This window comes from Uranotaenia lowii, chromosome 2 (genome assembly GCF_029784155.1).
Source record: "Uranotaenia lowii strain MFRU-FL chromosome 2, ASM2978415v1, whole genome shotgun sequence".
Classification (NCBI taxonomy): domain Eukaryota; kingdom Metazoa; phylum Arthropoda; class Insecta; order Diptera; family Culicidae; genus Uranotaenia; species Uranotaenia lowii.
Window position 1 is genome coordinate 67,348,393 of NC_073692.1, and position 72,089 is coordinate 67,420,481.

General features: G+C 37.1%; 2 protein-coding genes across 2 annotated transcripts; both read left to right on the forward strand.

Moving 5' to 3' along the window:
• Nucleotides 1-41,113: 41,113 nt before the first annotated feature.
• LOC129741506 (uncharacterized) lies at nucleotides 41,114-42,006 on the forward strand. Its single transcript, XM_055733248.1, has 2 exons — nucleotides 41,114-41,951; nucleotides 42,002-42,006. The coding sequence occupies exons 1-2, from the start codon at nucleotides 41,114-41,116 to the stop codon at nucleotides 42,004-42,006; spliced, it is 843 nt and encodes a 280-aa protein (XP_055589223.1).
• Nucleotides 42,007-44,776: 2,770 nt separating this feature from the next.
• LOC129741507 (uncharacterized) lies at nucleotides 44,777-52,860 on the forward strand. Its single transcript, XM_055733249.1, has 2 exons — nucleotides 44,777-48,023; nucleotides 51,053-52,860. Exons 1-2 carry the CDS (start codon nucleotides 44,777-44,779, stop codon nucleotides 52,858-52,860), a joined length of 5,055 nt encoding a protein of 1,684 aa, XP_055589224.1.
• Nucleotides 52,861-72,089: the final 19,229 nt, after the last annotated feature.

The window sequence follows — 72,089 nt, forward strand, 5'->3', positions numbered from 1 at the left end:
AACCACAAACTTTCCTTGACTGCATGGCGAAGGGCTTCTATCTCAACTTCGGTTGACGACAGACTGACCGTCTGCTGACGTTTCGTTGACCACAAAATAAGATTTCCCGTAAGTGGGTCCGTGTTCGCGTTTCTGCGGTATACCAACGCCATAACGGTCATACGTCGATGGTATCGCAGAATACGCTGCAGGCCTCGTTAGTGACCAGACTGGCCTGGTATTGGCATAGTGCGCTAACCGCTGCACAAATAACTGGTCTCGATGATATCGCCAGATACTGCGAACAACCGATTAACTCTTTGAACGGCTTTTCGGTGATAACCTCACCATCGTTCATCTTCGTCCAGTGAACGATCATGTCACGAAACCTGTGACCTAGGGTAAGCCAACCGCCTCCATGACGCGTACTTCTCCAGGGATTTTCGATAGCTGTGAAGACCCATTTGTACGAGAAACAGAATGGGTTTCCTGTAACATGGGTTAAGCTAACCGCTTCCCAAATCTCGCTCTCATCCAGGGCTGCTTGATAGTTGTTAGTACGCTAACCGCAGCTCTGATTTTCGGCTTCGAAAACTGCAAACAACCGATCAAATCGTTGAACGGCTGCTCAGTGATAACCTCACTTCGTTCAGTCCGAATCTTGTTCCTTTCATGGCTGCGGTGATCTTCCGGAAAAAAAAGTCCCTTTGGCCCTCGAGCTTACTGACGATTCGAAGTTGCTCTTCCTCATCATCAGCTGCTACGTTAGCCACGTAGCGTTGATTAGCTTCTCCTCTTCGCTGACTGCGTCTCTGGGCCGATTCGGGATTGACGGAATCTTGATCATCATCGTCATCTTCGCCATCGCTACTCTCGTAGTCGCTCTCGTCTCGCGCCATATGCTGACTGGCACCGGAACCGATGATTCGTTGATTCCGGTGGCTGATAACCCCAGCACGCGAACGAAAAGCATATTGCTTTCTCGAACGTTGTTTTCTGGTAACCCCAGATAAACAACCTCTTGCCGTTTTCTTCGCGTTCCCTCTCAAAGCCTTCATTTCGCGATGACTTCGAGAATCTGCACTCTCGGCAGGAATCCGCAGAAAGAACTGGTTGACTTCGCTAGCGACTAACCGTCGCTGAAACCACCTCCTTCGAAGCACCCGAAACATTAACCATCCGCCGGAAACAAGCTTGCGCATACTAACCGCAGCGCAGCTACTAAGCACGAGAATAATTGTCTCGACTTGCAGCTTCATGGCTTTCCGCTCCGTTGCTTTAACGCTTCGAGCGCTCCTTAAAACCGGAGGGTAACGTTCAGCTGCATGCGACCCATCTGGATCGAATATAGTGCTGAAGTATTTGGCAACTAACCGTCGCCCAAAACATCTCCGCCAAAGCCACAGAAAAATCCTTCTGTAAGCTTGGATAAGCTCACGCGTACTGATCGCAGCGTAGCTCCATATCACGAGAGTAACCCTCTCGGCAAACAGCTTCTTCCAATCTCCGATACGGGCTAATCCTCCATCTGGAGCATTCGGACCTGACCAATCCTGGTTACAGATCCCGAGAGTCCTCCTCCCGGCCGTCGGAAATAAACTCACGCTGCTTACCGCAGCGCGGTTTCGGTCGGCATCGAGAGTAACCCTCTCGGAACCCGACTTCCATGCCTCGAACTCCATTGGCACCTTCTGGCTGACCTGGAGTATCTCCTGGCCTCTGCACTGCCGATTCTCTACGCTGGTGATCCTCTGCGCTTGGATCAGTTCAAAACTTCTGACCACAGCGCACAACAAGAGCACGAGAGTAACCCTCTCGGCTATTAGCACCACCCAATTAATCCGGCGTGTTGCTGCAGCTGGACCTTTCCTCCCCTGCGCAGCCCAATTGCGGATCCTGAAACTCCTCCTTGCCGTCGGAAATGAAACCATGCTGCTAACCGCAGCGCGGTTCGTGTCGGCATCGAGAGTTACCCTCTCGGAATCCGACTTCCGGGCCTCGAACTTCAGTGGCACCTTCTGGCTGACCTGAAGCATCTCGTGGCCTCTGCGCTGACGATCCTCTGCGCTGGTGGTTTTCTGCGATTGGATCAGCTCATAACTGCTGACCACAGCGCACAACCACAGCACGAGAGTAACCCTCTCGGCTATCAGCTCCACCCAATGTTTCCGGGGTGGATATATCGACCTTCGCGCTGTACCATCTCGGTTGCGGATCCTGGGACTCCTCCCGGCCGTCGGTCGTGAGCTCACGCTTGCTAACCGCAACGTGGCTCGTGACGGCATCGAGAGTAACCCTCTCAATCCGCGAACCTCCCCGGGCTCTGGCGATACCTCCTGGCTGGCCGTGGACTCTTGGCTGCCTGGTATCTGCCCTGGCTTGTCCATCTTCGCTGGCTCGGGGACCCTAGGTTGGCTCGTCTCGGCGCTGGTTGGTCCAACATCAGCTGGCTGGCCCTCTTCGGTGATCCTCTGGCTGGTGGCTGGCTCCTCGACCTGGCTGGTCCTACTGCGCTGGCTGCTGAAGCACTTGCTAACCGCAAGTCTGGTTAACTTGAGAGTACCCCTCTCACTAACTCGTATTTCCAAAAATCCAGACGTATCTGGGCCCATAACCTGTTGAAAACGCAGGTTTCAGTGGTGGAATAGAGTTATCTTTATTCATGTTTCGTCTATGAGGTCACTAGATTACAACTATATTAATTAGCGATAGCTAATTGTCACTTCCACATCTTATAATCCCTAACCGGGAAAGTACTCATTTCTCAATGAGTACTTTGATATTCTTACCCAGAATATCTGGCAACACTGTTGTGTTACCACGAACCCAATTTGTGTTGTCTCGCTTGACCGTGTGATGATGTAAACATTTATACCGTGTTTACCATCATCAGCTGTCATCTTCAATCATCACCGCTATTGTTTCAATTGCGAATTGACTCAAAGCATGCGGAACCAAAACAAACTGTTTTGGTTCTGCTCGTGGGAGCAGAAGTTGCTGCTTGCTGTTCCCAAGGAAAACCGTAAGTTTCAACAGATTTTAAGCTAAAATTTTGGTAGCGCTGCTCAAGCTTGCTCCACCGCTTCGAACCGATATGATTTTTTAGCAGAAATATGTTTTTAAACCATCATTTAAGCCTTTTTACTCAAAAAAGTTTTTGTTCCAATAATTGAACACCATGATTCAATATTGAACAGTCAGTGTTTCAATTATTGAACAGGTGAAAATTTGAAATCAGTGTATACATTTAGGGGTATTTCGTGTAATAGAATACATTGCATGGGCTATTTGGGTTGAGCAACCAAGAAACAATTTGTCTATATTTCCAAGCACCCAACTGCCTGTTTGTTCAATAATTGGTACATGCATTTCTTTATCAAACTGGTATTCCTGATTGTGATTAACTATGTGCTGAATGTTCTTATTCGAACACAAGTTATAATAACATTATAACAAAACACAACGTTTACAAGCGCGGGAGCCGTAACGCACAAATTATGCCGAAAAATAAACACTCGGCTTAATACTCTACCGGAAACATTCGCCAATACAATCGCGATTACAATCGTTTGATGATTGTGTTTGTCAATTATGTGCGAATCAGTTCACCCAACGAACGTAGTGGGGGAAACAAAAAGCGATTCAATTTACTGTGGTGAATGTGTCATGTTCGGTTCGTTCACCAGAAACTTGTCAAAGTTCATTCGTTCGGGATTTCCAATCTGAGCTATAAGCGTTCGACTGGTCACCAGCTTTGCCAGACCTACGGATTTCTCCGTAGCTCAACGGATTTTAAGCATTTCTACGGAGCTACGGATCGATTTTCGTGAAATCTTCGGACTTCAGCGATTTTCAATCTGGCAACACTGTTGGTCATATTCGCATCGCCGATGAGAAGAAACGGCGATTGAGAACCGTTAGCGTTCATGCTGGTGAATGATTTTTCTATCCTTGGTTTTTGACGTAGGCGTTCAAACTCAACTTTCGTTTCGCAGAGCGCTGTGGTATAATATACAGTGCGTCCAGATTTAAGATGAACTTTGTTTTAAGTTTTTAAGATAGCAATCAACAACAATCGTAGAACATTTCTGAATTAAATTTACTGTATTTGTGGAAATAATAATGGTTCAAGCTCAAGATATAAGGAGCATGATATAAAGGGAGATACGAAAAACTTGGGAACAAACGTGGTTTAATAGCAGACAACTCTTTCTTCGAGAAATCAAAAACACCACCATTCCTTGGAGTGATAGAACAGATCCTTTGGAACGGCAATCACTCACGCATCTTCGGATCGGTCATACAACTCTAACTCATTCAAGCTTTTGGACTACTGGAACATCTATATGCAACACCTGTAACGAGCCTTTAACTGTAAAGCATTTGATAGGAGAATGTCGTTTGAATGACCTGCTTTGAATCCGAGCAACGAAAAAAAGTTGTTAGATTTTTTAAAAAGTGCTAATTTGTAAGGAAAACTGTAATGTAGTGTATTTTTGTATGTAGATATATGTATTTTTTTTCTCAGAGGACGAAGGAATAGTATTAGTTAAATCCTCTATAATAAAGTATTAAAAATAATAAAAATAATAATAATAATTATAATAATAATAGTAATAAAAATAATTATAATAATAACAGTTCAAGTAAATATTGATGTATGTATGTTGTATGTTGGTAATCCACCATGGGTGCACGGATTCACCGCAGTTTCTGCCTAAGTATGTGCTCACATGCACTCTTTAGATTATTGAGTTCGTCACATCTCCAATGCAGATCGCCATCATACCCGGACCCCATTGCTTCGTATGAACTGTTATGGAGTGAATGTAGAGCGTGTGTTGATGTAGGTTTATTTTGGAAGAACGAGTCAATCAGGTGGGCTAGTTTACTTACAGATATTCCGGCATCCGTGTATATCCTGGCCAGCTGGCAACTGATTGAACATTCTTATTATTTAGTCAGTTATTTAATGAAACACGTCTTACCTATCGGCCGCTTATGGGAATCAAACCCAAAAGTTTACGTACTACCGGGAATCGAACCCAGTACCGCCTGGCATACCAACACCAGACTCGCGCCAGCCTATCCGCTAGACCACATCGGCGCTTATAATAATAGTTCAAGTATTGATTGTAATAAAAGGATTCAAATAAACGGAAAACATAATAATAAGAAAAAACTCCCCATTCTACGTAGTAATGATAATTATCTAACGTATCCAACATTTGTCGACCATCAGGTTGGTGCGCTATGCGGTCGAGTGACTACAGGCAGAGAGAGAAAAGGCGCATCAGGTATTGTTCCACCCGAGAAATCATCCTTCCTAACGAAGGACCCGAAACCCGAATAGGGCCATCTGTTGCAGGGATGATTTCCTGATTGTGTACCGACCATGCCGTGGATGGAATGAGGGTGCATAAATTTACCTACTAGCTATGCGGGGTGGGGGAGCTGATGCGTAACATTGCTCCACACACGCGAGCGCAAGACCAGCAAGGAAACGTCGGTAAATACCTTCGTTAGAGAGATGGACTATGGCTAGGACAAAAACAAGTGACGGCACTTGAGGCGTTTGACCTTACCCCTAAAAACTTTGGAACATCTTCGTTTTGTGCACCGTCATCTGAACGATGCGGGGTGGTTGTTGTTTTGTGACTTTAATGTTTGTCGAATTCCCGGTCCGGCACGGGTTGGTCACGGGCTGCCAGTTAGAGAGGCGCATAGTGCACGTGACCACCACACCAGCAGGACTCAAATTTTTTTTTTTTACTTTTTAAGGAAGAACTGTCCTCATCTGACCGTGACTGACTTGGAATGGTTGGGTGATTTGGCGTCTCCCGCGCATGCCAGTGTGCGGTGTCGAAACGTCAGGATCCCGTATGGCACGCGTCGGTCCGTGTCCGTTCATTTTGGTGCGCGTTCATCAGGTTCGGGCTAGGCACTTTACCGGTTGACTAACAAGTGATGGTTTTCGTGATAACAAGTTGGGTTATATGATAGAAAGGTGGAAGGAAGTTACTGGTGCATTTAGGAGCGCCATATGGAATTGGAGTTTGTAACGTCCGTTTCTTGCAAATATCAGCTGCAGCTGTCCGTTAAGGTTGGAAAGGTTGGTTTCTGATAAGAAGCAACCGAAAAAATCGTTAAAAAATTTCAAAAATTTGTTTGAAAATGCTTTACGGAAAATTTACATTTCAATAAATCAGTTGAATTGATGGAACAGACTCGACTTCTCAGCTGTATGCAGCAAAGTAACAATATTTTAATTGAACATCGATTACGATGTAAATTTAAACTTTATTAAGCCAGTGATCGACAAACTTTTGAGTCGGAAAAGCCAAAAACTTAAAATTATCAAAATTTCAGATTTCAAAAAGCCACATTAAGGATTTATTGTTTATCTTTTTAACAAAAGAAAATCGTTGTCCACTTTTTTTTTGTTTTTGGACTTATTTCAGATTTTTCATGATCGCACTTTCAAAGCGATATAACTTTGGAAAATGATGAGAAGAAAAAAAGTGGACAATAGTTAACTTCACACAAGTTTAGAAATTTCACGCAGAACGATAGATTGGTTCCCTGAAGAAGATGCCAATCATTATCGAAACGCAGATCAATCAAAACATCGTTTCAAGAAAATAAAGACTGATATGCCGAAAAACAATTACATTAAATAATCTCATAACTTAACTCTTAAAGTTTTTTTTCTAACTCTTGGATATTTCTTTATAATCTCTTTCTGATATGAATTGTCATATGGATCGTCATATCTTCTAATATTGTTTGATTTCATTTTATTTGAATGCGTTGGCAAATATTGAGTCAAGAAAATGTTAAATCCATATAAAGCATAAATGAATACTTTGTTTGATGATAAAATAAAAGGTTTGAACATATTTACATAGGCAGAACATTTTAATTACTTCGGCAAAGAATAGCTTTTAAGATAACAAAGTAAAAGGAAAAAAAAATCTTTAAATTATCAAGCTTTTAAATGACATTCCCAAGACTTAAAGGGTTATACGGTCAATTCGTATATTTAAAAAATCAAATTAAATTTCTTTTTCAAGTTAAATTAGTATAAAATTTAGGAAAAATATTCAGTTGGCTTCCGCTTTTCCAAATCCGAATTGCCGGGCCTTACGCTTAACTCCTGCCATCATATTTTGTACAGCCACCTTGTCCAACTTCTTCGCCGCAGAAAGCCAGTTTGCCTTGAACTGCTGCTCGTCCTTAGCAGTTTTTTTGGTCTTCTTTAGGTTCCGCTTGACAATAGCCCAGTATTTCTCAATTGGGCGGAGCTCTGGCGTGTTGGAAGGGTTCTTGTCCTTGGGAACCTCCTGTACGTTGTTGGCGGCGTACCACTCCATGGCCTTTTCACCGTAATGGCAAGATGCCAAATCCGGCCAAAACAGTACGGAACAACCGTGTTTCTTCAGGAAAGGCAGCAGACGTTTGTTCAAACACTCTTTCACTTAAATTTCTTGGTTGACAGTCCCGGAAGCTATGAAAATGCTGCTTTTCAAGCCACAGCCACAGGCTTGCCAAACCAGATATTTCATCGCGAACTTTGACAGTTTCATGTGCATGAAAATATCTGCTACCTTTCCCCTTCCTTTGCCGTATAAAACTCCTGTCCCGGAAGCTGCTTATAGTCTGCTTTGACGTAGGTTTCGTCGTCCATTACCACGCAGTCAAATTTTGTCAGCATCGTCATGTACAGCCTCCGGGATCGCGCTTTGGCCGTCGTATTTTGTTTATCATCGCGATTTGTCACTACCTTCTTGTAAGTCGATAGTTTGCCTCGTTTTTTGGCTCGATGCACGGTTGTAGACGATACACCCAGCTTATTTGCGGCATCTCGGAGAGAGAGGTTAGGGTTTCGCTTGAAACTACCGGCAACTCTCTTTGTCGTCTCAGTGGCTTCCGGTTTACGATTTCCCCTCGATCCAGACTTTCTGGCTGTCGATAAACGTTCCCCAAACACTTTAATTACATTTGTAACGGTTGATTTGGCAACTTTTAGCGATTTTTGCCAGCTTTGCGTGCGAGTAGCTCGGATTTTCGCGATGCGCGAGCAAAATTTGGATACGCCGAAAATTTCAATCTTCAAAAATTATGCCCCTGAGAACTGGTACAATTTTGACGGAAACCACCTACCACCACCCTAAAATCTCATTTAATGTCACATGTGATTCTTCAGTATTTTGCGTTTGATTGAATGAAAAACAAAATTCAATACATTGAATATTATTCATCAATGCTTGCCAAAAAAAATCTGTGGTTCGTTACAAATAATAAAGAACCAGCACATTTTAACTGGAAAAATCAGTTCAAGGATATTTTTAAAGTTTCAAAACAAATTTTTTTTTAAATAAATCAACGATAATTAACTCCTCATCAGAAATGCTTCAATAATTTATGCCGGTTGATTAAACTTCGTTCAAAATTTTTTTGCTTTGGTAAATATTTGCTGCAGGAATCACAATTGAAATCTGAAATGTGTTCAAAGACTCAAAGTTTCCTTTTTTTTTAATAAACATAAATTTTAATTATTTTATACTGCTTCGGGATTTGACGGTCAACTTAGTTATTGATTACAAGTATTAAACCTGTTATTAAGTTTATTTATTGAGTAAGCTTTCCAGATTTTTTTTCTGTACCTATCCAGGCCGGACAAATCCGGGCATATGGTTTTTATACTTTAAATTCAAAACTGTGTAATATCCGGGAAAATCTAGCTAAAATTCATGAATTTTCCATTCAAATGCAAGAGCAAAGATGAAAAATAAACACATGAATAATGTTTTTTACCAAGGCGCATCATCGGCGTGAAAAACTTTTCTTACAATTAAAAGCAATAAATGCAATAAATTTCGCTAAAAGTTGAAAATTTGGAATTTCGTAAAAATTGTAAATAATCATGGAAAAACTTCAGCTATTTCTACCGGAACAACTGATCTTGTACACACCGGATCTATGCAGAAGTTCCACCGGATCTTTTGTTGATCCTAAAATGGATTTCAATTTTTGGAACTACTCAAATTTCGTTAATTTGGATCGTAATTCAAGAGCATTGAAGCTGTTAAATTCCATCGATCTCCGTTGAAACTCGTTTTGAATTGGAGTTAAAGTAGTGAGGGATTTTCTAAGAAGAATTTTTTTGTTTTTTTGTTGATGATGGCTTGAATAGAACTAGATTGATATCCATTCTTAATAGCCGTTTGGAAGATATATTTAAGTTCCTTTTCTTTCCATTTTTTTGAGAGGAATTGAATTCATTCTGTGCATCATATGATGGAAAGCGGCCATCTTATGTTCGAATGAATGATTAGAGGTGCTCGGAATAACCCTCATAGTATTGGTTGGTTTCCTGTAAATCTCAAAATGGAAAAGATTTTCTTCTCTCTTTATAAGAACGTCCAGGAAAGGGATTTTCTTGTCCTCTTCCACTTCACAAGTGAACTTGATATTCTTATGTAAACTATTTATGGCTGTCAGAAGTTCCTCAAGAAAATCATTGTTAACTACACAGAAAATATCGTAGACGAATCTCCACCATTTTTCGGGTGGTAAATCCTGTTTTTCAAGAGTTTCCTCCAAATGAGCCATAAACAATTCACAAAGATACGGAGACAACGGGTTTCCGAATGGAGCCCCTTTTGTCTGTCTATAGAACAGATCCCTGAACTTGAAATATGTTTGTCCCATACACAAGTCGACAAGTTTCTTGTTGTTTCGCACTTTGAGTCTCCAAGCGCTGCCACTATGCTGTTGAAGCAACCAATCCTCTAACAGATTAGAAGCTTCTTTAACTGGGACGCTTGGAAATAGTGCTGAAACATCAAATGAAATCAAGATATCATCCTCATCTATGTTGCCTGAGGCTTGAAGTCTCTTGACAAATTCAAGAGTGTTGGATACCGATCTAGTTCTAAAAGGTTTTGGCATCCTTTTGAACTCTTCTAGTAACCATTTTGCCACTTTTTCTGTGGGTGCGTTTACATCTGAAATTATCTCCCTCATTTCCTTCCCCGGTTTGTGAATCTTGGGTAAACCTTTGATTCTGGGGACGATAGAGGCTGATACTTTCAAAGCGATCGGCGCAAACCCCATGATAGGCCCACACTCCTTTATTGTTTTTTCTACATCCTTTCCCATTTCTGGCAAAGAATCCTCTCTACGGATTCGATAGGGACCCTCATCGATCTTTCTTTGAATTAACTGATTGTAATCAGTTTTATTCAAAATATCTACTGAGTTACCCTTATCCGCCTTCACAAAAAACGCCGGTTTCTTTTTGTGCTCTTTAACCATATCAAGCTCATCCTTATTCGAGTGTCCTTTGATACCTTTCCTCAGGACTTCTGCTACTTCAGCCCTCACACAGAAGACTGAGTCGATTTGGGGTAATTTTTGAATTTCTCAAAACCCTGGGGTCTTAAAAGCTTCGTTTTGGTTCAAAACTTATCCATGATTTTTTGCATAATTTTTAAGTAACGTTTACATGAGTAAATTTGAACTTTATGGTTTGTATGGTAAAATTGAATATTTTGTACTGAAAAATCAACATCATTTTTGTTTCTTCTGTGGAACCGAGCCTGCTAATGGTTTTTATGACAATTTATAAATTCCTTCAAGGAAATTTTCTGCTGAACAACTTTGTCGAATATCATAACTTCGTATCTTTTTAGACAAAAAATTTATTAGCTGTTTAACAGGTGTATGTCTTTTTGGATTGATAAACCATGAATTTAATTGACACCACTGCTTGTGCCCCACGAAGTATGGCACGAAAAATGGTCTTGCTATACTTCGCTAGGCACCCAGCAGTGGTGTCAATTGAATTTCTTGTTTATCAATCCAAAAAGACATACACCAGTTAAAGAGCTAATAACTTTTTGGTTAAAAAAGATACGAAGTTATGATATTGGACAAAGTTGTTCAGTGGAAAATTTCCTTGAAGGAATTTATAAATTGTCACAAAAACCATTAGCAGGCTTGGTTCCACAGAAGAAACAAAAATGATGTTGATTTTTCAGTACAAAATATTCAATTTTACCATACAAACCTTAAAGTTCAAATTTACTCATGTAAACGTTACTTAAAAATTATGCAAAAAATCATGGATGAGTTTTGGACCAAAACGAAGCTTTTAAGACCCCAGGGTTTGAGAAATTCAAAAATTAACCCCAAATCGACTCAGTCAACTCGCACAGTCCTTTTGGGTTGGGGACAGCTTGCTAGACCTAATAGCTGTCTCGACATCCAGGACAACCTGGTCCATTCGCGGTTTTCTATGCATCGCGTAGTTCAGCCCTTTGTTCAGTAGGCTTATTTGTTTATCCGTGAATTGTTCCGAAGAGCGATTCACAACAAACCCGTCCAAATCGGCAACGCTTGGTATTTCCCTCGATTTGACCAGTTGCCTCACCTTCAAGAGCTTCCGGCTATTTTACTCGATATCTGGGGGACCGAACGTGATCGGGCTTTTCCCATTGTTTTCGTTATATTCAGTCAGGTACATTAAGATTATCAATGTCAATTCACTCATGTGATAGGATTGAGGAGAATTTTTCTATATTTTTATGTTGTTACGCGTCTGAGTTGTAAATATTTTTCGAGATGGTTGATCAATTCCTCTACGATTTTGGAACTGATCAATTTTCATAAAGCGAAAAAAATGCGAGAGCTGAAAAAATTAAATTTGATGAGGGTTACGTTGTTTGATAACAATACAGATCAGGATTAATAAACCTACTTGGTTTAAAATTCCTGAGAAAAAAGAAAAAAAAACAATACAGAGGCTGTCCAAGAACTACGTATAAGTAAATGATGAACATTTATTTCCTGTTGGCTACAGCTTAACGTTTGTGTTGAATTGATTCAATAATATACACACGTGTTGGAAACAGGCTTCGGACGACTCCTGAGGTGTCGCTCATAAGTGCAAGAGCAAAGCTTCACAAAGAGGTGTGGAACCCACACTCTTGTGAGCGGCAAACCGCACACACTTTGCTCAAGCTTCTCGGAAAATAAATGTTCGACACTCACTTAAATGAGTGATGTGTGCTCCGTAAGTGTCGCTCTCAGAGTGTACTCTTAGTGTTAACACTGAGAGAAGTTAAGTGTGTTTTAGGCAACCGCCCTTACTTTCGTAACAAAAATAAAGACGCACAGAAAGCACAGCTCGCAAACAGTCGTGCAGAGGTTCATATTCCAAGGGTTTTATGAAATTATTATAATGTAAAGTAATTGATCGTTTACATCTTCACACAATTCAGGATTGCGAGGTTATTTCGTTAAAAATTAGGATCATTCACAGCAATAAATCAGAATTTTTCATGAGATCTCTTGATTCATGGAAATCACAAGCAGCTCTGCTTATATTGCATAAACAAAGGCGGAATCCAGGTGCTGAAAACGCCTTGATTTATGCAATAGCAGTAACCAGTTTCTTGGCTGGCTTGCAGTTCATATCGAACCACCTATTTCGAGTTTAAGTGATTTTAAGTTTAAGTTTAATTTCAAGACTTTTTTCATTAGTTATTTGATTTGAATGGAATTCATAATATGATGTGTTGCAACGCACATAGAAGTATATGAACAATTTTAAAATTGAAGCAAGTCATCCCGCAATGAAATTAACGAAATCTAAAAATGAAAAAACTCGCAATTTGGCGTTTTTGAAAGTTGCAAATTTGGACCTAATTGTGAAGAGATTGCCGCTGGTCTGGATAGTCAATGCAATAAGGATTTTAGAAGAATGAAAAGGTTGTAATTTAATGCCAATTTTTTAACCAAAGTGTATTAGATTCATTCATCCCGATTTGACATTATTATTGTGTGAATGGATTAAATCGGCACTGCGTTATTCGTCACAAGCGTGTACGCAGTCAGTCAGTGAGTCGGCTAGCGAGCGAGCGAGTCGAGTAGCGTGTGTGATTCTCCCGGTAGTTCGTGAACAGTAGACTCTCTGGTTCTACTTCCGGGCTTCGGAGCTCCGGACCGGTCTGCACATTTGGCGACCGTGACCGGTAATTTCTTGTTAACCTTTTAAAACGAGAAATTATAAAAAAAAAGTCGAACCGTAAAAGGTAAACAAACGCGATGAACGATTCACGCTTAATAAATTTTCATCGAACCAGATTAAAAATCAAACAGTTTATCAATGAGCCGTTTTAGAAAAAAACTGATAAATGAGTAAATGATGTGAAATGTATCTTGTGACAAGTTGAAGTGAAGGAAAAAGAAAATATAGTGCCGTAGTTGATAAATTACTTTTAGTGAAAATAAACGGGTAATGAAATAACACCGAAACAAAAATCGATAAAAAAAAATTAATTAAGCTGAAATAAGAATGAAAATGACAGATTAAGCGAGTCGAGAGGACAGCTTGATCATGTTCACAATTTCAAGCGAGTTGAGAGGACAGCTTGAAATTGAAAGGCGAGTTGAGAGGACAGCCTGATTGTATCGATAGAAATTTCAAGCGAGTTGAGAGGACAGCTTGAAATTGAAAGGCGAGTTGAGAGGACAGCCTGAAAGTATCGATAGAAATTTCAAGCGAGTTGAGAGGACAGCTTGAAATTGAAAGGCGAGTTGAGAGGACAGCCTGAAAGTATCGATAAAAATTTCAAGCGAGTTGAGAGGACAGCCTGAAAGTATCGATAAAAATTTCAAGCGAGTTGAGAGGACAGCTTGAAATTGAAAGGCAAGTTGAGAGGACAGCCTGAAAGTATCGATAAAAATTTCAAGCGAGTTGAGAGGACAGCTTGAAATTGAAAGGCGAGTTGAGAGGACAGCCTGAAAGTATCAATAAAAATTTCAAGCGAGTTGAGAGGACAGCTTGGAATTGAAAGGCCAGTTGAGAGGACAGCTTGAAAGTATCGATAGAATCTTCAAGTTAGTTGAGAGGACAACTTGAAAACGAAAGGCGAGTTGAGAAGACAGCCTGAACGTATCGATAGAAACTTCATGCAAATTGAGAAGACAGCTTACAATTGAAATGCGAGATGAGAGAACAGCCTGAAAGCATCGTTATTTTCAAACGGGTTGAGAGGATAGCTTGAAATCAGAAGGCGAAATGAAGGAGAGTCTAAATGTTTTATCTTGTGGGGAATCAAGCAGCTTGAAAAAAAAATAATTGGAAATTGAGCGAGTCGAGAGGACATATCTTATCAAATTGATGATCAGAAATTTAAAGCGAGTCGAGAAGACAGCTTGGAATTCGTAAAAAAAAAGTTGGACGAACTGGAATATCTTATCAAATTGAATATCAAGCGAGTTGAGAGAACAGCTTGAGATAAGATTTAATTATGAGTCGAGTCTGGAAGCTATCATATAAGGACAACCACAATATCATATAAATTTGAAAATCAAGCGAGTTAAGAAAACAGTTTAATAAAAGATTCAACTGACTTGCATCAAGAAGAAAGTTTGAAACTAGGAAAAGGCGTGTCGAGAGGAAGGCTTCAAAAAGCTTGAACTAAACAATCACAAATGTACACATTTAGGAGATAACAGCACAAATGTTTTTTTATTTAAAGTGAGTTGACAGGACTGCATTGATAAACAAAATTCGTAAAGACAGCTTCTTCATTTAAGGAATAAACTGGAGAGTGTCTTGAGAGGACAATTTTGGTGTCTGATCAAATAAATAATCAGGTAGGTCGAGAGAGCAGCATGAAAAAATAATTGAAAAGGGTTAGGCGAGTTTAGAGAACGGCAAAAAAAAATCCTGTCCGAATGGAAAGAAAGAACGTTTATTTCTTTGACAACTGCAGTTTCATTCAGGATAACTGACCAAATATTGTTTCCAGTACATTAGTTCGAATTTTGTCAAAAGCACAGAGAAGAAGTTCTATTACCAATACTTCATGCATTACTGTAAGGAACTAGCTTTTCTAGGTGAGCACTGGAGGAAGATAAATTGGAACAAAATGCACTATTTATGGAAAATAAAATTGACCTTAATGAACAGAGAATAATGTGTGGAATTTCAGATTAAACAGTAATTTTGAGTTTCTTGTTGATTTCAAAATTTTATACAACGTGGTTTCTTGTTAATTCAGGGAGGCAATTAATTGAAATTCAGAAAAGATTCAGCCATGGCAGTGTTATAGAAATTATTATTTCAGTTTTGACATTGTTTGCATTTTTGGACCAATTGACGCTTAAGGCACAATTTTCCTGTATATTTAGATAACGTGCCGCTAAAACGCCTACCCCTATTCTGAAGATAGGTAAGCATCGACAACGCACAAAAGCGTAAGTTCTTCATAGCAGTGATTGAATTTTGCTGAGCATGAGTTGATCAACCTTTGCGGCGAGGTTGAAGATGTTCTCCTCAACGACGGCTATCGGCTGGAGTTATTCAAATTCAACAACGTAAATAAGTATGTGTGCCTCGTCCTCTTCATGCATCATGAAGCAACCGAACGTTGAGAGAGTTCGTTCGGGGCAGCAAACGAAGTGTATCTCTCAGAGCAGATCCTCCTCATGGGGGGAGGTTTGAATGAATGTATATTAGACTAGTTCACTTTTCGGCTTTTTTCGCTGATCACAACGCCACTTACAGGGTTTGATCCTAATTCATTTTCAAGAACTCTGGCCGAATTTGAGCTCATTTGAGTAAGTTTCTAGCGTGCGCTAGAAGTTTTATTGAAAAAAGCCCATTTTTCTGGAAAATTTTCGTAGATGTGTTCTAGCAAGCTGTTGTTAAAATAAAATGATAATTTTATAGTGCTCGGTGATTGGTATGACAAGCATTCGTATGGACCTGTTTTAGATAATTGACTAAATCAAACCGAAAAAATTTAAAAATTCATAAACTACCAACTTTTACAGAAAATTTACTTACAAGTTAAGAGCTTAAAATCAGTAGTAAATAGAAAAAAAATATTTTCGATATAAACTTTTCATAAAAAGATAGCCATATTTATAACCTTTAATTTGATGTATAACACTTAATTATCGCAACAGTACCAGCAAAGATATTCAAACATTCACATCACATTCTTTGAATCATAATGTTAGCATCATTCAAGTTTTAGCATCATGCAACCTGCAAAACGTGGCATCAAGAGGACTTGCTTACAACTTGATCAAAGCGCGCGCTTTTTTTAACTCCTGGCCCCGTCATGGGGTACTTGATTGAATAAAATATCCTTTCTTGTGCACAAGTTGGTGTGGAGCAAACTTGAATGAAAAATATTTTATCAAATCAAATTCGTTGCATAGATAATTGAATAACTTTGGTAGCACTCTTGCGATCATTAAGTGTTATACATCAAATTAAAGGTTATAAATAAGGCTATCTTTTTATGAAAAGTTTATATCAAAAATATTTTTTTTCTATTTACTACTGATTTTAAGCTCTCAACTTGTAAGTAAATTTTCTGTAAAAGTTGGTAGTTTATGAATTTTTAAATTTTTTCGGTTTGATTTAGTCAATTATCTAAAACAGGTCCATACGAATGCTTGTCATACCAATCACCGAGCACTATAAAATTACCATTTTATATTAACAACAGCTTGCTAGAACACATCTACGAAAATTTTCTAGAAAAATGGACTTTTTTCAATAAAACTCCTAGCGCACGCTGGAAACTTACTCAAATGAGCTCAAATTTGGCCAGAATACTTGAAAATGAATGAGGATCAAACCTTGTAAGTGGCGTTGTGATCAGCGAAAAAAGCCGAAAAGTGAACTAGTCTAATGTATATGTATCGTCTCCTGTATAGCTATGCGAAGCCTCAGAGCGTGTTTTTTGAATGCCTCTGATGAGAAAATGGGTGAGGATTTCAATCACTGCTTCAAACCTACTTCACATATATTTATTGATAGGAAACATGGCAGAAGCCAAGAAGGGGAGTGTTCCTGAATCGGTATTTCAAATTGTTCTGTAACGTCTCCCTGTTTTCATTATCACATTTTATTAAAAACTTTATAAAAAGAAACGATTTTATTACAGTCTATTAGTTATTTTATTAATGTTATTTTGTTTGGGATAGGAGTGGGATGTGTGAATGGATTAAATCGGCACTGCGTTATTCGTCACAAGCGTGTACGCAGTCAGTCAGTGAGTCGGCTAGCGAGCGAGCGAGTCGAGTAGCGTGTGTGATTCTCCCGGTAGTTCGTGAACAGTAGACTCTCTGGTTCTACTTCCGGGCTTCGGAGCTCCGGACCGGTCTGCACAATTATCTATTTGATTTATCTTCGGAAAACACAGCAAAAAGCAAACCAAAGCGAACATCACCATCAATTCATTAATTGGACGCACTAAGTGTACACTTTCAGAGTGCTCTTTGGGAGACGCACTTATAGAGTACTCATTTCAATTTTGAGTGTTGTTTGAGTGACGAAAAACGCTCCCTGTGTGTATCGTCACTCTGATCCTATTGACCACTCTTGCTCCGCTCACAACAACAGTTAAAGAGCGGAGCAGAAAGTTACACCGCTCTTGTAGGGCTCTGAGGTGCGTCCGAAGCCAACTTGGAAATATTAAAAAAGATTCTTGATTTTGATGTTATTACACAACCGTCATTCTTTGCATTTACGTTTGATGAATACAAATTGAATACGGACTTGAGGAATACTACTGAACATGTCACATTTTACGTCAAATTTATGTCTTGAACTGAAGTATGAAGAGGAATTTTCAAAACATTGTTTAATTTTCTTTAACTTATGATTTTTATAATGATCCTCAGATGAGATTTTAAAAAAAATATTGTGAATATTGAAAAATTATTTGACCTCGCCCCACTGGGCAGCATTCAAAATCAAAACATTGGAATTCAACCAGTTTCTTGAAGGGGCGAAAACGGAAATTTTTTCTTAGGAAAATAACGTTTCGGGTACGTCCTATTGGTAAAATTCATCGTTTAGAGGTTAGGGCTGAGGCCTTTTGGTAAGGTCGTGTTCGTAAAGATTTTTTCACTTCTTAGAACGACAAGGTCTGTTAATCCATTGAACATGGTAGAAATTTCTAAACATTGAAGAAAATTGCAAATCACTTGATTCCGTACAAATATAGTTTAAGATTTTGTTTTTTGTTTTCTTCTATCTGAGAAAAGAAAAGAAAAACCTGCCTTCTGAAGGCAATAAATGTTTTACGTTAGCAGAAAAAAATGTTTCAAGTATTTCAGTGTTTTAACCATATTCACCCTCCTGTTTGACTTTTTCAAAATTGTAATTCCATTGAAATTCATAACAAAATAAAGAATTTAGATGCTCAGAATTTGGAACAAATTCAAAACATGAAAATTTAGGCATATGAGGGAAATCAGTGACCAACGACAATTTTGAATGTATAATTTGAAATTCGGGTTCAACAGCTCTGTTATCTTCACTGTACAAACCAAATTTGATATACTTAAAGATGCGTAACTAACCTTATTTCACCGGCTGTTATCTAACCTGTTCCAAGTGATCTCTCGCTTAAAAGCATCGTCTTTTAAGTACTACTTAAAACGTTCCACCGCTTTAAACAATTAATAAATCTCACCTTAATTGATCGTTAAAGCCAGGTCTTCCAACATCGCGAAAAAAAAACGACTCATAAACGCAACATTCATTCATCTTCCCAGCCAGAATCATTCATTTTCGTTCATAATTTACGATCCCAGATCCCGCAGCTCTTTGGCTCAGGCAACAGCAAAATCAGCATCCACCTGGTTGGCTCTCTAGTAGGTAGGTTGGCACTTGGATTCTCTCCTCAAAGCCACCTCAACCTCAGCTCATTCGCACGCACCTTGCCCGGGTGATTTTGAGTAGTAAAGTATGAATGTACCCTCGCAGTCTTCCCCTGAACCCTCTTCTGATCCGGCTAGGAAATCAAACTGGCACGAGCCACACGAAAAAAGGCGCTCCAATCATAGACCTACATACGAATGGAGTTTCTTGGAAGTTCCCTGCTCTAAGTACATAGATGATTCCTATTTACCCCAGACAGAGACCCCTCATGAGACCCGGCTGCAGCTCACGGAAACGGACGACGACAACCTGTGCGTAGGTTTGGTTGTTCCGACGATTATTTTCTTTCGTTTTTTTCTCCCTTACGCTCCATCATCTTAACCAGTGCGATTTGATTACCGAGAGCACTTACAATAAACCGACTGGCCACATTTGCGCCGGTACCAACTGCTAATATGAGGCGCCTTTTTTCAAATTACTTCGGCAGATAATCAGAGGATCCCAACATGGATCTCCGTTATTCTAAGCGCTTGGCTTTAGCAAATTCTTTATTTTTCTCTGAATAAAAAAAAATCACATAAAATTGATCCAAATGTGCTAATTTTAAAATACTCGAAAAAGAGCAATCGGGAGTAGAAATGGCCATATCTGAAATATTAGATGTATGTGGATCAAATTTCAAGGGGTAAAATAGTCATTGTTTCATATTGTAGTGGCGTAAAAAAGTTTTGTTGATTTCTTTAAAAAGATCCCACAAAACTATCACACTTGGTTGACAGGATCGCAGAAGAAGCTGAACTATCTTCAGAATAATCATATTTCTGTTGAAGATGAATTGTACTAGGCCTAATGCCTTTGTTCATTAAATTTTTAGGTCCTCAAAACTTCGTACTACCGATTTTTCATATTGTAAAATAAGAAAAGCTTTTCCAGACAAATATTACTGCACTGGAATTTGAATTTAAATTTTTTTTTCAATTTAGGAATGCCCTCTATTTTTCTTTGTGCTTAAATAACCTTTATCGCTCATTTGCCTCTTTTATCATTAAATTCAATAATATATTTTTTTAACAATTTCTAAGCTTTACCTGATGATTTTATTAATTCAATAATTTTATCTTTCTGTTTCTTTTTATTTAATGTTGTTCCCTTAAATAATCTGTATGTATGTATGTATGTTGGTTATCCGCCATGGGTGCACGGATTCACCGCAGTTTCTGCCTTAGTATGTGCTCACATGCATTCTTTAGATTATTAAGTTCGACAAATCTCCAATGCAACGCGTACATCATACCCAGACCCCATGGCTTCGTATGAACTGTTATGTAGTGAATGTATTGTGTTGATGTAGGTTTATTTTGGAAGAACGAGTCAATCAGGTGGGCTAGTTTACCTACAGGTATTCCGGCATCCATGTATTACCTGGCCAGCTGGCAACTGATTGAACATTCTTATTATATTGTCAGTTATAAGAGGAAAGACATCTTACCTGTCGGCCATTTATGGGATTTGAACCCAAAAGTTTTCTTGCCGATAACGGGAATCGAACCCAGTACGCCTGGCATACCAACACAAAACTCACGCCAGCCTATCCACTAGACCACATCGGCGCTTGTTGTTCCCTTAAATAATCTCATAGCATAATAACCTTCGTAAATTGATGTATCCTAATCGGAGAAAATGTTCTGTGGTGAATTCTTCTCCAAAATTTAAAATTGAAATCATTTCATATGTTTTAAATACTTTCAATTTTTCTACATTTTGTTATTTTTGTCGTTTAATCATTTATGTCACTTTTAAAATTATCTAATTTCTGTCAGTTGATGAAATTTTTCAAAGATAAATATATTTTTTAATAATTTAACATTTTTTATTAAACATTCCTTTGAAATCCATCAATTCTTTTTCTCCTTAAATGAAGTTCTTTGTCAGTTTTTTTTTTAAATTTACATCAGATTTTAATCTTACAAAATTTTTAAAGTCATTTAGCGTTTAGTTTCAAATTTCTTTTTTTTTTTTCGTTTTCTATTTGTCCTCCCTTTGGTTCATGTGTAAGGGTTAAAAAATCATTTTTTTTAGCTCTTTGAGGCACCCTTAAATCAAGTCCAATCGAGCTGAAATTTTGAACAGGTTAGTTTTTTAGGCCAATCAACAAAATAGTTTATGATCTGTGTTTGCATTTCCTACATAGCTTAGGCTGTCACCCTTATGTTTTACATGTTTAACGGAAAATCATGTAAATGATCTTTAAGGTCCATATTTAAGTAGATCAAATAAATTTGAAAATTTTAAAATAATTAATTTTAGTTTCAAATTCCAGAGAGATTGGAAACATTTTTTTAAACCACGATTTTTTCTATAGATCTGTATTACATCTCGTCTTTTAAACAAACATAATAAATTTGAAAAGTCAAATCTTATGATTTTGTCTTGGTACATTTCGTACCTGGAAATAATAAGTTTTTTTTTCAAGTTGATGGAATACTTAAGAGAAAAATTACAGTAAAAAAACGAAAGAGCATTATCCTTAAATACCATGAATTTCTCGAATAAGATATATCTGTAACAGCTCACCGACAGGGCTTGAACAGCGTATGTTGCGAGTTAAAAAGCTGTTGGTTAGCCGTTGTATCTTTTTCGAGAAATTCATTATGTTTACGGCTGTTTGACGGATGTTTGACTCTCATATTCCTTTAAAATTATCCATCACCTTAAAAATTTGATAATTTGAAAAACTTTGCATAATGCTCTCAAGTATGTGAAAAATAGCTGGAGTTTAAAAAATATAAAAAAAATTAAAAATAAAATGAAAACAATGAAAACAAAAATCATAAACAAAATAAATTCTAGTTTTTTTTTATATTGCGCAGAATCAATATAAAAAAACTATTCAATGTATCTAAAACATGATAAAAACCAATTTAAAAATAAATAAATTTTAAAAAAAATTTACAAGAATTGTTAAGAATAATAGAAATACACAATGGGTAAAAAAGTGTATAAACCACGAAGAAATTCAATTTCTTCCCTCCAACACGTACAAAACCAATACAGAAATACTTCCTTGAAGTGAAAATGTCCAGAAAAGAATTGGATAAAATTTGAACTGCCACACAAGTTAATGGACTGAGATATAACAGATTTTTAACCCCTAATTCTCTTATATTTTGTACAAAAAACCCACCAAATTGCTAAGTTGCACCTGAAAATTTTGGACAAACATAAGTCTATCTTGTATTCTTTTCCCTGAAAAATCAAATGAAAACTTTTTCAGTCACCGTAAGCTTTGATAAAATGGAGTTATCGCCGGTTGTACCCTCAATTTCCCTATTGTTTTCAATTACAGAAAAAAAAACATTTCTGAACTTAATAACTTTGAATCTAACCTACAGTACCGTTCATAATTGTATAGAAATTGGAAGCTAGCGCACTGTCACTTCGACTTCGAACTTCCATAACTTTTTACTCTGATGATATTTTTTGATCAAACTTTTTGCGCTAGATAGATCATTTATCACACTATTATAACACAAAATTTGAGCTTTCTGGAGTTTGTGTGGCCTGAGAAACAGTAATTCTACGAAAATCGGACTTTTTGGACTTTTCTCATTCAAACTGCAATATCTCTGAAACTACGCTACATTTTTTATTGAAGTTCTGCAGAGTGATTGTTGAAATATGAAGCTAGCATGTCTGAAGTTTTCGAAAAGTTCTATCGATGAGATCAAAAGTTACGCGAGGTGCCATATTTCAGGCATGAACCTTGGAATGCGCTTTCTATAGAATGTTGGACGAATGTTTCCATAGGAAAATCATATTCTCTGTTTAACAACCAGTAAATCTATTTCAACCGAAAAATCACAACAATATCGCGAGATTCTGATTTCAAAACACAAATGGATTATTTATTCCATTTTTTCTTTTCTTCATTGCTTTTGCCAGACATTTTTTGTCTGATTGGTGGAGGAAACGATATTGTTCTCATGAATCGTCCAAAATTCTATAGAAAGCGCATTTCAAGGTTCATGCCTGAAATATGGCACCTCGCGTAACTTTTGATCTCATCGATAGAACTTTTCGAAAACTTCAGACATGCTAGCTTCATATTTCAACAATCACTCTGCGAAATTTCAATAAAAAATGTAGCGTAGTTTCAGAGATATTGCAGTTTGAATGAGAAAAGTCCAAAAAGTCCGATTTTCGTAGAATTACTGTTTCTCAGGCCACACAAACTCCAAAAAGCTCAAATTTTGTGTTATAATAGTGTGATGGTTGATCTATCTTACGCAAAAAGTTTGATCAAAAATATCATCACAGTAAAAAGTTATGGAAGTTCAAAGTCGAAGTGACAGTGCGCGTGCTTCCAATTTCTATACAATTATGAACGGTACTGTACCTTGAGAATTTTGTTTTTCGAGGAATCTAACTTTTGCTGTTTGAACCACCGCACGCATTGGATAATGGAGTTTGGCGGTTTCACCCTTAATTCCCTGACATTTTTCAATTAATTCAGAGAAATGGGTGTTCGAACTAAAAAATAATCGAACCAAATGCAACCTATCTTGTATTTTTTTTATTATTATTATTATTATTATTTTTTTTTTTTGATGAATCGAATGATGCCTGTTTGAGCCACTACACACTTTGGGAAGTGGAGCTATGGCAGTTTTAAACAAGATTACCCTAAGCTTTTCAAACAGCTCAGAAGAAAAAAACATGATCGGACATTAAACATTTTGAAGCAAGTGTGCTTTTTATTTGGTGATTTTTTCCGAGGAATCCAATGATTGTTGTTTGAATCACCGTACGCTTCGGAAAATTGAAATTTAGCTGATATACTCCCAATGTTTCTACAGTTTTCGAACAATTCAGAAAAAAATACGATCGGACTTGAAAATTATGAACAAACCTATCCTGTATGACATTTCCGAAAGAATCATGTGAAGACTTTTTGAGCTACCGCACGTTTCGAAAAATAAGCAATTGCTGTTTTTACTTTATATTCCCCTATAATTTTCGATTAATCAAGAGAAATTGATGCTCGGACTTAAAATTTTTGAAACAAATGTTGAGACAGACATCCATAACTCAATTTTCCGAAGCGTGTGGTGGCTCAAACAGACTTCATTCGATTCTTTGGAAAAAGTCACACATGATAGGTCTACTGTTGTTCAGAAGGTTTAAGTCGGAACAAGATTTTTTTATAAAATTAAGGAAAATTGGGAGTTAATCGGCCATAACTCAAGTTTTTCGAAGCGTGCGATGGTTCAAATAGCCCTTACTCGATTCTTCGAAAATAAAATTCACAAGATAAGTTGCATTTTGTTTCAAAATTAAGGTTTGTCTATGTTTCATTTTGAATTAATTAAAAAAAGTAGGGGAATTGAGTGTAAAACCAGTGCACAGTGGTGCAGAACATCAATCTAGCTGTACGAAATTAATAGCGCCCAGGGATGAAGAGATAGACATTTGGTGTCTTCAGCAACATTGTTCAGTGTTACATGGATCATATTTAAGTATCAAAATTTTTGCCGAGGGGTCCACCGATAGCGAGATAAATATGCTAACTTTTTTGTTTTTCAAATTAGAGCTTTGATGTTTTCAACAAAGTTGTTTATCTGATCAAAATACATAAGTTTGTTGAATACTACAAAGTTCTATCACATCACCCTCAGGAGTTACAGTCAAAGTAAAAAAAATCTTTGGAAAAAACAGTTTTTTGAACCTGGCACGTTGTAGATTGGATAAAATGGTTCGCTGTCTTCGAAACAAAGTGTATTTTCGATCATTAAAATCTCTACTAGTTCCACCGATTTCCCCTCTAATTTCAAATGGAAATGGTTTCGCTTATCATCAAAAATAATCACAAAAAAGGGGGTGTTGCGAAAATGTGCACTTTTCGATGGACGAGCCTTCCAAAAATGCCAATAAAATACACTAAAGGCTTTCTATAGAGCTTCAGCAACTTCTAAACCCATCATAATGTATGAGACACATGTAGATCGTGGCTTGTTACAACTTTGTTTCGAAGACAGCGAACCATTTTATCCAATCTACAACGTGCCAGGTTCAAAAAACTGTTTTTTCAAGAGATTATTTTTACTTTGACTGTTACTCCTGAGGGTGATGTGATAGAACTTTGTAGTATTCAACAAACTTATGTATTTTGATCAGATAAACAACTTTGTTGAAGACATCAAAGCCCTAATTTGAAGAACTAAAAAGTTAGCATATTTATCTCGCTATCGGTGGACCCCTCGGCAAAAATTTTGATACTAGAATATGCTCCATGTAACACTGAACAATGTTGCTCAAGACATCAAATGTCTATCTCTTCATCCCTGGGCGCTATTAATTTCGTACAGCTAGATTGATGTTCTGCACCACTGTGCAGTGATAACTCAATTTTTCGAAGAGTGCAGTAGTTGAAACAGCCTACATTCGATTTCTCCCAGAAAATCACATAAGATAGACCTATTTGTCAAAAATTGCAAGTCCAAGCTAACTTTTTGATAATTTTTTTCACAAAAGGTAGGGAAATAGGGTTAAAAAGACATAATAAGCTCATTAGACATTTGAAACTATTTCCAATCGATATTCTCGGCATTTTCACTTTATTATTTTTTATTTATTTATTTTTTTTTTCACTTTATGTAAGTAATTATCAGGGGTTGAAAATCGAGTCGCCAGCTAGATGCTCGAATCGATCAAAACGCAAACCTTTCCGAATCATGCTTGAGCTGAATGATTCCATTTTGTAACATTATGGAATGGAATGGATTGCCAAACAAATTATCCCGAGCCATCGCGTGGACGAATGAAATTATTTCGACCTATTTGATATCAACCAAGTTCAATTCGGAGGCCAGTGAAAATGAAAGGTATTCATAACTTGTTGTAGCGAATTGATATTACTAAACAATAATTGGTTGCACTAAACCTCCACATGATGGATATTGGGTATAAGGGCTCAACGGGTGGAAATCAAATTTTACTTTCCGACGCCATCTTGAAATCCAAGATGGCGGCTTCCGCTCAACTTAAAAATGCTTTAAATGACTGGAAATCGAATGAACCACCCACAATATGGGTATCAGGTGAAAGGGCTCAGCGAGTAGAAGTCGAATTTCGTCATCCGACGCACTCTTGAATTCCAAGATGGCGGCTTCCGCTCAACTTAAAAATGCTGTAAATGACTGAAAATCGAATGAACCACCCACAATATGGGTATCAGGTGAAAGGGCTCAGCGAGTAGAAGTCGAATTTCGTCATCCGACGCCATCTTGAAATCCAAGATGGCGGCTTCCGTTAACTTAAAAATGCTGTAAATGACTGAAAAATTTATGAAACCCCCACAATATGGGTATCAGGTGAAAGGGCTCAGCGAGTAGAAGTCGAATTTCGTCATCCGACGCCATCTTGAAATCCAAGATGACGGCTTCCGCTCAACTTAAAAATGCTGTCAATGACTGAAAATCGAATGAACCACACACAATATGGGTATCAGGTGAAAGGGCTCAGCGAGTAGAAGTCGAATTTCGTCATCCGACGCCTTCTTGAAATCCAAGATGGCGGCTTTTTTTTAACTTAATAAATTTCTGAAAATCAATTGAACAACCCACAATATGGGTATCAGGTGAAAGGGCTTAGCGAGTAGAAGTCGAATTTCGTCATCCGACGCCATCTTGAAATCAAAGATGGCGGCTTTCGCTTAACTTAATAAATAACTGAAAATCAATTGAACAACCCACAATATGGGTATCAGGTGAAAGGGCTCAGCGAGTAGAAGTCGAATTTCGTCATTCGACGCCATCTTGAAATCCAGGATGGCGGCTTCCGCTTAACTTAATAAATTACTGAAAATCAATTGAGCCATCTGTCGGTGCATCGTAAAACCATTGTACTTCATCAATAAAATTATACAAATGATACTAAACAAGCCAAATGAAAACTTTTACTTTGGTCTTCGCCTAAAATGTGAAATTGTTTATTTTAATTTACTGTATTATAGATCAATGTTGGACAATCAATTGGCTTTTGATTGATTTTGATTTACAAAAATATACAACCCTATCGTGCCGTTTGTGAGTTGGGTACCAATTTATTGTGGGATACTCTATATTTTGAAACTAATTCGGCTTCATTGCAGTGTGGAGATTATAATGTTGGTAATAAACAATTAATTGTGTTTTGATTTATTCATGGTTAACATTTAAACAAATAGTTAACTACAAAAAAAAAAAAAGTAAATAAACCACCATGAAAAACTTAACTTGGTTGAGTTTGGTGGCGAAATTAATAACAAATCCCAAAATTCAATGCTTTTCAATACCATCAATACAAATTCAAAAGATACAAGAACATTGCTATCTTGATGCCAACAAAGGTTAATTTTTGTTCTTGCCATTGATGGGGGTTTGAGTGAATTCGTTTATTTGTTTTGATTTGGATGTGGAAGCGCGCGAAGAATTCACGCTCAAGAATTGAATTAAAATTTAGCCAACAAATAAGGAAAATCGTGTAAAAAGTAAAACGGTTAGGGTAACGATAGATCGAGAAGTACAACAGAAGTAAAGGATGGATTTCAAAATGGCGTTGCATGGAGAAATTAGACTTCTACTCGTTGAACCCTTTCACCCAATACCCATATTGTGTGGGTTTCATAAATTTTTCAGTCATTTACAGCACTTTGAGCTTAAACGGAAGCCGTCATCTTGGATTTCAAGATGACGGCTTCTACGCGTTGAACCCTTTACCCCAATACCCATATTGTGTGGGTTTCATACATTTTTCAGACATTTACAGCATTTTGAACTTAAACGGAAGCCGCCATCTTGGATTTCAAGATGGCGTCGGATGACGATATTCGACTTCTACGCGTTGAGCCCTTTTCCCCAATACCCATATTGTGTGGGTTTCATACTTTTTTCAGTCATTTACAGCATTTTGAACTTAAACGGAAGCCGCCATCTTGGATTTCAAGATGGCGTGGGATGACGATATTCGACTTCTACGCGTTGAGCCCTTTTCCCCAATACCCATATTGTGTGGGTTTCATACATTTTTCAGACATTTACAGCATTTTGAACTTAAACGGAAGCCGCCATCTTGGATTTCAAGATGGCGTCGGATGACGAAATTCGACTTCTACTCGCTGAGCCCTTTTCCCCAATACCCATATTGTGTGTGTTTCATACATTTTTCAGTCATTTACTGCAATTTTTAGTTAAGCAGAAACTGCCATCCCCAGCCATCTCCATTTGAGAAAGAATAAAATTGAAATGATCATCATTCAATTTTGTAACATAAACGAATGACGCCGATTCGAAGAAAAGTTCGATCCTGACGAAAACCAAACAGAATGCCTTGGAGCTTCTCCTCTGTCTGAATATTCCACTGCGCGCTGGTTTGAAAGTAGGCAACACAGATAACACAGAAGCATGTTGTTCACAGAGCAGATCGAAGCACGTTCATTTCTGTAGGGCTTCACTAAGGGGGTGAACGTGAATTTTGATTCATTTTTCAAACCCTGGTAATTATTCATTGATTTTGTACGAGTTGAGGGGCATTTGATGAATTTAAATTCCACGTTCATTTTCATGTCCGAATGGAAAAGCGCATTCTGAAAGCATTTACAACAGCGGTCGGGGAACCGAGGAAAATTACCCCAAATGGGGTAAATGTGAAATTTTTGGGGGTAACAGTGAATATTGAAAAGTGTTTATTTTCATTTTGCAGCTTTTATGAATTTGTTGGTTTCATTTCGAAAGCAAAGGATTAAGCGGCATTTTCAGAAGTGAAAATTTCCCCCTGAGGCATTTAAATAACACGCTTTGAGAGCTCGCTTAGTGTTTACGGATACGATTTTTTTTGGTCTTCATCATGAGGTAATATCAACTTAAATAAAAATATTTTGGGGTAATGATTCAAAAAGTTCCCCGACCCCTGATTTGCACCGATGACGGAAAAAAAAAATTAAAATTTTGTTTTTTAAATTGCAAGCACATTTCAAAGCATTTAAAAGCTTTTAAATACAAAAATCTTCCATGTTTTTAAGGAACTCCATACGATAGTTTTTTTTTTCATTTTGAAACCTGCTTGGGCATCATTGAATTATATCTCATGTCAGAAGACTTTTTTTTGCAAACAAATGTAAATAAAGACCATGCAAATGGCCAGAATTCATTGAAATTAAAAAAAATTGATCCTTCTCTGTTCAAACTTGTGCCTCAAAAATGAATAAAAAATCATTAATATTTGGAAAACTTATGAAATTTTTCAGTAATAAATTTTTTTTAAGATTTGAAAAGTTGCCAAATTCTGCACAAAAGTGAATCGAGGAAGAATGGCCTTAATGAGTTAAATTCCAATGAAAAGAAAATATTAACAAAAGTGACCAGATACATTTTGACTTAATGAACAATTTTAAATTGTTTTATTTTATTATATTTTTTTAAATATAATTTTGACGTAGAATTACGTCTTACGGCAACAGGGGGGCAAATTGAAATTCGCGAACGGATCTTGCGTCACGAAAAACGCCTCTTTCACGGACATCTTTTCCGAACAACATTTTGGGTCGGCTATTTGTTGGTACACCAATACTTATAACACGCTAATACAAATTGGTGCGCAAAACACCCGAGCAGGGTTGCCAACATTTTTTTTTTTTTCAAAAATCAGGGAACTGGCGAAAAAAAAATCAGGCAAAATCAGGCAACGTTGAAGTAATGGAAATTTAGCTCAAAGTGATGACCTTTTTTTTGGTCACCGCTCCACATTTTCACACTTATATGTGTTGTGGGCCTACTTGGTTAATTAATTCTACTGCATCAAGCAATCGAAAGATTCCATTTAAATCTCTTTTTAAATAAGAATTAACGGGAATGTTTCGATTGCTTTGATTCTGCCACATTTTAACTTTTTCACTTCAGCTATGGTACCTACTCCAGTTCCTCACTACCCATTTTTCATGACATTCACAAAAATCAGGCAAAATCAGGCATATTTTCAAAAATCAGGGAAATTCAATGGCTTATCAGGTTGTCAGGCAGAGCCTCGAAAAATCAGGTAATGCCTGAAAAATCAGGCATATTGGCATCTCTGCACCCGAGCGAAAAAACCCCGATCGTCGACCCAAACTGCACTAGATGCGAAGTTATAAAAGAGCAAGTATTGCCCCGACCCGGTTTCATTTGGTTTTTGGTCTTTCTCCCGGTTGGTCGGTTGTTGCGACCAAAATGTGTGCAATGCTGTTGAGAGAAGGCCGTTTGCTAGGATTGTGCTGTTTGAAGTTCTTCATCAGGACGACGAGGACAACTATGCTCGGCTGAGTAAATCATTTTCACTGAAACCCGGAACGTTCATTATGCTTCAACACCATCAGGTTGAACTGGTGCAGCAGTCGTCTGGCATAGGACTGCCAGAACATAAAAATAACCTTGAAAACATTCGGTTCATTTGAGAAAATCAAACTCGGCCAAAAACCCGCCAAACCACATCAGCAGCATCGTCCAGATACAGCAATTTTCCACATCCGCGGGGTCAGCCAACTAAATGCTTCAGGCTACTCTACAGAGGCATGAGTCACTTTTGAAAACAAAAGAAAAATATATTTTTCATTTTAATTTTTTTTTGTATGGCCACCTGTAATTTTTTGAATATTAAAAATTTTTAACAACATTTGATTAAAATTATAAACCTTTCGTAACTTTTCAATAACGTTCTTCTATAGAGATGAAATTTAAAATAACATCTTTATTGTGCATGGTAAAGACAATTCCACGGTTCAAATCTTAAATCAGAACTTTGATAAAAAATTTAAAATTACTCCGCGGTCCCGATTTCTGAACAGAAAAATTTCACGAAATTAAAATGTGTAGAAATTTGAGTAAGACACCATTCATTGACATATTATATTTATTTAAGCAAAAAATTCCATTGGAGAAACCTGAAAAAAAATTCACTCTAAATAATTTTGTATCAAGTGCGCTTTTCATCAAAGTTAAATTTGTTGTTGAATTTTCATCTCCATCCAATGTACAATGATGACCCCTTACACAAAATTTGATGCCTGAAATCTCCAGAGTGGAAATTTTCATCTCAATTCAACGAATAATATCGTCAATATCACTAAACAGTATTTATTTTGTATGGACGACCCCTTTTTCTGTGTCGGGAAAAAGACATTTATCACTATATTCGATAAAATCAGTATTTTTTTTTATAGATATATAGTGCGAATTTCCCCTACTGATTCGAATTAAACGCATGATACTGAATCTTTAAAGCTTTACTCCGAAGCGTTTGATAAAACGCTTGAGGTTTGTAGTTGCATAATTGCAGGCGCATTGGCTCAGTTGCATTGGATTTTGAAGCAGCTACAAATATTTTACCGCCTTTTGCTATGCAATTGTCTAGAGCTATGAAAGTTGATGAATGAATATATAATTCATGTCAAAACGGTCAACATTTTCCGAGTATGAAAATTTATTATGCAGCATATCCTATTGACACAGGACCGGCTGAGGAAGTTGGCGATGCCTGATTGACACCGCACGCGTTTTATTCGCTCTTATAATAATTCCAATAATTTTCGGTTTTAAATCCAGTGAATCTACATAAATTAATTGAAATTTAGTGGTACCAATGTGGCGTGCGTGGCCGGATGTTCACAGCAGGGATGGCCACCGAGATAAGTGCTCCAAGCTTAAGGACATGGTCTTTCGGAGAGGTTTATTTGCCTCATGGAGTCGAAAGCACCTTGCTTGATTGCGGTGTTGTTGTTCGTGTCGGTACTTGGATTTCGTTTTTCATTCAATGGGCCTGACGTGATTATTTAAAAAAAAAACAATTCATTGATGTATAAATTTGGTCTTGTTGAATCCCACGAGCTCAATGCTAAGTTTAACTGTAAATTTACGCTCGGAGTGCCAGATCCTTTTGTAACTAAAAGTGCTTAATTTTATGGTTCTGGGATTTGGTATAGAAAGATTATGTTGTCTTAGTGCAAGTGATAGAGAAGTGGCCTTATCCTGTGGAGTTGTTGTGAAAAAACTCAAACAGACAAACTAATTTGACAACAATACAATTGCCTTATGAATATTTTGTTCCCACAGCTAGGGGGGGGGGGGGGGGAGTTGGATTGCTTCGATTGAAAAATGTTAGAAGATTCAACACTCTTGACGAGGAACTTTGGTGAGATTGTTTCATGTTTCATGCATTATATCATTCATCAATCCTATTTGCCATGTAGGATTTCCTCAATTGTACCCTTCCCATTCCTATCTGAAACAGCTGTATGGGTCGTATGAGTTCTCTGCACCTAAAGAGTTATTTAACTGTTTCATATTTTCCCTACCATGATTACATTGACTTGTCGCGGTGTGCATTATAATACCACACTTATCTTCAAAATTGACATTTGAAATGAGAATTCAATCCAGATTCTCTTTTTGGCCTCTTCTGTTGGTTTTCATTATTAGTTGTACCATGTGCATCAGCCAATGCAAGATGTGTGTAGTCACCCTTCGCTATGCTATGCTATGCTATGGTATCCTATTGACACAGGGCCGGCTGTCGTAATTCTACGTTAACCTTGCGATCGTGGTCGTGTACAACCTCTTTAACTTTTTTAATTTTTTTTTGCCGATTTTAAACCAAGAGTAAAAAATGGCGAATTGATAGTAGTAATACTCATAACATTTTTTCAATAATTTTTTTCAAAAGATGCAAATCGCAAACGATGAAGGAATTAGCTATGGTAAAGTTCGTTACTCCGTGGTCGTAAAATAATTTTTGAGTGAACTTATAGTTTGTAATTGAAATAAGTATTGATTTTGTTCACAGATGAAGGATTTTCGATGATTCTTTTTATAATCAATCGATTGCAAAGCTGAATATATTTTTAAGAAATATATTAATAATTTTAAGAAATATATTAATAATTTTATGAAGGATATATCACCGTAATTTATACTTGTAGATTTAATTTGTCGGCCTAGCGGTGAAAAGTGATGTCCTTTTTAGTAGGGACATCTAAAGATTATGAAGTGTTTTTATATAGGTGGATAGAAGGTTAGATGAAATCAAAGATGTTGAAAATGAGCGGGTAGAATTTATTTAGAAGCATATCATCACATATCAAATTTTTGTTCCTCACGGGCCTACTACTACTATGAAGCGGTGGATACAGATAGAGTTGCATCTACCACCACACATTAGTAGGCCAAGCGTGGTCCGCCCCACAAGGGAAAACTTGCAGTGCGGACGAACAAAAAAGATGATATGTGATCGCTCAGATATACTCCCTTTAACTCAGAAACGCATCTATCGATGTTTAGTCTTCTCAGTTTGTTATCATCGCGCTTTTGTTACATGCGGGGTTTGGATGCGAAACTGCAAGTAATCAATCGAAAACGTTTACTGAAGAAGGTAGAAAGTTGCTATCGAAATACTGGTTTATGAACTTTTCAATTACCGCGGTTGAATTAAAAGGAATCTTTCGATTGCTTTGATTCAGTTGAATCATTCAACCAAATAGGCTCATACCACAACAGAGTGAAAAAAAAACAGCCTGCTAAGGTGTTTGTAATATGATAATCCTATCTGTATATGTAAACGAATGATAGACATCTAAAGGTTTTGCCAAGTAGTACAAAGAGGATCGCCTTTGTTTGGTTATTTAGAGAAAAATCGATTCGATTTTTTTCCTTCTTTAAGGCAATTGCTGAAGTCTTATCACTCGACTCCCAGACTAAGCATCAGTGGAGCTTGTTCTCAAAATCGAACAGGGTCTGTAAATATTTGTTGTATTATATGCTTTTCACAAGATTTCTCTTCATCTTTGCTAATGTATTGAATAAGGATGAGAACCTCTGGTTGAAATGCTAAGACTAGGTTCAAAAGCTAAGCATATTCCAACACCAATACAGATTGTGCCGAGACTCGAGAGTCTTTCCGATATCGACCATATGAAATAATTAATTTTAAAATTATTAAATTTATGTGGACCTCACATGCTGCCGGCCGCTGCTGCTGGACCAAGCGTTGATGGTAATTGCGTGCAAAACTAGACATTCTTTCCACGCTCCACGAAAGATTGTCGGTTGGTCCTTTGAGTCAGAGTCAACTTGTGGAAGGGCTTCGAAACGCCATCTCTTTCGAGGGAGAAAATTAATAATGTGACGTTTCACCCGGGACCCTTTACAGACGATATACATAGGTAGTCAGCTCCAGTCCTGCTTTGGAGTTATTGTTTTATCGGAGCCTTGCTCAAGAGTTAAAGTTTCTTTGCAGTTTGCCGACTTGTAAACAAGACACATTAGTCCGGCTTAAAGGCGATGCGGTTCACTTGAGACTGGGAAATGAGGGAGAAAACCCGAAAACAACTAATGTGCAAGCTCGGGCTTTCAAGTAGGATAAACGCTGAAATATGATGTAAAACATTGTGCAAAGTGACAGTTGCCGTTGTTGGATTAGGAGTGCGTGTTGCCCCGTCGATTAATGAACACAGAGTATTGCTAAGTTGGTAATGCTTGGAGATAAGAGAAACTTCTATTCTTAGCTTTTGGAACTCATTTGAGAAACATTAAAAGCACCGCTTGTATGTATCATTTTTTAGCCTTCTCAGTTTCCTTCAAATTTAAGCATCGAAATAAATCCTTATAAAAAAGTTGAAGAAAAAACTTATTGGGTAAAAAAAAGAAACTAAGAAGGGCTATGTATAGAAACAAGAAACGAATCCTATTTTGACTGACAACTAAATTAAATTAAAATAAGTTGTATGTAACACTAAAATCTATTCATCTAATAATTGAAAACGAATTTTCTAAATCTACTGTCATAAATAATGTCCTTAGTTTTACATGATCGCCGCTTTCTAGGAAGGTGCGAAAAATGCAGTGCACCAAATATATTGATGTCACCAATCGGCATCGCGGGCGACAACTGACACCGATCACCACCAGCTGGGCACGCCAGGCCGGTTTACCCGTAATAAAACGGCTCATTCTAGCCGAGTCAGTTCCAAACCCGAATGACGCCACGCCGCCAACCGATATGCGATGGCTGTGCGCCAAGTGTCACGCCGCCGCCGCCAATAGCTCGCGTCATACGGGTTTTTAATTACGATCGGTTTTACTCGGCAGGGGTTCCTCGCATGAGCGACCCATTGACTCACAATCCGAATGAACGCACAACCGGGGCAAGGATCGGAACAGGATAAAGCGGATTCCGAATGGAGAGCGACGGACGAAAACAGTTGTTTCAAATCAAGAGCAAACAGAGGAGAGAAAAAACAATCTGGAGTGGAATAAATGTCTCCATTAAGCGAAACTTTCCGCCCAAGATCCGGTCCAGATTGGTCCTCGACGGATAAAGTCGAAAGAGGCGATTACCGAGGAGAAAAGTAAACATCCTTATGCGGCTGCTGCACGATGACACGCACCATGTCCCATGAAAATGTATGACAAAGTGCGATGGCCTAAAAATAGAAAACCAAAGGAAAAAATATCACACCAAATGGCGTACGCTCAATGCTTTAGCAGAGTAAGATTTAAGGAAGTAGCTTCAACAATATTACTGCTACATGTGTTATCCCAGAAAACCTGCCTCGTCCTTAGTCTAGCAATGACATTTTTCTTGTTTTTATTATTTCGGATGGGATTCGTCATTCATGTTTGGGTTACGTGAGGGTGATTAACGAAGCGTGAATTTTTACAACTTTTAAGCTTTAATAATAGGAGGACAACAGAAAGGTGCAGTTTAATTTTGAAAAATCATTGAATTTTTGACAATTAATAGTTAAACGTTGAATATTTTCACAATATTCTTCTCGAGCTTAATAATTTTTATATTTTTCGTAAGAATTCTTGGAAATACAGAAAATAAACTATCAAAGGCCAAACAACACATTTGTGAAGATTTCAATCAACGTAAATCTGACCTTATTTTGAATAATAAATATGAAACAATTACAAACAAAAGATTTAACGATAAATATTTGAGAATGTTAAAAGTTTACAGTAAAAACCAGAGGAGTTTTGGGAGTAAACCCCCCCCCCCCCCCCTCACCACTATAAGGGTTAAAGCTATCTCTATCTATTTATATAAATAAAAATGGATTTCTGTCTGTCTGTTCCCTATAGACTCGGAAACTACCGAATCGATTTGCGTGAAACTTGACAAGTGGGAGTATCGAAGGCAAGGGAAGGTTCCTATTATGGTTTGAGACCCCTCCCTCTCTCATGAAGGGGAGGAAGGGCTTCCCAAACAAAAGACAAATGTTTGCATAACTCGAGATCCAATCAAGCAAATGGTATCAAATTTGGCATGTGGTGGTATTTGGGTACGAGGTATGTTTCTTCCTTTTTCAGTGGGGATATAGGCATTGATGGAAGGAGGTGCGGCTTCTATACATTTTAATTGCATAAATTTAGAACAATTCGAGCAAATGGAACCAAATTTGGCTTGGAGGAGTATTTGGGTACGAGAAAGGGATCTATGAATAGTTTACAGCATTCTCTTCTTTTAGTGGAGAGATAGAAAGAGGGGAGGGGGCTCCTTTACATTTTCCAGCATAATTGGAAAACTTTTGAAGCAAGCGCACTCATACATTTTTTTTATATAACCCGAGAACTTATCCAGCAAATGGAACCAAATTTCGCTTGATAGGGTATTCGAATAGTTACGAGAAATGTTTCTTTGACTTCTTGGTACTACTGCCTCCTTCCAGTGGGGTGGTTTGAAGGAGAGAAGAGGGCTCCGTTACAATTTCTCGCATATTTCGAGAGCTTATCGAGCAAATGTATAAAAATTTTATATGGGATGGTAATTTCAATCGATAAAAAGTGATATGCTTATTCGAGACTCCTATCTCCTTCAATTGGGGATAAAGTTAGGGAAGAGGAGAGCTCACATAAAATAGTTTTGCATAAACCAAGAACTTGTCAAACAAATGGAACCAAACATGACATGGGAAATCATTAGGGTACGAGAAATGGTTCAAAGATTATTTTAAACACCTTTTTTCCAGTGAGTACATAAGAAATGGGGAGGAGGTTCAATACAATTTTCTTGGTATAGAAGTTATCAAGCGAAAAAAAAATCCTCCTGGGAAGGTTTTTGAGTACAAAATAAGTTTCTATGGAATTTTACAGACCTTTCTGCCTTGCAGTGTGGAGAGGCGAAAGGGTGCCGTATAAATGTTGATGTATCGTTTAAAACCTATCAACCAATAGAACCAAGTTCGATATGAATGTTTATGATTACGAAAAAATGGATCCCTACCTCCTTCCAGCTTTCGCGGATGGGAAGGGGAAAGAGGGGCTTCATACAATTTTTTTGGCATAAACCGAGCACTTATGATAACTACTAAAAATAACAAAATTTAAATAATTTCTTAAAATTTCATTTATTTTTGGAAGGTGTTGCAACGCACACCAGGTCAGCGAGTATATATGTATATACGAGAGGAAAAAAAAAATACAACAAGAAAAATACGGTTCAAAAATTGACACTTGGTCAAAAAGTTAGAACGCGGAATAGATAAAATGTGAAATGCGAAAAAATCGACAAGTAGCAACTATTCGCAGCGAATCTGAAATAATGGCAACGTCGATAGAACTGTTCTCGCATAAGGAAAGCTCAGTAGGCCCATGGGTTGTTACGTTTTTGCTCGTTTGAAGTGTGCGTAAAAACACGCTCTCAAACCATTGGGCTCGCTATACATGGGAATTCTCTTTCTGGGTTTCTCATGTATAGTTAGCTAATACAGAGCAAAGGCGGGAGCAATTCATGGGAGCTTTTCATCAACATGCCCTCTAGCCTAAAATTTCAACACCTATCAAGCTTTCTCCTATGGGCGCACTAATGCCTGTCTATCCACCTTTTTTTCAAATTCTATAAAATAAATTCTCTCTAGTTTTCATTCCGCCGCACATGCCATTAAAATTATAATCATATATGTATATACAAAAGTGAATTTCTGTCTGTCTGCCTGTCTGTTTTTTTAAAGACTTGGAAAATACTGAACTGATTAACTCGAAACTTGAAAGATGTTCGGATTGAAGGCCGGTGAAGGTTCCTATTATGCTTTGAGACCCCTTCCTCTCAAAAGTAGGAGGGAAAAGGCCTCCCAAATAAATCACGAATGTTTGGATAGCTCGAGAACCAATTTTGTCTTGGAAGGGTATTTGGGTACGAGAAATATATCTATGATTACTAGAGACCTCTCTGTATTAAAAATAGAGGAGAAGGGGCTCACTTTAACAATTTTTTGCATTACTCAAAAACTAAATTCGAGACCCGTGAGGAGAAATTGAGGAGACTTCCTTTCAGTTTTTTTAATAACTTCTATGATGATTTGATACCACCCCTTCTTTCATTGGGAAAGAAGAAAGACAGGAGTACGGCTCCCACACAGTTTTTACTGCATATCACTAGAAATATCGAGCAACTGGAATTAAATTTTGACTTTTATCAATTATACGTAATGAAGCTCAAAACAAAAACTTGACTAGTTCTGGTATCTCATTCAGATGATCTTAAAAATTTAAACAACTTCAAGCTATTATGATGGTTTCCTTATGATTAGCAAGTGGAATAAGTGAGTGTTTTTGTTTGTTTGTAAAATGCCTTTATGCCTCTTAATAACAGGATAAATAGAATAAATAAATGATTTTTATCATTAAAACTTTGAATCTAAGCTCAAATTTATATCTTAAGAGAAAATTGAAGATCTCAAAACCGATTTGATAGAGTTTTTCTAACGGATGAACTGCCTCTATAATACGGCAACCATAACTTCTGTTTTATTCTATAAAATCATTAAAGAAATAGATTTTTTCAAAAACTTCAGTTTTGTCCTATGAAAGTTATAAATTTCTAGCATTTCCCATGCAATTATACGAAAATATTTCAAAAAACAGAAATTTAGCATAAAACATAAAAAGGCGCGTTTAGCCCGCACGATTTGAGGTTCGGCAATTTTGACAACAGTTTCAATAATACCGATTTCTCAAAAACTGAAGGAGATTTCAACATAAAAATATAAAATATAGAAAACAGATGTCTGTTTATGTGTTTATAGTTTTTATGGACATATTCGATGTATGAACTATTTGATTGAATCAGTATTTGGGAAAAGTCCGGTCCGGTCCGGTTGCCCGTATTTCATTGGAAAAAGCTTGAATCTGCTCGGATTTATTCCTTTAAATTGCTAAACAGATAAAAAAAAACTTTTTTTGTTGTGAATTTTTTAAATAATGCTTCCAAAACGACATTTTTGAGTAAGTTTTAGAAAAATAATCATTAAAGGTTTTTTGGAAGCAATACGATTAAAATACGATTTAAAATCTGCACCCAAAATTCAGCCTCTGTGCCAATGGCGTGTAGTCAATTTCATAGCATCATTGGTACAAGAAGATAACGCGACCGGCACTGATTCGATTTGCGCCCACCGGCATTAACCTCCCAGCGCAACCGAATTGCGTATGTCTGAATGAAACAAAATAAAAACGTTTTCGCGTCCCTCCCCATCGCATCACAAGCCGAAGAAGGATGGAAATAAATACCGGCCAACACCAGGCAGCCAGCGAACCGAGCACTGTGCGTGTGAATGTAGCAAAAGCAACAACAAAAACATCCTTCTAATTCAGGCAAGTACGTCTCTGTGGTCGAGTGGTTAGCGTGGTAAGACGGTAATCGCTGAGCCACTGATGGCATGGGTTCGATTCCCATCTCGGTACTGGGTGTTAAATGTTAATCTTAAGTTATCCACGTCATTTATTCAGTCTGTAAAGCCTAAATCGGCTAAGACGGTGTATGTCTTTACAATCAACCGGCAAACACGGCTAAGCTGTGCGTGTGTATGTAGCAAAAGCAACAACAAAAACATTCCTTCAATTCACAGGCAAACAACACCGGCCAAGCTGCCCGGCTTTAGCAGCTGTGTATATGTAGCGTGTGTATGTAATAGCAGGCAGTAAGCAAAGCACAGTTCTCATTCAATGGGTTTCCCGTTCCTTCACTCCCGTTCCCTTTCCCGTTTCCATCTTAAGGCAAAGGAATGCATTGAAAGGAGGCCAAACGCCGGGAAGCCGCTGTTGTACGTTTTTTGTGATTGATCGGTAATTTAATTTAATTTATTTTATTAGAGAGGCTTGCTTGGTAGATTCGCCTCTAGATTGATCGGTAACAGAAAGCCTATGACAAATATACCTCGTCCTGCATGAAGCTCGAATAGTACACTGGTTAGAATGTCGGACTGGCAAGACGATACAATTGGTGATGTGAGTTCGATTCTCACTACAGCGCTGTGGTTTTAATTTTTATTTTCTTGTTTCTGGGATCAATTATCCAATAGGAAGGAAATCCCATAAAATGTTTTTCTTGTTTCGCTTGAATGTAGTGGTCATTGAACGCGCACTTCTAATTTGCACGCGCATGCGCGCTTCTAATTTGTAGTGAAATGCGCAATAACGTTCATAAGGAACAGTTGAAATGGAACAGTGCGAATGTCATCTAATTATGTTTTGTTTACTTTTTACATAGCTCAGTAGCATTCGAGCTAGAATAAAAGTTACCGCCGCGAAATATAGACCGTTTTTTTGCTCCCGAAATAAAAGTTGTTTTTCGCCAAGTAGTGATTTTTTTGTAACCCGCGAGTTTCTTGATTGGATCCGAAAAGTTCTTCCGGGAGTGCATAAACATTTTGGTCCTTCGTAACCGGATACCACATCCCGTTTTCCCGGAGAATTTCGGTGGAGTAGTTTCGCGGTGGTTTTCAAATTGTGCTGCTGATTGGTGACGCGAAAATCGCCATCGCTAAAAAACTTTTCGCGGACAATAAAAAGTGGTCCCCTTTGTGCTGCTGGCTTGGGACGCGAAAAAATCGCCATCGCAAATTGATTGCCCAGCTCATCGAACAATTCGGTGAGTGTGATAAGTGCCTGAAAGTGTGAAAAAAGTGCATCGAGCCAGCTGGGAGTGAACCACGGCACCTAGGAAGGACATCACGAAGCTTGAAGGCAACCTCCAGGACATCGGACATCGTAGTTCATCACATAATTTGGGAAGTACTTGTGTTGTTGAGAAATAAAGATTGAGATTGCATGTGAGGTGTTTTTTCTTGGTTGCATGAGGTGTGCCCTTTTTAAATATAAGTTGGTCTTGGTTTGCGCTGGTTGTTTCTCCGTTGTTGTTCCGCTGGTTGTGCCCCCCTGCTGCAGTCAACAAGTTCGACGGTTTCGTCAATCGGGTTTCGCGGTTGTGTGGAACGTCGAGTAGATCGGGTACAGCTGTTAGTACTACAGTGCAGTTTGGTGATAGTGTTTTAATTTTGCATTGGACGAATTGGGCCGAACGGACTTCAGTTTTTTTACAAATTAAAACTTAGTGAAAATAAAAACCGTGAAAGTGAAAAAGTGCAACATGGCTAGAAACTTACAATCGCAGCTTAAAACTCTGCAAAAACGTGAACGACAAATAGTGCTTATGCTGGACAGTGTCGATCGGTTTTTGCAACACTATAATTCTGAACATGATGAGTGTCAATTAACTTCAAGGATTCAAGCTTTGGATCCAGTGTACAGTGAGTTTTACGAAGTGCGTGGAAAAATAGAGATTGCTTTGGAAGAGGCCGATGAAAAGCTGGACAAGGATTTGGAAGAGGACACTAAAAAGGAAGCAGAAAAGCAACGACAGGATGAGAACGAAAGGATTTTGCTGGAGTTTGAGGATCGATTTTTCGAGTTGAAGGGAATGCTCATGAAACTTCAATCGTCGAAAGCATCTCAGCCAAACGACGAGTCGAGATTCAGCCAAGATCGGTCCGCCCCATTTTCGCGTGTCAAGCTTCCAGAGATTCGACTTCCAACCTTCAACGGAAAGATCAAGGAATGGGTGACGTTCAGAGATAGCTTTCGGAGTCTCATTCATTGCAATCCTCAGCTAGGATCTACGGAGAAGTTCACGTATCTCAGGTCTGCCGTCACAGGTGATGCGTTGAAGGATATCGCATCCATTGAACTCACCGATGCCAACTATGATGTCGCTTGGGATATTTTGGAGGAGCGTTACGAGAATCGTAAGCTCATTGTGAAGGCTTACCTGGACGCTTTATTCGCTTTAGAACCACTGAAGAAAGAAGGCTACGACGGGCTGAATAATCTGATCACCGAGTTCGAGAAGAATCTTCAGATGTTGCAGAAGGTCGATGAAGAAACCGAAGGCTGGAGTACAATCCTGAGCTACATGCTGAGCGGAATAAGTGAGTGTTTTTGTTTGTTTGTAAAATGCCTTTATGCCTCTTAATAACAGGATAAATAGAATAAATAAATGATTTTTATCATTAAAACTTTGAATCTAAGCTCAAATTTATATCTTAAGAGAAAATTGAAGATCTCAAAACCGATTTGATAGAGTTTTTCTAACGGATGAACTGCCTCTATAATACGGCAACCATAACTTCTGTTTTATTCTATAAAATCATTAAAGAAATAGATTTTTTCAAAAACTTCAGTTTTGTCCTATGAAAGTTATAAATTTCTAGCATTTCCCATGCAATTATACGAAAATATTTCAAAAAACAGAAATTTAGCATAAAACATAAAAAGGCGCGTTTAGCCCGCACGATTTGAGGTTCGGCAATTTTGACAACAGTTTCAATAATACCGATTTCTCAAAAACTGAAGGAGATTTCAACATAAAAATATAAAATATAGAAAACAGATGTCTGTTTATGTGTTTATAGTTTTTATGGACATATTCGATGTATGAACTATTTGATTGAATCAGTATTTGGGAAAAGTCCGGTCCGGTCCGGTTGCCCGTATTTCATTGGAAAAAGCTTGAATCTGCTCGGATTTATTCCTTTAAATTGCTAAACAGATAAAAAAAAACTTTTTTTGTTGTGAATTTTTTAAATAATGCTTCCAAAACGACATTTTTGAGTAAGTTTTAGAAAAATAATCATTAAAGGTTTTTTGGAAGCAATACGATTAAAATACGATTTAAAATCTGCACCCAAAATTCAGCCTCTGTGCCAATGGCGTGTAGTCAATTTCATAGCATCATTGGTACAAGAAGATAACGCGACCGGCACTGATTCGATTTGCGCCCACCGGCATTAACCTCCCAGCGCAACCGAATTGCGTATGTCTGAATGAAACAAAATAAAAACGTTTTCGCGTCCCTCCCCATCGCATCACAAGCCGAAGAAGGATGGAAATAAATACCGGCCAACACCAGGCAGCCAGCGAACCGAGCACTGTGCGTGTGAATGTAGCAAAAGCAACAACAAAAACATCCTTCTAATTCAGGCAAGTACGTCTCTGTGGTCGAGTGGTTAGCGTGGTAAGACGGTAATCGCTGAGCCACTGATGGCATGGGTTCGATTCCCATCTCGGTACTGGGTGTTAAATGTTAATCTTAAGTTATCCACGTCATTTATTCAGTCTGTAAAGCCTAAATCGGCTAAGACGGTGTATGTCTTTACAATCAACCGGCAAACACGGCTAAGCTGTGCGTGTGTATGTAGCAAAAGCAACAACAAAAACATTCCTTCAATTCACAGGCAAACAACACCGGCCAAGCTGCCCGGCTTTAGCAGCTGTGTATATGTAGCGTGTGTATGTAATAGCAGGCAGTAAGCAAAGCACAGTTCTCATTCAATGGGTTTCCCGTTCCTTCACTCCCGTTCCCTTTCCCGTTTCCATCTTAAGGCAAAGGAATGCATTGAAAGGAGGCCAAACGCCGGGAAGCCGCTGTTGTACGTTTTTTGTGATTGATCGGTAATTTAATTTAATTTATTTTATTAGAGAGGCTTGCTTGGTAGATTCGCCTCTAGATTGATCGGTAACAGAAAGCCTATGACAAATATACCTCGTCCTGCATGAAGCTCGAATAGTACACTGGTTAGAATGTCGGACTGGCAAGACGATACAATTGGTGATGTGAGTTCGATTCTCACTACAGCGCTGTGGTTTTAATTTTTATTTTCTTGTTTCTGGGATCAATTATCCAATAGGAAGGAAATCCCATAAAATGTTTTTCTTGTTTCGCTTGAATGTAGTGGTCATTGAACGCGCACTTCTAATTTGCACGCGCATGCGCGCTTCTAATTTGTAGTGAAATGCGCAATAACGTTCATAAGGAACAGTTGAAATGGAACAGTGCGAATGTCATCTAATTATGTTTTGTTTACTTTTTACATAGCTCAGTAGCATTCGAGCTAGAATAAAAGTTACCGCCGCGAAATATAGACCGTTTTTTTGCTCCCGAAATAAAAGTTGTTTTTCGCCAAGTAGTGATTTTTTTGTAACCCGCGAGTTTCTTGATTGGATCCGAAAAGTTCTTCCGGGAGTGCATAAACATTTTGGTCCTTCGTAACCGGATACCACATCCCGTTTTCCCGGAGAATTTCGGTGGAGTAGTTTCGCGGTGGTTTTCAAATTGTGCTGCTGATTGGTGACGCGAAAATCGCCATCGCTAAAAAACTTTTCGCGGACAATAAAAAGTGGTCCCCTTTGTGCTGCTGGCTTGGGACGCGAAAAAATCGCCATCGCAAATTGATTGCCCAGCTCATCGAACAATTCGGTGAGTGTGATAAGTGCCTGAAAGTGTGAAAAAAGTGCATCGAGCCAGCTGGGAGTGAACCACGGCACCTAGGAAGGACATCACGAAGCTTGAAGGCAACCTCCAGGACATCGGACATCGTAGTTCATCACATAATTTGGGAAGTACTTGTGTTGTTGAGAAATAAAGATTGAGATTGCATGTGAGGTGTTTTTTCTTGGTTGCATGAGGTGTGCCCTTTTTAAATATAAGTTGGTCTTGGTTTGCGCTGGTTGTTTCTCCGTTGTTGTTCCGCTGGTTGTGCCCCCCTGCTGCAGTCAACAAGTTCGACGGTTTCGTCAATCGGGTTTCGCGGTTGTGTGGAACGTCGAGTAGATCGGGTACAGCTGTTAGTACTACAGTGCAGTTTGGTGATAGTGTTTTAATTTTGCATTGGACGAATTGGGCCGAACGGACTTCAGTTTTTTTACAAATTAAAACTTAGTGAAAATAAAAACCGTGAAAGTGAAAAAGTGCAACATGGCTAGAAACTTACAATCGCAGCTTAAAACTCTGCAAAAACGTGAACGACAAATAGTGCTTATGCTGGACAGTGTCGATCGGTTTTTGCAACACTATAATTCTGAACATGATGAGTGTCAATTAACTTCAAGGATTCAAGCTTTGGATCCAGTGTACAGTGAGTTTTACGAAGTGCGTGGAAAAATAGAGATTGCTTTGGAAGAGGCCGATGAAAAGCTGGACAAGGATTTGGAAGAGGACACTAAAAAGGAAGCAGAAAAGCAACGACAGGATGAGAACGAAAGGATTTTGCTGGAGTTTGAGGATCGATTTTTCGAGTTGAAGGGAATGCTCATGAAACTTCAATCGTCGAAAGCATCTCAGCCAAACGACGAGTCGAGATTCAGCCAAGATCGGTCCGCCCCATTTTCGCGTGTCAAGCTTCCAGAGATTCGACTTCCAACCTTCAACGGAAAGATCAAGGAATGGGTGACGTTCAGAGATAGCTTTCGGAGTCTCATTCATTGCAATCCTCAGCTAGGATCTACGGAGAAGTTCACGTATCTCAGGTCTGCCGTCACAGGTGATGCGTTGAAGGATATCGCATCCATTGAACTCACCGATGCCAACTATGATGTCGCTTGGGATATTTTGGAGGAGCGTTACGAGAATCGTAAGCTCATTGTGAAGGCTTACCTGGACGCTTTATTCGCTTTAGAACCACTGAAGAAAGAAGGCTACGACGGGCTGAATAATCTGATCACCGAGTTCGAGAAGAATCTTCAGATGTTGCAGAAGGTCGATGAAGAAACCGAAGGCTGGAGTACAATCCTGAGCTACATGCTGAGCGCCCGTCTTGATCCTGTTACTCTTCGAAATTGGGAAACACATCATAACAGCAAGGAAGTTCCCAGGTACGAAGACCTCAAGAAGTTTTTACGCAACTATTGTAGTGTTCTCCAATCTGTAGCGCCATCAAAAGGGTCAAGTTCAACAGACAACAAGCAATCCAGGAGTTCAGTGTGTAATACCGCATACAAGTCGTCGAATCGGTGTCCGTTCTGCAACGAGCCGTGGCATTCACCCTTCCACTGCCAGAAGTTCATGCGTCTAAAATTGTCTGAGCGTTTGGACGCGGTAAATCGAGCCAGAGTCTGCCGTAACTGTTTCCAGAGTGGTCATTTCGCAGCGAATTGCAGCCGAAGTACCTGTCGTCATTGTCATCAGAAGCATCATTCGTTAATCCACGCGTCGCGATCCTCCGTTCCACACCCGTTGAATCCGAAGCCGTATCAACAGTCAACGTCACAACCCATCGTTCAACAAGCATCGTTCCAACAGCCAAATCCACAACTCCAACCAACAAACACCGAGAACTTGCACACCTCAACACAAAATGCACCAACCACCTCACAACACACAAACACACAACAAACCTCAACACATAGTAACACCAGTCAAAATTATGTCGCACTTCCTGCTTCTCCTTCGAATAACATTATTCTGTCAACGGCTCTAATAAGAGTGAAAGATCGTCATGGCAACACGCTGATTGCTCGAGCTCTTCTTGATTCTTGTTCGCAACATTGCCTCATGACACGTGACTTCTCTCGCAAGCTGCGCTTCGTTGAATCACCCACGTTCCTGTCGGTCCAAGGTATTGGATCATCGCAAAGTGTTTCAACAAAGGCTGTAAGCGCTGAAATAACTCCCCGTTCGCCGAAGATGTCCCGCTTCCAGGAAACTGTGCAATTTTTCGTTTTACCAAAGCTCACTCTTCATTTGCCAACAACTTCGTTTGATCCATCCACTTTGCCGCTTCCTGATGCATCGCTCCTGGCAGATCCGTATTTCCATGAGTCGAGGCGCATAGACGTAATAATTGGCGCTGAATATTACATGGACTTGCTCACAAACGACAGACGGAAGATAACTGCAAACGGACCAACTCTACAAAAGACCGTATTCGGATGGATTGTCTCGGGTCGAGTATCAAGCGCAACACCATCCATTTCTCAGACTTATGTTTGCTCAATTGTAGATCTTCAAGATCAATTGATGAAGTTTTGGGAACTGGAAACCTGCCGCGTTAAAAGCGTCCTGTCGATAGAAGAATCGTTGTGTGAAAAGATCTTTCGAGAAACTACGATACGTGACACTGAAGGCCGATTCGTCGTTACACTTCCCAAGAAAGAGTCTGTGATTGATCAAATCGGCAACTCACTCACGAGAGCTGCTAGTCGTTTTACGGCACTGGAAAGGCGATTCGAAACCGATGCGGATTTGAAGAAGTTGTATGCTGCCTTCGTCCACGAATACCTTGCACTAGGGCACATGCAAGAAGTGTCAGACAAGTCGGATCTAGAAAAAGGCTACTACATACCGCATCTCCCTGTGTTTAAACCTGACAGTACGACGACAAAATTGCGGGTGGTGTTCGATGCATCATGCAAGTCATCCTCTGGTGTTTCGTTGAATGACGCTCTAATGGTGGGACCTGTCGTCCAGGATGAGCTGCTGGATATCACGCTACGCTTCAGGCTTCATCAGTACGCGATTGTAGCTGACATAGCCAAGATGTATCGAATGATCAAGGTGCAACGTGGGGATCATCGGTGGCAGAGAATTTTGTGGCGAGATTCAAGAGATGAGTCTGTTCGGACCTTCGAACTTAACACCGTTACTTACGGTACTTCCTCCGCCCCTTATCTTGCTACAAGGTGTCTGCAACAATTGTCCCAGGATGGAGCTGAGGAATATCCGATCGCAGCTGAGGTGCTCGCTTCTGCGTTCTACGTCGACGACATGCTGATTAGTGTCAAATCCATTGAGGAAGGAAAGCAACTTGTGCAGCAAATGATGAGCCTCATGGATTCTGCTGGAATGTCTCTCAGAAAGTACGTTTCTAACTGCTCGGAGATTCTACAAAATGTACCCTCCCATCTCTGTGATGAACGATTGGTTTGTGAGTTAGACTCAACCAGATCTACTGTGAAAACCCTTGGACTGCAGTGGCAGCCTAGCTCCGACGACTTCCGCTTCAGTACGATTTCTTGGGATGATAAAGCACCGATTACCAAGCGAAAAGTATTGTCAGACGTAGCACGGCTTTTCGATCCCTTAGGACTAGTTGGCCCCGTCGTAATCCAAGCTAAAATCTTTGTACAAGATCTGTGGAAACTCCAATGTGATTGGGATGAGGAACTGAGCGTTGAGCTTCAAGAGCAGTGGAGGGAGTATCGTCGAAATTTTGCAAGTTTAGACAGTTTGTCAGTGCCCCGTTGGGTTGGTTTGAGTCAGGAGACAAGAGTCGTAGAAATTCACGGATTTTGTGATGCGTCAGACAAAGCGTACGGAGCATGCTTATATGTCAGAACCGTTGATGCTAATGAGGAGATTCTAGTTCGACTGTTGACGGCGAAGTCGAGAGTAGCCCCTCTCGAAAACCTGAAGAAGAAAAAGAAGAGGCAATCTACGCCACGATTAGAATTGTCATCAGCTTTACTTCTCGCGCACCTTTATGAAAGAGTCTCCAGAAGCATCAAGTTGCAGTCAGCAAAATCCCACTTTTGGACTGATTCCATGATAGTTAAGTGTTGGCTATCATCCCCACCTTCGCGTTGGAAAGAGTTTGTAGCCAGGCTTCCCAAAAGTACTGCATTGCGATGACAGCTTTTTCTTCGCCGAACAAACTGTCTCGGTTTGCCTTTCCACTCGGTTCGCTGCTGTACCGTCGGTGACGAATAAAAACGCTTCGGCTACGTCGCACACGTTCGGGAACGAAGATTGTATCTGAACAATCGGCTAAAGCTTGCGCTGCCGAAAGTGTTGTGCTTTAAGCTGTAGCGAACCGAACCGACAGTTCGATTTTCATTCTTTCATGCCTCCTGTTTCGCAAATAATTTCATCCTAACTGTCGGCTGTAGGGCGTGACAGTTTTGCGCAGGACTGTCGCGGGCGACTGTCATGCCCATACCGTTTCCATGCCCGGTCGTATGCTGCTGATGCTGCTGCTCGATTCGAATAGACCGAACGAGCAATATATTCCAACCGAGCAGCAGCATACGACCGAGGCGTAACGCGATGTGTGGTTTCGGTGAAGGTTATGCGAAAATTGTTATAGTAATTACCTTCGATAAAAAAAACCTTAAAAAGACATGAATTCAATCGTACAATTTAATACTTTTTTATTATTTTATTTTTATTTTTTATTCAGAATCATAGCCTTAGAAATATTTCACTCACGGGAGAAGTGGGTTGGGATAGAACACATTTTTTGTGTCGATTCTCTAGAATTTGTTTGAATATAAGAAAAAATGAAAAAAATGAGAAAACGAATTGTTAAAAACGAATATAAAAGGCAAGTGATGGGAACCATGAAACATAAATTAAATAATCGTAGAAATAATCATTTTGGGGTGAAAATCTCGAAGTGAGTTCTTGTATTGAATCTCAATCTGAAATTTGAACCTGAAACATAAATCTAAGCCTGATACCTTCAACTAGAAATCTGAATGAAGAATTTTAATGCGAATCTGAATATAAAACCCTTCTCTGAAATCTTAATCTGAAACCTGATCTCAAAATTAGAACCTGGAATCTCAATATTAAATTTGAATAAGAATCTGAAATCTCAATCTTAAATTTGAATCTGAAATATAAATCTCCAATTTGAAACTGAAATCTTAATCTGAAATCAGAATTTGAAATTTGAATCTGAATCTGAGATCCGAATCTGAAATTGGAACATGAAATCTGAATCTGAAATTCGAATCTTACATCTAAATACGAAATCTGAATCTAAAATCTGAATCTGAAATCTGACTCTGAAATCTGATTCTAAAATCTGAATCTGAAATCTGAATCTGAAATCTGAATCTGAAATCTGATTCTGAAATCTGAATCTGAAATCTGAATCTGAAATCTGAATCTGAAATCTGAATCTGAAATCTGAATCTGAAATCTGAATCTGAAATCTGAAATGTGAATCTGAAATTCGAAACTGAAACTTTAATCTGAAATCTGAATCTGAAATCTGAATCTGAATCTGAAATCTGAATCTGAAATCTGAATCTGAAATCTGAATCTTAAATCTGAATCTGAAAACTGAATCTGAAATCAGAATCTGAAAACAGAATCTGAAATCTGAATCTGAAATCCTCATCTGAAATCTTAATCTGAAATCTGTATCTGAAATCTGAATCTGGAATCTGAATCTGAAATCTGAAATCTGAATCTGAAATCTGAATCTGAAATCTGAATCTGAAATCTGAATCTGAAATCTGAATCTGAAATCTGAATCTGAAATCTGAATTTGAAATCTGAATCTGAAATCAGAATCTGAAATCAGAATCTGAAATCTGAATCTGAAATCAGAATCTGAAAACAGAATCTGAAATCTGAATCTGAAATCCTATTCTGAAATCTTAATCTGAAATCTGTATCTGAAATCTGAATCTGGAATCTGAATCTGAAATCTGAATCTGAAATTTGAATCTAAAATTTGAATCTGAAATCTGAATCTAAAATTTCAATCTTAAATCTAAATTTAAAATCTGAATTTGTTTCTGATTCTAAAATCTGAAATCTGAATCTGAAATCCGTTTCTAGAATCTGAGTCTTAAATCTGAATCTGAAATCTGAATCTCATATTTGATCCCTAAATTTAAATCTGAAATCTGAGTCTGCAAAGCTGAATCTGAAATTTAAATCCTAAACTTGAATCTGAAATCCAAATTGGAATCTAAAATCTTGATCTGAAGTATGAATCTGAAATCCGAATTTTTATCTGAAATCTGAAATCGCATATTTCAATTTGAAATCTAAAATCTTGAACTTGAATTCATAAACGACATCCAATATCAGGCTGGAAAACAACACGCATCAATGCGTGTCGACCAACTAATAACGTAAGGATAGCCAGCCGCAGTAGCTAGCTTGAGCTTCAAGCAGAAGTTCGTTAATTCTAAATTAAATCGACCCGAGCGTGAGCCGATGATGATCCAATGCGAATCTCGGCTACAGTCGGACGTTATTAGCAGTACTGTCATGCGAAGTTTAACGCATTGAAAACTGTCACGAAGATTTCCCCAAAACTGTCACGGAGCTTCAAAGGCTATTATATCCACGAGCAAACTTTCGCATGAGGTAAACCAAGGCGTCGTTGTACATCGCACGAATGCGCCTTTTAAAACTGTCGGGGAAGAAATATTCGGAAAGCTTTCACCGAAGTGGATGTGCGACGTTCGCAAGAATACTGTCGTTCGGCAGTACTTTTCGGATGCCTGTTTGTAGCAAACCGAGTCTCCGAGATCCAACACATCACGGTCGCTGGAACATGGAATCACGTAGCAGGAGTTGAAAACCCGGCAGATATAATTTCCCGAGGCATGATTCCAGCACAGTTGCAGTATCAATCGCTCTGGTTTCAAGGCCCATCTTGGTTGAGGCTTGAAGAGAAACACTGGCCCCAGAATGTGAACGTCGTTGAGGAGTCGTTAGAGAAGTCATCGTTGGAAGAAAAGGCGAGTACCACGGCTGTAGCACAGGTTGTAGAACCAAGCGAAGTATTTAGATGGAGATCCTCTTACATAGAGCTAATGCGCCTTGTGGCATGGATGCGACGATTTCGATTCAACTCTCAGATTGCGCATAGAGATATTAAAAGAAGTGGTGCCCTGACTCTCACAGAACTCGATGAATCGCTAAAGACGCTTGTACGAATCGCTCAGAAAGAGAGCTTTCCGAAAGAGTACTGTGATTTGAAGAACAATCGTCCGATTTCACCGTCATCAAAACTGATGACATTGACGCCGGAGATGGTAGATGGGTTAATCCGGATTGGCGGCCGGCTCCGACATGCATCGATTTCCGATAACCGAAAGCACCCGTACATCTTGGATCATCGACATCCGTTTACCGAAACAGTGATGACATACTATCACCGAAAGTTGTTTCACGCAGGTCAACAGCTTCTCATTGCTGCAGTTAGAGATCAATTCTGGCCAACGCACATCGGAACCCTTGCTCGCTCTGTGATCTTCAAATGTGTCCCTTGCTTTCGCGTGAAACCCAAGATCCAGGAACAGATCATGGCAGATCTACCAGTTGAACGAGTGACTCAGTGCCCAGTTTTTGAGAGAGTTGGTGTGGATTACTGTGGGCCATTTTTTGTAACGTATCCTCAGCGAAAATGTCGGCCTGTCAAGGTTTTCATCGCTATCTACGTTTGCCTTGTGACAAAGGCTGTGCACATGGAAGTGGCTTCAGATTTGTCCACGCAAGGTTTCCTTGCCACTTTTCAACGGTTTTGTAGTCGTCGAGGTGCTCCTCGGTTGGTGATGTGCGACAATGCGAAGAATTTTGTTGGAGCAAAACGTGTTCTGGACGAAGTTCACGGGTTGTTCATCAGCAAGCAGTTCCAAAACACGGTGGTTGATTACGCAGCAAACCAAGGCATCGAGTTTCATTTCATCCCTGCACGCTCGCCAAATTTTGGAGGACTTTGGGAATCTGCAGTGAAATCGTTTAAAACTTTGCTCAAACGGACAGTTGGACAGCGCTCGCTTGGACACGAGGAGTTCCAGACAATCGTGGTGAAGATTGAGGCAGCATTGAACTCCAGACCTATCACCGAACTCAGCAATGATCCTGATGACTTCGAACCGCTCACACCAGGACATTTCCTGGTGCAAAAGAAAATGACTGCTCTCCCTGAACGCGATTTGAAGGACGTACCGGAGTCGAGACTGAAGGTCTGGCAGAGAATGGAGCAGATTTCCCAGAATCTGTGGGCGAAGTGGTCGACTCAGTACCTGTCTAACCTCAACAACCGAACGAAGTGGACTAAGAAGAAGGACAACATCAAAATCGGCACCTTGGTCATACTGAAGGAGGAAAATTTCCCGCCTCTGCAGTGGCCCATGGCACGAGTAGTAGACCTGCACCCTGGTACAGATGGAAACATACGCGTTGTCACTGTTCGCACACAGAACGGCACATACAAGAGAGGCATTTCGAAAATTTGCGTGTTACCCATCCGTGACAACCTACAATCGTCAGAAGAGGAGAACCTGGACTCCTCCACCGGCGGAGATCAATAGATCTCCGCCTTCCCAGTTAAGTTATGTGTTTGTTTGAATTTCAAAAAGCTCACCGAATTTCTTTTCCATAGAGTTACGATGCCTCCTAAACTCAGACAACTCTGAGACATCCCATGTGGATAGCACTTTCACCTGGATTGAGGTAATCTGTTTTGTTTCGGTGGTGGTCAGTCGTATGTTTGCATGCATGAGTAAAGCCTGAATACTCGTCGCCTTTCGGCCTGTTTTTAAACAGTCCCACGTCGTAACAGTCTGTTGCGAAGTGTATCGCAGTGTCAATCTGCGGAAGTCCCGTTCATCTCTAATTGAGATCCCCGTTTTGATATTTTGAGGAAAAGTGGTGCCAATGAAGAGGGAGAAGACTAGTATTCGCCCCCTGAACGCCTGCGCAGTGGTCATGGACAGGTTTGGCCAACCCCGACGTGCTCACCCAGCGTAGAAGTTCGCCAGCAGCATCACCAACCAAGAGATCATCAACTCGAAGTCCAGCGCGTAACAGATGGAGGTCATCACACGCCATAGGGCGTCCGCGGAGGCCCGGAGGCCTCCGCTCCAGGGAAATTTGTCGTCGCCCACCGAAGCCAATCATCCGTTTCAACGTCATCGTATGAGTACGGTGACCCCAAAGTTCAGCAAGATTCGTCCGCAGTCGTAACCACGTTGTAGTCCAGGAAGCAAGAGTTCGAGCAGAAATTCCACCAACACATTCGTCATCACTATCAGTCCGTCATCCGTAGATCACCGAAGAGGTTGCGCAGCATCATTTTTTCAAAGGTAAATGCACTTTAGTATGTGTTCGTCGAAGCACATTGCAGTACTACACACCTTAAGAGAATTTTTATCCTCTTCGAGGTGATCAGCAGCAGCAGTCATCAATCATCTGGCTTGGTTCGATCCATCGTACAGTCCGACCTACCCGAGAACCCCGAAGTACACCGCAGTGAAGGTTAACAGTTCCGTCTGATTATGGTTCAGACCCACTCCGATACGAGTTACTACTCGTCACCAGCTCGTGTATACACAACATCAATAATTTTAAGACTAGATTGTAATTTCTTAAACATTAGGAAACGAAGAAATTTTAGTTATAATTGAAATGATATTTCAAGGCGGCCGGCATGAACGCGCACTTCTAATTTGCACGCGCATGCGCGCTTCTAATTTGTAGTGAAATGCGCAATAACGTTCATAAGGAACAGTTGAAATGGAACAGTGCGAATGTCATCTAATTATGTTTTGTTTACGTTTTACATAGCTCAGTAGCATTCGAGCGAGAATAAAAGTTACCGCCGCGAAATATAGACCGTTTTTTTGCTCCCGAAATAAAAGTTGTTTTTCGCCAAGTAGTGATTTTTTTGTAACCCGCGAGTTTCTTGATTGGATCCGAAAAGTTCTTCCGGGAGTGCATAAACAGTCATCATTTTGGTTGGGAGCCGAGTCCTTATGCCAGTTACGGTTTTTCAAACATACCGTCTTCGGCACAGTGCACATTTCAGAGCATTATCGGCACAGAGATTTGCTAAAAAGGCATTGGATTTTTGCAACCTCTTCTATGGGTGTGCTAATGATTTTTTATGAAAAAAATTGTTTTTAAGCTTTTTTTTTAATTTATGTTGAGTAATCATTGGGTGTTGAACAAATTGGCCCGCATATTGCCCGGATTTTTGGTTGACAATTTCTTAACCAAATGCCTGGATTATGCAAGGTTTTTAGATAAAATTGCCGGGATCAGCAGTAGCAATCAACCTACAGCAGCAGCAAATTAATCACCGCAAAACAGCCAGCATACCTGGAAGGAAGTATCGTTTCAATACTTGGCGGTAATTTTCTGTGGTTACTTACTTGTTTTTCGACTTCCAGGGGGGTTGGTCATCGGTCCCGAGTGCGTGATTGAGGCTTCTTCGCGAAATTCGACTTCCAACGGAACAAGTTCAACATCGTTGGAACTTCCCGGTTAAAATTTTTTCCGATTTGTCAACATCAACAAACCGTAGGTTGGACCGCTCCGGTAAGTCATATGCCCACTATTCTTTCGACGGAAACGGTTCCAAGTGAAAAGTTTGCACAATTGGTGCATAATTCGGATATTTTTTTATCATCGAAAATTGTCGTCGGCCATTGCTGTAGGCCATAGAAGATCAATTTGGAGCTTACTATAAACCTTTCAAGTCCCAGCAGCACGAAAAGTGTCAAATTCAAAAATATTTTTGAAACTTTTTTTATTTTGGAATTTGTTGAATTGATTGCGGTAATCGATTTTTTGAGAAATTTAACCCTCTCAGTACCATTTGAAAAAATTTGGAATCAATAAAAAATATTTTTTCGATATTTTGCGGTTTTTTTTTTTGAATTTTTTCCGCTAAGCGATGAAGAAAGAAGTAGAATTTAGAAAAATCATGGTGATTTATCGCCAGGCTCGAGATTCAATGGAACGAGCCATAAATTTTATGCAAAATTTCGACCCGTTTACGCAAGTTGAGCTAGCTTTAGCTAGAAAAAATGCTGTTGAGAGCAATTATAAGAAATTTTATCAAGCCTCATTGAATCTTGAGAGCCTTGAGGAGGAGGAAAATACTGGGACAGATTTCGCGAAGGATATGGCTGCTTTCGAGGAGGATTACTTCACGCTCAAAGCGTTTTACGCATCGCTGGAGGTACCCCGCGCGCCAGCACCGTCATCGATTTCAACGGGTCATTCGTTCCGTGCCTTGAAGTTGCCGGATATTAAACTGCCGGAATTCTGTGGCAATATCCTAGCATGGTTTTCGTATTACGATAAGTTCGACTCATTGGTACATAGCAACGCAGAAGTATCGGATGTACAAAAGTTTCACTACCTCAAGTCGACTTAGGTTGCACTGAAAATACTAACTGATCGTTATCAGAACTTCAACATCCTGGTGCGCAGTCACATCGGAGCTTTATTCAAGGTGGAAAAAGTTTTGAATGAGTGTCCTCGTGAATTAACAAGTTTGGTTGGCGACTTCGAAAACAACTTAGGAATTTTGGAGAAGCTGGGTGAGAACACGAAAGGCTGGAGTTCATTACTGGTATGCATGGTGTCAGCGAGACTGGATCACAACACGCTTCGCGAGTGGCAACGAGTTGCGGATAAGAAAAGGATGGCAACTTATGATGAGCTATCACTTTCATCCGTGAGTACGTCATGGAGTTGGAGACTTTGCAGTCAGATCGACCAGTGTGTGATTCCAGACCTGTGCCTCAAATTGTGAATGCTGGAACCACCGTCAAATCCAGCGACAACTGTGCGGCGTGCGGGTTGGGACATCGTTTGTTTTTCTGCGACAATTTCAAACAAATGGCAATTACCCAACGAGCAACGGGCAATTCCGGAGAACATTCGTTTCGCCAATCCATCGTTCGCTACGCGTGGTCCCATCGATATGGTTATTGGTGCACAGGTTTTCTTCGATCTCTAGCGAAGCGGAGAAGAGAAGAAAGCTCAAAAATCACCTCAAAGTCGAAAGAGGTATGGAAACGGTAACGCTTGCACCTACTTGGAAACCTATTTTAGAGGAAATTGCTCAGATTCGACAAAAGTTAGCGGTGATGGGAGGAATGTTGAAAAATGCGAACATAGGAGCTAAACAGAAAGAAAAATTAGCAACCAGATTGATTCACTATCGCGCGCGAATCTTGACGCTTCCATGCAACACAAGAGCGAATCAAGTACGTGTTGATATCATAGTGCTAGGACAATACGCTATCGATCTCTGGCAAAAATATTTTCCGAATGGTCCGAACCATAAATCCGCGATATCAACCGATTCTCTAAAAGTAAATTTGAATATGGCATTACAAGAAGTGCGTAGCGAGATTAACCTGTTAAACGAAACTGCGAGTGCGATAAATCTTGAGGATTCAGAAAGTTCAGAAGAGGAGGGAAGAGCAGAAGGGAGAAAAGAAGTAGAAAAAGAGTTATCAGTTGCTAGATCGAGAGAAATTTTAAAAAAGCTATCAGAGTACGAAGAAGATAATGTAGAGGTCGTGAGTGATTTAATAAAAAGCTTTAAAACTTTCGTAATCCAGACGACAGAACAGCAAAAACAGTTGAGAGAAAAATAAATTCAGAGAGAAAAACAAATCAAGAAGGAAACAGAGGAGAACATAGAAAGAAAAACTCGGCTAGAGCAACTTTTGACGAACCTGAATGAAAAACTAAGCAACAAAATAAAGTTCGACGTTACAGAATCAGGCACATCTCAGAAATTCCCTAAAACAGACCATTTTGAAGCTTAAAAACATCAAAAGATTCATATTACAACTCAGCTAGTAAGTATGATAAACAACTCATTCTCCATTGCCCAAATACAGAATCAGCTACGGTCACTGGACCCATAATTCAGAGTTCAACCTGTTGGTCTCATTCATATCTCTCGACTCGATTCCACCTGATATGGCCAGAGGCCCATCTTTCATCCATATTGTTTTCCCCCTGTCTAGACAAACTGGTCGCCCATGCAAAACAGTTTCCAGTTGCCACAACATTACATTATGCGGTTGGATAATTAATGTAAGAGAGCGACTCCGAGAGACCATTCAGCAGGTGGGTTGACACTTTGACATATCGCACCCAACGACGACCGATAGACCAAAAGACCGAACGAAAAGGGGTTGAGCAGCAAACGACTTGGCCTAAGTCAACCGGAGACGCCAATTGAATAGAAGGTGAATTTATGCAAATCCCAGGACTCATTCGCCATCTTCCAGCTACGTCGACGCGCCGCCTTGCTGAATAGACGGACAGGTATCTATTACCATATAGCTTAAAAATGTTTCCACCATACGAGAAGAGACTATGACTAATCCAGCTGAGCTGGTTCTGAATGACATGGCGTTGAAACCGTTTCGCCAACAAAAACAGACTCGAGCCTCGTCTCTAAAGCAAGCAGGCGAGCGACCAAGCGACCGAGCGACAAAACGGCATCATTTGTTTACAATAAACAAATCTATCATACTTAAACAACTGTAATTTCGAGCTGCTTGAAACATAAAAACTTCTTAGCTACCGTCCCGGTTGTCGTTGTCGGCGTTATTGTCAATTGGAATGGAAATCGAAATGGATGGTGGCGCTGCTGATGTCTGGGGGAGAGTGGAAGATTGCACCCAACTAAAAGGTTCGTCGTGTTTCGGTTCATTGAAGTCGTTTGTCCTTTTCTGGGTGATGATGGCGATGATGGTGGCTTTATTGTGTCTTTTATGGTTATTTTTAATAGTAGGTACGTTTACCAACGAATAGGTACCTTTGGTCAAAATTAAAGCATTACATCCATATTTTTGAAAACTAGCATGACAATAGTACAGTAGAAAGCCAAAAAAAAAATTAAAACTGATCTATTAAAATTGTACATCAGGAAGAGGAGGGAAATAAAAAATAAACCAAATTTTCGAAAAGTAGAGGGGGGGAGGTGGCTTGTGGTTGACAAATAATGAATTTGAATTTGTTCCGTCCTTATGGTGATCCAAAAAATAAGTGTACATTAGACTGTCCCAAATTTGTATGGGAAATTTCAAGCTTGTGAAATGTTATGCGCTGCTGATAAAATTGATCTTAGGCCTAGTACAATGTCTCATGCCAAATTTGGGCCAATTCGGATCACGGGAAGGGGTCGCTCAACGAGCCCAAAGTTTGTATGGGATTTTGAGACATTTTGTTCCGGAGGAACATGGAAATCCAGTTTTCCATAAATAACTTTGGTCCCCTTCTGCCGATTTCTTTTGAAAACGGTTTTTCTTAAAGTCTAAACTATGAAAAATATTTCATCCGAAGACTGCCTTTCAATTCGACGTATGATAAAAAAAGTTATTAAACTACAAAAATGGGGTATTTTTTTCAGGGTGATATTCATCACTATTAATGCTGCGTCAAAATGTTCGAAGCAGTGTCTCTCATTAATAGAGAAGAATATCACCCTTAACCCTTTAATGCATGACTTTTTTTAAAAGCGAATTGCAGTTATTGATTCAGTGAAATAATAACATTTTAACTCGAATAAGAAAACTCAAGAGGTTTGAAGTTGTTATTTTGAGTATTATAAAATTTATGGTCCATCAAAGTTCAAAAATATTTTTTGAAATTCTTAGTTAATTTCAATACGGTTTTGCCGATTTCTTCAAAATCTTGTGTATTGGGTGCAGGAAGGTGTTTGTGATTGATTGAGATTAAAAAAAAATTTAGAATTTGCTAATCTGAAGAAATAACAGCGATTTTCCAAAAACTACTTTTTTCAAAAAAATAAATAAATTTTATTTTTGCAATTTTTCCGCATACTTTGTTCGATATCTCACACATACATTAAAATATCGTTATAAAAATACCATGAGCTAATTTCTTTTAATCTCTAGAATGTTTTTTGTGAACACATCACTCAAAAATATCCACGCGTTTCCGAGATATTTGGATTTTGATTAGTGTTGTTTTAAAACAACACTATGCATTAAAGGGTTAAAAAAGATAGCTATTTTTTAAGCCTAATAACTTTTTAATCTTAACTCGAATCGAAACACAGTCTTCGGATGAAATATTTTTCATAGTTTAGGCTTCTAGAAAAACCGTTTTCAAAAGAAATCGACCAATGGAGACCAAGGTTATTCAGGAAAAACTGGATTTTCATGTTCTTCCGGAACAAAATGTCTCAAAATCCCATACAAACTTTGGGCTCGTTAAGCGACCCCTTCCCGTGATCCAATCTGGTTCAAATTTGGCATGAGACCGGAATTTCCACTAGGTCCTTGTTAATTTGTCCCTTATCAGTAATAAGTAAATGAAAAAAAGCTTCAACGGAAAGGAAGGAAAGAGTAGGGAGGTTTTTATACAATACTTTTGTATTATTCGAGAACTTATTATTATCATTCGAGAACTAATTAGCAGCGGGAATTTGAGTAGAATTTTTCTTATTTTATTGTTTTAGGCTTCTTCCTCCTTTAACTGATTCGTTTGGAAGAAAGAAGAGAAGCTCCCATCATATTTTTTTTATTAACTCGAGTGCTTATCTACAAATGGTAAAAAAAATTGGGATGAGTATTTAAATACAAGAAATATTTCTGAGATGGTTTGGTTCCCATCACCAGATAGGAAAGGGAAGAGAGGTGTCGTACGTTTGTTTTGATAAAATCAAAAGCTCATCAGATAAATTAAGGGGAAAGTCGGGTAAAACGGACATCGCAGAATCGCAATAGAAAATCAGTTATTGCCTTTTTCATTGCAGTCTTCGGTCAGGTGGGTAGTTTAGGTTGTTTTCTATCACATTAACCGTTGGCATTAGTAAATTTCCTTCATCAAGACTGTTTTTATAGCAATCTAAAACATGCTTGTAAATAACAGTTCTTCAAAATGGTCGGGTAAAACGGACACTGCGTGGAAAAGGTAGATATTGCCAGAAAAGATACTGTACTAATACATATTTTTGTAAAATAAGCATTAGAGAATGTTTTAAACCAAAATGGAGCCAACTGGTCTGAATTCTATAGCGGAACAGTGTGGTTTTCGTATTTCCATTTTTAACCCAGCTGTTTTCACTAGGGATTTTATGGCCAGTTTTTATGGCCTATTTGAAATACTGAGTACTTTTTGTCAGACAATTTCACTTGTACAAGGTCTTCCGAAACCAAAGAAGAAGATCGAACCGATACAAAATTCAAAATATCTAGAGAAAATGATGTGTCCGTTTAACTTAACCTTGAAGTGTCCATCTTACCCAACCTAGCAACTTTTTTTTCAAGACGTTTGTTGTTCAAGCACGCCGACCAAAACGATAAAAAATATTTCAATTTTTTTTAAAGAAGAGTTTACATACACCACAGAGTCGGAAATGTTAGAAGTTTCATCGAATAGCATCGAATTTCAAGCTCAAGAAACCATATTTTACATGAAAGGATATTTTCAGGGCCGGATTAAGCTATCGGGTGGCCCGGGCAGTTTTTCTCGGGAAGGGGGGGGGGGGGGGGGCTATGATTCGTTTTTTTAAATACTATCCCAGAGAATACAAAACATTTTAAACGTGTAAAAGAACTGGAGATGAGTTTATATATTCTCTTCAAATAGCCATGTTGTCTGTGTAAAAGATGGTTTCTGGAATCATCAAATAAAAATTGTTTAACAATTACGTGCAAACATTGGATGGTCCGTGATAAACAAAAGTTAAGTATGTGACGAAAATGCTTCTAAAAAAATTCTAATTGCACTTTTTCAACACCTATAGTTTTCTTCTAATCTTCTTCTATCCATGAGTAATTTTCAAAATCTTGAAATGATCTCACTAAGAGAACATAAAAATTCACCGATATAGCCGTAAAATTAATAATCATTTCGGAAGAGTTTAGAAATTTTCAAAAATGAAAGCTCTGATTTGAGCTTCCAAATGCAAAATTTAATCCTCATTTTTTTTAATACCCTTATTAAATACCAACTAATATTCTTCTATTTAGAATGATGACCGGATAGATATTTTAAATGTTTTTCATTACATCATTGATCGGCTAGTTTGAGGCTTCATCGAAAAATTTTCACGTTATGACAATTGGAAAGTATTATGAAGATTTGAATCATAGAAAACGAAATTTAAAAAATAATAAACAAAATAATTTCATTCAAATATTATAGGGTTACAGGTATAAGAGTTTAAGAATTCAGGTTATTGTCAGAACCATAACTCAGTGTCTCAAATCTAAATCATAATTTCAAATCAAGTTTTGAGAAACGAAATATGAATTAGAAAATAGAGATACAAAGTTACAAAGAGAGCCAAAGCAGAAATTGCACCAGATGTGAATTTCAATTTTATATCTTTGAAACACAAAAAAAACGAGTTTCATGAGATGTTTATGAATATAATTCTTATCAGATAAAAAAATTGATATAAATTGTTATTCTGAATGTAACAAAAGTTTCATTCGATGCCCGCAAATTTAAAGGGGTAAAATTGAAAATATGATCTTTTGAAAAAAAAAAATCAGAAAAGAGATTAAATGTTTAAAATACAAAATCAGTTATCGTTGATAAAAGTCAGTTAAGTAATCGAAATGAGTTAAGAAGCTTAAACAAAGATCCTGAGTTCTCAAAATTCAGAAAAATCATTAAACAGAACTTCGGTAACTGAAGAAACGACACAAGACTTGAAATCTCAATGAATTAAATCTGGAAAAATATAAGATGAAAAAAGCATAGAAATATTCATGTTAAGAGAACCCCTCAATGAAGAGATAGTTTTAATGTTAATTTGAGAAGGATCATTTAAAAAATGATGTGCCGAATTCAGGATATTTACTTCAGTAGATGGTAAAATTTTGGTAAAATTAGTTGAAAGTGTTTAAATACGAATTTTGAACGTGAGATTGATATAAAGATGTAAATTCAATAAAGAAACTTAGTACTGTCGAGTGGTGCAAATTTAGCAACTACAGGGAGAGAAACGAGTTTAGAATTCATCAACGAACGGTTATTTCAATAATAGTTATTGAAAAGTGAAAAGTTTAAATAATACCCGGTATGAGCCCGGAATACTACCCGAGTAAAATTCTGAAATGTTTATCATAAAGCTACTCTGTTCTTTCTTAGCACTGTGAGCCAGTTTTGACGAAATGAGCTGCTATTTTAGAGCAGTAGCTGTCACTTGGAAAGTTAATGTAATAATAAACGTTATTATTGTGCAAGACGTTTGTATGGAATGAAAATGAGAAGATCCAAACAGAATATCCTGACTGACATGTTTCGATAAAAAAAGAAATAAAAATTTAAGGTGTTTTTCCTTATATTCATCTTAATTTGTTTTCTAATTTGGTTGAAATTTTTTTTTCCAGATTTTGGGTTGAAAGTTTTGAAATTCAGTGAAACCATTTTGGAATCGTCTCTATGTACAATATCTATTTAAAAAAAAAAAACTAAATATTATTTTTTCGGAAGGGTCTAAAAATTGAGATAAAAGGCCAAATGGTCAAAACTGATTTAAAGATTCAATTCAAGTAATTAAAGAATTTTGTTAACTTTTTTATATAAAACTATGATTATTAATTATTTAATCAATAAAAACAGAAAAACCAACGGAAACTTACTTATTTTTTTTTGTGATATGTTTATCACACGAATCACATTTTTATCAATTTCAACAACATACCTACAACGAGAAATTTAAAAAATTCGCTGAACCGTATTTCAACATTAAATTGACAAAATGTGCAGATTGTAAATTCTTGAACTAATTGAAGTTTCTTATTTGTTTTCTTGTAGTATTGTTTAAAAATTTAAATATCACATTAAGTTGTGCTCAGAATAACTAAAAGCTAAAAGTTAAAGTCGATGTACCGCAGATTCTGCCCTCAATATGTTGAAATTTCATGATTTGATACTAGAATTTGTCACCCCATCAGTCTTTTAATTATAAATTCATCAGTATCGTGTGGAAATAAATGTAATTCAACAGTACGGCAATTTTTTCCATCAAAATTTCATTATCCCCATCAAAATAAGGTTAAAAAATCATTGCAAAAATTTTATGAATTTTTCAAATAACCAGCTGTGGCCCGTTGAACCAAGTTTTTTTTTATGATTTCAATGTGACCTTAAAAAAACTCTTGGTTTATTTGGATTCAGAGAGAATCCAAATAAGCCAAGAGTTTTTCAATACGACTTTAACAAAATGAATAACTCACGAGAAACACTCATTTTAAGGTTGTTTTCTGAAGACCCTAAAAATCAAAGCACAAACTGTTTAGAAGCATCTGATAGGGACATTTGGACTATTTATGAAAATCGGTTCAGTAGTTTTGATTTTATATCCAAACTAACCGGCTCATTGTCCTTTATTTTGCTGGGTGACTCTTTGTGACCCATTGAAAAATCTAAGAATGAAAAATTGTAGAGCTTCTTATTTCAAGAAAAGCCAGAAAATTTCATGAAGCTAACTTGAACCGTTCCTGGGATATCGCTTCGAGAAAGTACAGTTTCGGTCATATAGTCCCTAACCACAAAGGAAGGTTAATAACTTACAAATGCATTACATTATTTGTTCATGCAAATTTCTAAAATAAGTAAACATCAAACACAGTTGTACCGAATAAGTTTTCAAAAACTGTCTGCTAACTGCAACGTTTATATATAGTCATGAATGAAATAAAGATAATTGAATAAAAAACCTAAAATTGAAACAAAAAAAAACAACATATCTGGAAAACAATGCCAAACATATCCTTCCTAGTTTGCAAAATTATTGAAAAGCGAAAGATTTCTGAGTATGATTAGAATCGCTATAAAACAACCAAAAATAGACCTGAAATCAGTATTGCACAATTCATAGAGTTCTTTTTATTAGTCGCTCTCATTTAAATTATTTTTGAGCTTGATTTGACGTCAAGTAGCGTACACAATATCATTCGAACCAGTTTTGATAAAAAGGTTGAAGACAACAACAACAACAACAACAAAAACGCTGAAAAATCAGATTCCGCAACTGTCAGATCGGCAAATCAGCTTCGGGGGTGGTATGCCGACATCAAACAAACAGATGAGAGGAAAACGCAAGTCTAGTATCTATCAAACGTCACATTCCGTGTCGTCTGGGCGCAAGTTTCAGCACTGGTTCGAATTAAGCATGATAGATTTCGCGCGTTCCTGATTTTGAAGTTTCAGCTTTAACATGCAATTTCGTTATCACGCAATCGATATTTATGTTGATTTGTTTGAAATAATTTCATAACTTATAGTTTAAAGGTAGGTTTAAATTTTTCGGTCCATTTATTTCTTAACGAGTCAATCGTATAAAAGATCACAGACCCGCTTCAAGGTAATAAACGCATTAAAAGTCGTTACAATTAGCGCTCAAGCCGTATAACGGATGCAATGGCGATTCCGAAAAAGGGTGACACCTGGCCGCTCATTCGGTAAGTCGGTGACAATACTCTGGTACAGTACAAAACAAGCTTTCAGGTTGCCGACAAAGGATTTCCATTGGCCAGAAGAACGAAGGGCGACGAACTTTCAACCTTTTGGAAACTGTGGCTATGTTCAGCTATATGGTTTCAAGGGTTTTTCCCGCGCGACAACGTACTTCCAAAGGGTTCATTGCACAGCACCGGGCCATTAGGTTTCCGAAGAGGACAAATGGGCCTTCCTCATTTGGGCACTTTGTGTTTATTCTTGCCCTGACTTCATACGAATGCAGCTCCCGGAGACCGTCGATTTAGTTTATTGCATCCCAAACAACAGCGACCCGAACCCCCCAAAGTCCATAAGCGAACGAGCTGTAATTGTAAAAATTCAATTTGAAGAAATAAAGTAATATGGCTTGTTTACGATTTGTGGAGGTACTAAACGCGTTGTCGTCGCTTTTTTGTCGTCTTAAAACTGGCGAAACAGTGGGATTGATCTTCGAATCAGTTTTTCGAACAAGAAATTTAAATGAGAATTTTATTCATTAAAAAAAAATAAGATTATTCTAACATCAACTCACTTCTATCTTTCAAAGTTCCAAAATTTGATTATAAATCAAACTTTTACTCATTGTTCCACCCTCTCAAACTCAGTTAGTAATAATAATTACAATATGTAGCAGTGTTGCCTACCGTTTGTCGGCTAATCCTAAAGGTAGTAGATACAACCTGCAAAACACGCGTGTTAAGCAACGATGCTTTGAAATCCCCTCATTGAACATCTAATAAGTGCGACCGAAAAAGGCAATAAGCCAAAGCCGTTCCTTGTTCAATTACCTACTTTTATTGATGCTGTGCGCTTTTAAGTGAAAGAACGAATTAAGATACATAGATTGGATGATTTAAAGGAGGCTTCCGAAAATGAGAGACACTCGACAATTGATTGTTCTATTCAATTTTATTGGGTAACCTTTTCCTACTTTGACAGGATCCTTAAGTTAACATTTAAGATCTGAAATTCGTCAAACAGAAAAGGTTTTTTAAGTTTAAGCCTGAGATTTATTTGTTCAATTGAACACAATCAATAACATTTGAATTGACATTTGAACGCATCGCTGAAAAGTTTATACAAATAATAAGCTCAACTGTATGAGGGACTAAGAACAGAAGGAGAGCAATAAGAGAATAAGAGAGCTGGAACGAATAATGGAACTCATTTTCTCAAGTTTTTGTCGTTTTTGTCATTTTTGTCATTTTTGTCATTTTTGTCATTTTTGTCATTTTTGTCATTTTTGTCATTTTTGTCATTTTTGTCATTTTTGTCATTTTTGTCATTTTTGTCATTTTTGTCATTTTTGTCATTTTTGTCATTTTTGTCATTTTTGTCATTTTTGTCATTTTTGTCATTTTTGTCATTTTTGTCATTTTTGTCATTTTTGTCATTTTTGTCATTTTTGTCATTTTTGTCATTTTTGTCATTTTTGTCATTTTTGTCATTTTTGTCATTTTTGTCATTTTTGTCATTTTTGTCATTTTTGTCATTTTTGTCATTTTTGTCATTTTTGTCATTTTTGTCATTTTTGTCATTTTTGTCATTTTTGTCATTTTTGTCATTTTTGTCATTTTTGTCATTTTTGTCATTTTTGTCATTTTTGTCATTTTTGTCATTTTTGTCATTTTTGTCATTTTTGTCATTTTTGTCATTTTTGTCATTTTTGTCATTTTTGTCATTTTTGTCATTTTTGTCATTTTTGTCATTTATGTCATTTTTGTCATTTTTGTCATTTTTGCATTTTTGTCATATTTGTCATTTTTGTCATTTTTGTCATTTTTGTCACTTTTGTCACTTTTGTCACTTTTGTCACTTTTGTCACTTTTGTCATTTTTGTCATTTTTGTCATTTTTGTCATTTTTGTCATTTTTGTCATTTTTGTCATTTTTGTCATTTTTGTCATTTTTTTCATTTTTGTCATTTTTGTCATTTTTGTCATTTTTGTCATTTTTGTCATTTTTGTCATTTTTGTCATTTTTGTCATTTTTGTCATTTTTGTCATTTTTGTCATTTTTGTCATTTTTGTCATTTTTGTCATTTTTGTCATTTTTGTCATTTTTGTCATTTTTGTCATTTTTGTCATTTTTGTCATTTTTGTCATTTTTGTCATTTTTGTCATTTTTGTCATTTTTGTCATTTTTGTCATTTTTGTCATTTTTGTCATTTTTGTCATTTTTGTCATTTTTGTCATTTTTGTCATTTTTGTCATTTTTGTCATTTTTGTCATTTTTGTCATTTTTGTCATTTTTGTCATTTTTGTCATTTTTGTCATTTTTGTCATTTTTGTCATTTTTGTCATTTTTGTCATTTTTGTCATTTTTGTCATTTTTGTCATTTTTGTCATTTTTGTCATTTTTGTCATTTTTGTCATTTTTGTCATTTTTGTCATTTTTGTCATTTTTGTCATTTTTGTCATTTTTGTCATTTTTGTCATTTTTGTCATTTTTGTCATTTTTGTCATTTTTGTCATTTTTGTCATTTTTGTCATTTTTGTCATTTTTGTCATTTTTGTCATTTTTGTCATTTTTGTCATTTTTGTCATTTTTGTCATTTTTGTCATTTTTGTCATTTTTGTCATTTTTGTCATTTTTGTCATTTTTGTCATTTTTGTCATTTTTGTCATTTTTGTCATTTTTGTCATTTTTGTCATTTTTGTCATTTTTGTCATTTTTGTCATTTTTGTCATTTTTGTCATTTTTGTCATTTTTGTCATTTTTGTCATTTTTGTCATTTTTGTCATTTTTGTCATTTTTGTCATTTTTGTCATTTTTGTCATTTTTGTCATTTTTGTCATTTTTGTCATTTTTGTCATTTTTGTCATTTTTGTCATTTTTGTCATTTTTGTCATTTTTGTCATTTTTGTCATTTTTGTCATTTTTGTCATTTTTGTCATTTTTGTCATTTTTGTCATTTTTGTCATTTTTGTCATTTTTGTCATTTTTGTCATTTTTGTCATTTTTGTCATTTTTGTCATTTTTGTCATTTTTGTCATTTTTGTCATTTTTGTCATTTTTGTCATTTTTGTCATTTTTGTCATTTTTGTCATTTTTGTCATTTTTGTCATTTTTGTCATTTTTGTCATTTTTGTCATTTTTGTCATTTTTGTCATTTTTGTCATTTTTGTCATTTTTGTCATTTTTGTCATTTTTGTCATTTTTGTCATTTTTGTCATTTTTGTCATTTTTGTCATTTTTGTCATTTTTGTCATTTTTGTCATTTTTGTCATTTTTGTCATTTTTGTCATTTTTGTCATTTTTGTCATTTTTGTCATTTTTGTCATTTTTGTCATTTTTGTCATTTTTGTCATTTTTGTCATTTTTGTCATTTTTGTCATTTTTGTCATTTTTGTCATTTTTGTCATTTTTGTCATTTTTGTCATTTTTGTCATTTTTGTCATTTTTGTCATTTTTGTCATTTTTGTCATTTTTGTCATTTTTGTCATTTTTGTCATTTTTGTCATTTTTGTCATTTTTGTCATTTTTGTCATTTTTGTCATTTTTGTCATTTTTGTCATTTTTGTCATTTTTGTCATTTTTGTCATTTTTGTCATTTTTGTCATTTTTGTCATTTTTGTCATTTTTGTCATTTTTGTCATTTTTGTCATTTTTGTCATTTTTGTCATTTTTGTCATTTTTGTCATTTTTGTCATTTTTGTCATTTTTGTCATTTTTGTCATTTTTGTCATTTTTGTCATTTTTGTCATTTTTGTCATTTTTGTCATTTTTGTCATTTTTGTCATTTTTGTCATTTTTGTCATTTTTGTCATTTTTGTCATTTTGTCATTTTTGTCATTTTTGTCATTTTTGTCATTTTTGTCATTTTTGTCATTTTTGTCATTTTTGTCATTTTTGTCATTTTTGTCATTTTTGTCATTTTTGTCATTTTTGTCATTTTTGTCATTTTTGTCATTTTTGTCATTTTTGTCATTTTTGTCATTTTTGTCATTTTGTCATTTTTGTCATTTTTGTCATTTTTGTCATTTTTGTCATTTTTGTCATTTTTGTCATTTTGTCATTTTTGTCATTTTTGTCATTTTTGTCATTTTTGTCATTTTTGTCATTTTTGTCATTTTTGTCATTTTTGTCATTTTTGTCATTTTTGTCATTTTTGTCATTTTTGTCATTTTTGTCATTTTTGTCATTTTTGTCATTTTGTCATTTTTGTCATTTTTGTCATTTTTGTCATTTTTGTCATTTTTGTCATTTTTGTCATTTTTGTCATTTTTGTCATTTTTGTCATTTTTGTCATTTTTGTCATTTTTGTCATTTTTGTCATTTTTGTCATTTTTGTCATTTTTGTCATTTTTGTCATTTTTGTCATTTTTGTCATTTTTGTCATTTTGTCATTTTTGTCATTTTTGTCATTTTTGTCATTTTGTCATTTTGTCATTTTTGTCATTTTTGTCATTTTGTCATTTTTGTCATTTTTGTCATTTTTGTCATTTTTGTCATTTTTGTCATTTTTGTCATTTTTGTCATTTTTGTCATTTTGTCATTTTTGTCATTTTTGTCATTTTTGTCATTTTTGTCATTTTTGTCATTTTTGTCATTTTTGTCATTTTTGTCATTTTTGTCATTTTTGTCATTTTTGTCATTTTTGTCATTTTTGTCATTTTTGTCATTTTGTCATTTTTGTCATTTTTGTCATTTTTGTCATTTTTGTCATTTTTGTCATTTTTGTCATTTTTGTCATTTTTGTCATTTTTGTCATTTTTGTCATTTTTGTCATTTTTGTCATTTTTGTCATTTTTGTCATTTTTGTCATTTTTGTCATTTTTGTCATTTTTGTCATTTTTGTCATTTTGTCATTTTTGTCATTTTTGTCATTTTTGTCATTTTTGTCATTTTTGTCATTTTTGTCATTTTTGTCATTTTTGTCATTTTTGTCATTTTTGTCATTTTTGTCATTTTTGTCATTTTTGTCATTTTTGTCATTTTGTCATTTTTGTCATTTTTGTCATTTTTGTCATTTTTGTCATTTTTGTCATTTTTGTCATTTTTGTCATTTTTGTCATTTTTGTCATTTTTGTCATTTTTGTCATTTTTGTCATTTTTGTCATTTTTGTCATTTTTGTCATTTTTGTCATTTTTTGTCATTTTTGTCATTTTTGTCATTTTTGTCATTTTGTCATTTTTGTCATTTTTGTCATTTTTGTCATTTTTGTCATTTTTGTCATTTTTGTCATTTTTGTCATTTTTGTCATTTTTGTCATTTTTGTCATTTTTGTCATTTTTGTCATTTTTGTCATTTTTGTCATTTTTGTCATTTTTGTCATTTTTGTCATTTTTGTCATTTTTGTCATTTTTGTCATTTTTGTCATTTTTGTCATTTTTGTCATTTTTGTCATTTTTGTCATTTTTGTCATTTTTGTCATTTTTGTCATTTTTGTCATTTTTGTCATTTTTGTCATTTTTGTCATTTTTGTCATTTTTGTCATTTTTGTCATTTTTGTCATTTTTGTCATTTTTGTCATTTTTGTCATTTTTGTCATTTTTGTCATTTTTGTCATTTTTGTCATTTTTGTCATTTTTGTCATTTTTGTCATTTTTGTCATTTTTGTCATTTTTGTCATTTTTGTCATTTTTGTCATTTTTGTCATTTTTGTCATTTTTGTCATTTTTGTCATTTTTGTCATTTTTGTCATTTTTGTCATTTTTGTCATTTGTCTTTGTCATTTTTGTCATTTTTGTCATTTTTGTCATTTTTGTCATTTTTGTCATTTTTGTCATTTTTGTCATTTTTGTCATTTTTGTCATTTTTGTCATTTTTGTCATTTTTGTCATTTTTGTCATTTTTGTCATTTTTGTCATTTTTGTCATTTTTGTCATTTTTGTCATTTTTGTCATTTTTGTCATTTTTGTCATTTTTGTCATTTTTGTCATTTTTGTCATTTTTGTCATTTTTGTCATTTTTGTCATTTTTGTCATTTTTGTCATTTTTGTCATTTTTGTCATTTTTGTCATTTTTGTCATTTTTGTCATTTTTGTCATTTTTGTCATTTTTGTCATTTTTGTCATTTTTGTCATTTTTGTCATTTTTGTCATTTTTGTCATTTTTGTCATTTTTGTCATTTTTGTCATTTTTGTCATTTTTGTCATTTTTGTCATTTTTGTCATTTTTGTCATTTTTGTCATTTTTGTCATTTTTGTCATTTTTGTCATTTTTGTCATTTTTGTCATTTTTGTCATTTTTGTCATTTTTGTCATTTTTGTCATTTTTGTCATTTTTGTCATTTTTGTCATTTTTGTCATTTTTGTCATTTTTGTCACTTTTGTCATTTTTGTCATTTTTGTCATTTTGTCATTTTGTCATTTTTGTCATTTTTGTCATTTTTGTCATTTTTGTCATTTTTGTCATTTTTGTCATTTTTGTCATTTTTGTCATTTTTGTCATTTTTGTCATTTTTGTCATTTTTGTCATTTTTGTCATTTTGTCATTTTTGTCATTTTTGTCATTTTTGTCATTTTTGTCATTTTTGTCATTTTTGTCATTTTTGTCATTTTTGTCATTTTGTCATTTTTGTCATTTTTGTCATTTTTGTCATTTTTGTCATTTTTGTCATTTTTGTCATTTTGTCATTTTTGTCATTTTTGTCATTTTTGTCATTTTTGTCATTTTTGTCATTTTTGTCATTTTTGTCATTTTTGTCATTTTTGTCATTTTTGTCATTTTGTCATTTTTGTCATTTTTGTCATTTTTTCATTTTTGTCATTTTTGTCATTTTTGTCATTTTTGTCATTTTTGTCATTTTTGTCATTTTTGTCATTTTTGTCATTTTTGTCATTTTTGTCATTTTTGTCATTTTTGTCATTTTTGTCATTTTTGTCATTTTTGTCATTTTTGTCATTTTTGTCATTTTTGTCATTTTTGTCATTTTTGTCATTTTTGTCATTTTTGTCATTTTTGTCATTTTTGTCATTTTTGTCATTTTTGTCATTTTTGTCATTTTTGTCATTTTTGTCATTTTTGTCATTTTTGTCATTTTTGTCATTTTTGTCATTTTTGTCATTTTTGTCATTTTTGTCATTTTTGTCATTTTTGTCATTTTTGTCATTTTTGTCATTTTTGTCATTTTTGTCATTTTTGTCATTTTTGTCATTTTTGTCATTTTTGTCATTTTTGTCATTTTTGTCATTTTTGTCATTTTTGTCATTTTTGTCATTTTTGTCATTTTTGTCATTTTTGTCATTTTGTCATTTTTGTCATTTTTTGTCATTTTTGTCATTTTTGTCATTTTTGTCATTTTTGTCATTTTTGTCATTTTTGTCATTTTTGTCATTTTTGTCATTTTTGT

Bases quoted from the DNA above. Each gene is read 5' to 3' on its own strand.
- LOC129741506 (XM_055733248.1), top strand. From the start codon at position 41,114: ATGGCTAGAAACTTACAATCGCAGCTTAAAACTCTGCAAAAACGTGAA.
- LOC129741507 (XM_055733249.1), top strand. From the start codon at position 44,777: ATGGCTAGAAACTTACAATCGCAGCTTAAAACTCTGCAAAAACGTGAA. The intron at 48,024-51,052 runs GTTTGTCAGTGC...GCCTGTTTGTAG, and splicing joins AAATTTTGCAAGTTTAGACA to CAAACCGAGTCTCCGAGATC.